Source organism: Papaver somniferum, chromosome 8, assembly GCF_003573695.1.
Source record: "Papaver somniferum cultivar HN1 chromosome 8, ASM357369v1, whole genome shotgun sequence".
NCBI classification, from domain to species: domain Eukaryota; kingdom Viridiplantae; phylum Streptophyta; class Magnoliopsida; order Ranunculales; family Papaveraceae; genus Papaver; species Papaver somniferum.
In genome coordinates, this window is record NC_039365.1 from 134,203,249 (window position 1) to 134,275,337 (window position 72,089).

Genomic DNA, 72,089 nt, shown 5'->3' on the forward strand with positions numbered 1-72,089 from the left:
TCAACTGGTGCTTTACCAAAACATTTCATTATGTGTGCAGTAATATCACCTTATAGTTGGTGGTACCTTTCTTCATGTATCAAAATTGTAACCATTGTAGTAGGCTCCCTAACAGGGATCATGGCGTTGATGTTCAATAAGCATACTATGTAAAAAAAGACATCACTTCATGATCAAATTCATGTTTTCTAATACATGGTGGTTCGAAATTATATACGCACTACATCTTTCCTCTTGGCCAACTGATACTTGTTGTCATAGAAAAATAAAAATAAGTTGATACTTGTGAAACTTTATTCATCTATCAATGTACAATTTTGGCTTCAAAGCTTATGCTTTAACAATTGCACAATTGTTGAAAACTTCAAAATATACAATCGATTAAGAAATAACTCATGTTGTATTGGTGTTCGTTGATGACACACTCGCTACGAGGTGTTATATCTTCAGCTTTCGACCTAAATATTTTGCTAAAAAAGAACCTTTGCATGCTTCTTTACAAAAACAAGGTACTTGGTGTAAGAATATTTATATATATAGGAATATTCCTTTGGGCCATGTAATAATTGTGTTAATTACAGAATATTGCTAAACTATGTCGGTTACCATTTCTGGGATTATTTTCTTTATATCTCTTCTTTGATGGACGGTTGAGATATAATGATATAACTAAAACCTAGGAACTTGGTCCTCTCTCTACCTATGAAAGGGAAACAATAACCATCACGATTGTATCCAAGGAATAACTCAGTACGGCTAAGGTGAAGAGAGAGAAACCATGACCTCCACAAGGTATTATAGTTACCACCAATTGATCGTTGACAGACTACGAATTAGCGCTATAAAGTATTTCTCATATTGTGTGATTATCATGAAGTTCAACGATCCTATTTAAGTATCTATATAAAATAAATCTTATAGTTGGCATCTAGAGCTCATGTTTAGAACTCATGATCGTCCGTTGACAGTATGCAATAACGTGTCATTTTTTGTATGCGACTATGTTCTCAGATTTCACATCAATTTTATACGATTCGGTGATGAAAACAAATCATGATTATCATTTTGTGATATTTGAAACAAAATTAAAAATACATATAATTTTTTTTTTCCGGTCATTAGTGTTTAGGTTTCCTTCGTGTCTTCATTAGGTTTGGAAGACAGAAGAGAAAACCACCATATGGGCCTGCGGATTTAGGCCGGGCAGTTTCTTGGTTTATAACTTTATAATGGTACGTGGGCTAATAATGGATTAAAGTCTTAAACAGTTAAAATTTAAAAGGGTCTGTATAATTGTTTGACTGTGTAGTGGCCTTACCTTAATAACAAACTAATTAACTTTTGGTAATGCATTTTTTTTGTCTAGTAAGTACTGACCTGTGATCCAATTATGTTAATCAATCGGTAGGATTACTTAAAATCTAATATGTGCTGGAGAACCCTATTAGTCACAAATGGGCCTTTCAATTTATTTAAACTATCAGCATTTTTTTTGGGCCTTTGGTCAGAAATTCATGCGCACCTGTCCATTCTAGTACAGCCGGAACTAGGATTTATCCACTCCAGTTTCATTACAAAAAGAAAAACAAGGGCCAGACCTAGAACCAGTTCCATTATCGAATTGGGCCTAACCCGGACCATTTCCATTATCCAATTGGGCTCAACCCGGAACCATTTTCCTATCCAGATCAGGACTGGCCTATAATGATGATTTGGTCCGTTATGGTTTTGTACATGTATGATTAGAACCACTAGTGATGGTCACGCTTCCGCTTTATTGAAAACTAATGTACATATAAGCTGAGGCGATTTCTTACCGAATTCATTATAAGATTTTAATTCGAACCATGTTTGACACTGTAAAGTTTGTGTGTACGCTATGATATGGTATGTGTGCTTTTGCATTAGGGAATAACTTCTCTCAGATTATTGTTTTTCTTTTTGGATTTTATGAGATTATACTTGAAATTATTATGGGACTCTATAGTTATCACCACAGTGATGCTAGAGTGTTATATCTCAATATAATCACAATGTTATTATAAGAATGAATTTGCAAGCCGTAAAATGTAGGTTTTGCAGTTATCGATATCATGTGATAATGACATTATTTTAGTTGATTGGCTATCGCCACAGTGATGTCAAATCACTTTTGTCCATGATTACAATTTTTCTAATGCTTGTAATATTGTTTTTTCTTAAATATATTAGAACAGAATTTACCCACAGGAAATTGGAGTTCATGTATTTAAGAAAACATTGACTGATATGATTGTTAATCATACATTATGGATATTAACTGATTTGAATCTTGAGGGTGTCTTGTGTCATTATGTTTCACTTTTCTCCCAATGTTGATGATAATTTCAATTGTACGTATAAAATTATTGTGCTTAAGACTCTTAGGTCATAATTCTTTAGCTATCACCACAGTGATACTAGAGTGTTTTATCTTAGCAATAATAATAATTTTATGTAAGCACGGATACGCCAAGCCGTAAAGGCAAGGTTTAGTAGCTATTATGACATTATTTTTGAGTTGTTTGGCTATCACCACAGTGATGTCAAATAATTTTTCCAGTCATAATCGTTATCATGTCAATTGCTTATAATATTGTTTTTCTTAAACGCATTAGAAAAACAATTACCCACATGTAATTTGAGTTCGCATGTTTAAGATAACATTGAAGTGTACAATATCTGATCATACATTATGGTAATTAAATAATCGGCACATGATTTTACGTTATTTCTTAAAAGTGCATAAAAGAAAATTTACATAAATTAACCCATTATCGAGTTGAGTAACCAATTACGAATTTTTCTTATGTTGTCCAAAACTTATTCCATCCTCTATGAAATTGAGGTTTTATTTTTGATAAATTTCTCCATATTTCTGAAAATGATATTCATTGACTATTTAACACCTTTCATATTAATTCATCATATATCCGTTATTTATCACGATCTCAAGCTTGTATCATATTTAAATGAGAGATGCATCAAAGATTTTTTCTTCAACGAAATTTCATTATTGAATTATATTTATAGACTTGCTTCATGCTCGATTTTGGTTTAAGAAAAAATTCATTATGTTTGGATATTTTTTAATTATAGGGTGTTGATATTTTTCACAATTTATGTATGGCATGCTTTTGAATAAATGTTCGTGATTGATGTTTTAGGGTTACTCATTATTGTTTAGAAGCGACTAAATTTATGATCAGATCAAGTATGTCAATATCATTGAGCGGGACTGTGCAATATCACAAGAAAAGTTAGTGTGATATTTGCAATTGTACATGTTTGCTGGATAGTTTAGTTATCACCACAGTGATGCTATGCTCTTATCTGGTAAGTGTTGTATATTTTGAGTCGTCTTAGTTTTATTTAACGATTAGAACAATGCTGCTCACAAGTAGTTTTTCTTCACACGTTAAATAAGCATTAAGGTTATCTAAATGTTTCATATACATGTGAAATAATAGCCACCCACAGGTGACTACAATTCACATTATATTAGGTTGAACATATTTAGAATTATTGGAGTTTGTTAATACATTTTAGGACCTGAATTGCCCACAGGTGATTCTAGTTGTAGTATTTGACAGACATAATGTTGAATTATGAGAATGAAAAATATCCACAGATATTTTTCATGTCTTACTTTGTTCCTTGATAAGGCTTTACCCACAGGAGAATCCTATTGAAGATATGAAACTATTTTAAGCTTAATTGTCATTTATCTCTATTATAACTTTCAGTTGTTGTTCTTATTAATTGTTGATTACGATTATTTTGTAGACTTTTAATTAATGGTCCAATTTTTGGAAGATAAAATTGTTTATCACATGATGTTGTTTTTCGCGTTATTGTGTTCATCTATAAATTGCATTATGAATCTCAATATGTGGATGTTTTCTCGAACATTCATTATTGAAATTGAGAGGCAATTATAGAGAAAGTGAAAATCATAAAGTCTGACAAAGGTGGTGAATATTGTGAAAGGTATGAGAAAACAAGATAATATCCTAAATCTTTCGCGTAATATCTCCAAAAGTTTGGAATTGTTGTTCAATACACAAGGCCAACTTACTTGGCATAATGATGTATAACAAAAGGCAAAACCATACTTTTATGAAAGTAGTTAGAAACATAATGGGTTATGCATAATTGCCACACATCTGTGAATGTATATTCTTTCTACAACTGTGTGATTTAAATTGATTTCCGAATAAAGCAGTTTCAAAGACACACTTTGGACTAGAAAGGTTGGAAACCTAGTTTAGATCACATTTAAGTTATGGTTGTTCAGTTGGAGGTGAGGCTTACATTTCCAAGAATGGAAATTGGATTTGAAAACTAATATTGTTTCATTGGTTTTCCTAAATAATCCAAATGGTATTATTTAATGTTCTAACTGAAGTATGAGATTTGTTGAAACCGAAAATATAAATTCATTAGTGATGGCATAATCGGTGGGAGTTCGTGGATATATTTATTCAAGAGGTCATGATAATGATCTCTTATTTAAAATTTCTATAGATATTGTGAATCTTCTCATTATCGGAATGTTAGATAATGAAAGACCACAAATTTTTTGATCCTATACTCCATAATAAAACTACCGCCAATAAAGAAATTTCCTGATAACAATATTTACTAGCATTAAGAAGGTCTCAAAAGAGATTGAAAGAAAGTTGTTCATGTTGTTTCAGTGATTTGCTTACAAGAATTTATTTCATTTTGATATGGAATGGCAAAGACTCGGTTTCTGGTTCACAAACTATTATGTGGATAATAATAATTTTGGTTAATGGATTGATGCTATGTGAGATAAAATCAATGGTTGAACGTCAAGTCCGGGATATTATTTAGTTGCACGAACGACACAAAATAGTTGTGTGCAAGTGGGTCTTTCATCCCTAGCATGACTGTAATAGCATAACTAAATGATATAAAGCCCGAACTGTAGCCAGAGATTTTATTGAAATGATACATTGATTATAAATAATTTTTTCTCTCGTGTCAAAGAAAGACTTATTCAGAATTATCATAGTATTATTAGTAGCTCAGTATGACTTAAGAGTTGCATTACTCAAATGTGAAAATAACGTTTATTAATGATAAATTTTAGTCTACAATATTTAGAAATCAAAGTATGAAATTTAAGCAGCCTCCCATAATGGTATATGAAATTCAAAAAAACTATAAATGTTTCAAGTATTGGATGAAATTATTACAGATTTATGCATATACCTCAAGATTAGTGGGAGAAATACATACTCTTGGTCATGTATGTTAAGACATACTACCTGCAAGTAGTGATCTCGGATTTATGCATATCTTTATATATTCTGAAATAAAGGATATCAATGAAGTTTACCATGTGATAATACATATCATATGGATTACTAAAGCTCTCATATAAGGCATATACCGAATATTCGAAGAATTTTGAGATAATAACATATTTGACAGATTTTATTTCATGTTGGATAGAGGATATAAATTTAATCTTCATTACGTCTTAATTCTGATATGATACTTATAACAAGTTTTTGATATGTTAACTAAATGCCATAAGAATCGAAGAACAAATTACGGGAAAACTATCAAGAATTTTGAGATACTATCTTAATTTTTATGTCTTATAATTAGTTAACAAACCCAACTAGAGTATTGGGTTTTCAGACTTCAGTTTTGTGGATGTATGGATTCTATAAATGTTGAATCCATTAATGCTAGTCCCACAATTGAGTTTTTAATATTTATGACTGCGATACTTAGAGATTTAAGGTTTGTCTCTACATTGCTGAAATTTATCGTCTTAGCTTCGCAGAATCAAAGAACGATATGATACAAAAGGAACAAAACACATGAACCTTGAGTATATATGCGTGAATTAAGAAATTCAGAAGCAATATTTGCCATGTATCACTTAAGCACAATTGCATTCGCAGATGCACTTAATGAACAATTACCTTTTAAGACCTCTTAAGAAAAGATTAAAATCTTAGGTCTGTGGGAGTAATTGATTACTGAATCAGTTAATTTATGTGCTTCATTTTGAACACTTATTAAGATCTTATTAATATCATTCTGAATTATATGTCTATCCATGTTCAGTATACATTTATGTGAACGGATAAATGTTAACAAAAATTGTCTTTCTTTTGAAGACATCAGTGACCATTATGATATCCCAATTTAGGCCTAGTTAAGTAATTTATTTGTGTTGTTGTGCATGGAAGGGAACATGTTGATAACAGGACAACGTGCGACCGCCATGACTCGCATAAGTGATTTACTTGGTTAAGGTATTATGTTTGAATCATTAAATTTTATTTAGCAATTATGCGCGCTTATGTTTTTCTAGGATTAACCGTTAAATATTTATCACATGGACCAGTGGGAGAATGTAAGAATATTTCTATACATAGGAATATTTCTTTGGGCCATGTAATAATTGTGTTAATTACAGAATATTTCTAAACTATGTCGGTTACCATTTCTGGGATTATTTCCTTTATATCTCTTCTTTCATGGACGGTCGAGATCTAATGATATAATCAAAACCTAGGAACTTGGTCCTCTCTCTACCTATGAAAGGGAAACAATAACCATCACGATTGTATCCAAGGAATAACTCAGTACGGCTAAGGTGAAGAGAGAGAAACCATGACCTCCACAAGGTATTATAGTTACCACCAATTGATCGATGACAGACTACGGATTAGCGCTATAAGGTATTTCTCATAAACTATTCTTGCATATTAATTGCGTGATTATCATCAAGTTCAACGATCCTATTTAAGTATCTGTATAAAATAAATCTTATAGTTGGATCCGAAAAGGATTGAGAATGGGCCTTGATATTGTTAGAAAACGTCATGTTTGGCTAGTGTATACGGGAAAGGATATAAATATTTAGCAGGATTTATGGGTAGAGTCTGAACACGACCTCTTGCAAAAACCTTCTGATTATCATTTGCAAGACTATATACTCTTGTATCTCAACCGATAAATCTTTATAATAATAAATGAAAAGATTATGCTTTGAATGAATTTTTTACTCCTAACTAGATTGATGCAATTCAGAATCCCTATTTCAGGAATGGATACCATTAGAAGGTCTTTGATAAATTCTGGACATTTCTCTACTAAGTATACTTTTAAATCTTTCTTGCATGATCAATCTAATATTTCAGTTCAGGAACAAAGATAATGGCTAAGGCTTTGGCAATTGGATATCCTTCCAAAGTTTAAATTTTTCCATAAAGAAATGTTTACAGGATATTTTTCCTTTGAAGCGCTGCTTATTTCTTTTTGTTGTTGTTTTTGATGACTTATGCCCCTTGCGTGGTCTAACTGCTGAAATATTTGACCATCTGTTTTTTCATTGTTTTTTTGCAAGAGTAGTCTGGGTTTCCATTTTTCCACAAGGTTCGATCTACTATTCCATCTTTTCCTTTTCTTAGAAAATGGATCATACATTGGTTTCATACTAAACCTGCTCCTCATCTGTTTGGATATCATAGATTTTACATCATTTTTATTTGGCAAATATGGAAAGCTAGACGTAAGTCTAGTTTTGAAAACTTAAGTCAAAACCATTTAAATGTTATTCAGTGTATTAAAACTCAGTAGAGTCTTTACAGCAAACTTAGAAGCTTTAAAACTCAAATAGAGTTTTTGCAACAAACTCAGAAGTTTTATCGTAGTCTTATGCATACTTCTTTTTTTGGCTGTAACTTGTAATAACAAGTATCTTAATAACAAGTATCTTTCGACTCTTGCAATTTTGAATGATTTTCCAGACTATGTATTAATGTTTGTTGATGCATCTTTAGGAAAAGCATCCACAAATGCAAGATGTAGAATCATCTACTGCAGGCCAAATAGAGACTTCATCGCAGCCAGATGTTTGGCAGCCAATGCAAACTCAGTTAGAAAAGCAGAAGCTCGGGCCCTTATCCAAGCCATCGGATGGGCTTCTCATGACCATACACATCATATTCCCTCCGTTCCACTTTAGATGATGTTTTGAGAGTTTTCATGTAGATTATGAAACAGAAAGAGATGAAAATTTTCCGTCTATACCCTTGAGAAAAGTCTTCTAACATCAATTGATATTAGTACATTTAAAAATAAACTTAGATTTCCAAGACAAAATATTAGGATATTGGTATTTTTGTGGGAAATATGAAAACATCTAAACTAGAACGAAGGGACTACAATTTTCATCTCAGAATGCTATCAATAAAGAAGTGGGTATATACGACCTATCAACGTTTCCAAGGACTCTTCGTAAATATGTTTCTCGTAAACTTAATAGAGGAACTAATGCTCTAGCTAAACTAGCTCGGAAATCTAATATAAAATCCTGGGATCTCCATCCTCCTGACTGTATAACAGGAAAGATATCCCCATTTTGGACTGCCTGGTTCCTGTTTAATATCCAAAAAAAAATTGATTTTTTTTTTGGTATAACCACTTCAAGAGACGATGAATAACGAAATTTAGTAAATAATAGTCCAACCCAATAAGAAGGTTAGCAAAAAGTAATTTTAATTCAAGTTCATAATCCAGATAAAATCTTATGATCAGTTGGGTTGAACCATGCTTGAAGTGTTGTCCTAGATCGTCATACTACTCGCTCTTTAAGTAAATTCCCCTACTCTAGTCAGATTGATACCGAGTAGTAATATGCATGAGATTATGGGGTAAAGAGCTCATTTGAAACTGCTTTCTGACAAAAATACAAGAAACAAAAAACAAGCTGTCTAGCCTTTCAGGAAAAAAGCACAAACGAATGGAATTGACATCTTTAAGACCCATGGCAAATGTTTTTTCCTCTTATTTTAATATTGTACATTGAAATGAAAGTCTGCAGGGTGATGGCCACCTTAATCAAACTATGAATCAAGTCCCCTCGCGCATTTGCCAGTTCTTCAATCAAAAAATGGCGTAACTCAGGATAAATCTAACGTCACAAATACTACCACTAAAGGGTCTAGTACTAATCTTTTTTGGTGAAAGTAGTCCGCGTTGTTTACTCTTACGCCACTATAGGCATATTTGCATAGAGATGTGTGTAGAATAACTGAACGGCTGGTAGGTTCCGAACAACCTGAATAAATTTGTTCCTAACTGCCTCTTCAAGAAGTAATAGGCTCATCTTTGAAACCTCAGGCAATACCTTTGCCAAAGCTAATCCAGAAGGCAGCAAAGAACCGAATCCCATCTCGTCCACTAAAGCATCCACCACAGATCTCAATGATATATCCACTACGCCCCCGAAATCCTCACTGTACAGAAATGCAGCAAGAACAGAAGACAAGACAAACACATCCTTGATTAAAACAAATCTATCAAGCAGTAAAATTCTGGGAAATCTATTACATGAAGATCTAGCAGTATTACAGTCGACCAATTAGGAAGTACGACTGGCATCCAATCAGTCAATTTAACTTTGGTGATTTTTCATTTTGTAAGTGTATTTACATGTTTTATAACTACCCATCTGCTAGATCTTCAAAACAAGATTTTACTTTTTGCTTACTGTTATTTTACTGGCTGGCAGAGTTGAAATTTCAAAACGGCTTTTGCTTCTACAGGTTTTACTGGTAAATTTTGAATAACATCATTAGGTAAGAGGTACAACAAGATAGAGTAAATAAACCAGCATACCTTGACAAGACAAATCTTGCCTCTGCCATGAGTTGGTCAAGCTTATCGATATCTGGATGCAATGAAGTAGTAGCAGCTTCCAAACCGCTGGAAGATGTAGCAGTGAGACGTTTGTAAGCTACTGCATTTTCAGGCACCAAGTATGTTACCCAATGATGAGGGCCATCGATGCTCACGAATCTGTCCAGTATCTGCATGATGGTTTCGCGTAGTACGGGAGCATTGAAAGTATCACTCAGATGCTTTCTGCAGACAAAGGTATCTTAAATGAATGAAAGGAGACAGAATGGTTACAAAAGTAAGGTTATAACTTATAGCTCATAGTCAGAATCTAGCTGATCTAAGCATTTCTGAATTCTCACGGTAGCAGCAGCAGTATAACAACACAAGTTTTATATGTCAGTACCAAAATAATACCAATTGGTCGACTGTAATACTGCTAGATCTTCATCTAATAGATCATGAACTTATTTCGATTCCACTGGTTATGAGTCCGTCCTTCCTTGCTTTAGAAGAATGGTGGATTTCAATTAAACCCGCTAGATGATCAGGATTATGAATCTACTCATATTATGATTGAGTTCCACTGGTTTTAGTCTTATCCATAAGCCTGACAACTTCTAAAATGACATGATTAAAGCTCAAGTAATAACAAAACACAGACGCCCTTAACTGTTTAGAGATTCATAGATATAAGAAGATCAAAACTGGAATTGACCGCTCGGCATTGATCTGCGAGAGTGGTGTTGAAATGATACGCAGTGACAGTGCAAACCATGATTGGGACCCAAAAGAAAAATCTGACCACTTTTTGAGACCCAAAGCCAAAATTAACCTTAACTGTTTCTTAAGCTAAGTATACATAAGAAAAGGGTTACGTCGTGTTATTAAATTTCTCTAAACCTTCTAAGTCCCTTGAAAAGTTACCCATGTATAGAAGTAAGTAACTTAACTTCTGAGGAAGTTGTGATTGGTAATACTAATTAGTGTTGCATAAGTAAGGGAGTGCTTCTTCTTGTGTCATTTTAACGCTTGAGCTGTTCATTCGTAGTAGTCTACAATGATACGGCATATAACCAGACACAGAAACTATATTCGAGCACCTATGCAATGATACCTAGGGAAATAATTTTTTTCTTAGGGCAGGAGAAAACTGCATTAACAAATTCACTCACCCCTTGAGAACTTCTGTAACTGCCATCTCCATACTTGGGATCAATTGTGTCATCCCGTAGCTAGACAAATAATCTGCAGTTGCTAGAAATTCCTGTTCCCCATGTTTGTCGAATTGGTCAGCTTCTTCCTGTAACCAAGGGCACACAAGACCTCCATCAAAGAATATTTTACATCCATCATCATAATGTACCTCCAGTTTTTTTTTCCCAACAATTTCAATGTACTGGAGATTATAGCTGTCTATGTGGTCTAAAGAGCTGGAACGCAGACGTGCAAGCACCCCCGACATTGTATGTGTTTGTAATGCATAATGCGTACAGTACACAATTATTTGCATAAAACAGAGAGAACATCGGGAGTACGTGCAGACTGCATAAGATCGTAGGTATTGAACGATGTTGATGTCTTGGTGAAAATTTCTTACGCATGATTATCGTTTTCCTACATGATATATTGTGACTAGCAGATAAATGAATGTTCTTACTAAAATAATATACAGTACATTATTCATGATATTTGAATTAAAACTCAAATCCTTCTGTTCACCTGTATTGTCTGTTTCAAGAAATCGAATCTGCAAAAACTACAAAGTGTATATGAATGATTTCTTGGTAAAAACATCACGAGTTGGCGCAAATGCACTGACTGAAGAAGAACATTCTGGAAGAAAAGTTACTTCCCAGTCGTCTGAATACATGCACGTGCAAAGGTGACTAGGATCATCAAAGGGAGGGTGCATGTAATGGTTCAACATGGCTTGCTGAGTTATACTGCCTATGCCAAAACTTCATCACCTTTGGCAGGTTCTGATCAGGTTTTCTATGGTCAATTGGCAGTATTCTCATCCATTTTTAAATGAGCTTTAATTTCCTTGTTCTTCGATTACTAAATAGATGAAAATACAACAAAGACATCTATCAGGGGTGAGTGAGGACTGACAGTCTGACACTTGACTTACCAGCGAATAAGTACAAAAACATCACCATTTGTGATAGTGGTATATCGCTATCAACTAGTGGACACTAATGACTAATCAACTCTTTAATAAATGTCAAGAAATTCTGAACTTTAAACCTCTTTTGAAAGGTGTACCTTATACTCCCTCACCTCCACTATTAAAACTATTTATTTTAACTACGATTTTACGGCGACCTGTTACTAGCCATAAGAGAATCTCCACACATGATTAGGCATCTGATCCTTCTTTGTATCATCGTAGATAGTGTAAACTGTTACTTTAGTTTGATGGTCCACTTTCATCTTAAAAGAAGAGTAACTTTGCTCCGTAGCATATTTTTCATGGCAGGCAATATATCTCATTCATCAAACCATCCTTCGCAAGATACCCAACTAGCAACTCTATTTATACTCCTTAAATTTTTAAAGATGTTGATTAGCATAAAGACACTAAATAAGATTGCAGTAAACCTAATACACTTGGTTGCGATCTTATATTTGGTGCCCCTTGCAAATCTATGTATGTCTAAACTGCTCGACTGTAGAATGGTAAGTAATGTAAGGTGTTAGGAACATCAACAGAAGTTACCCTAAAAGGCTAAAACAAAAACAATGAATTCAGCCATTGCTTCCTTATGGTTGTTCTCATCACCTTAGTTGAGTGTAACAAATAAATACAGCTTCTTTGTCTCTCTTCGTTCTCTCAATCCTTATCATGGCTATTGGCACGAATAAGTAACTAAGTAAGATAGGTTTTTAATTTTTACTATGCAAGTAATGTTTAGCAATCTACAAAGTCAACTCATTTCTAATAACCACTAATCCAACTTTATAGTATTAATGCTCATTGTTTCCCCTAATATCCATGACCATGCATTTTACAATGTGATCTAAACGTACGAAATATTATTCTTCTCTAGAGGATAAACACAACATGCCATATGCAGTATTAATAAAGACTACTATTAAGAAATCATTTGTGAGGCCCTATTGATGCCCAACGATGTCAAGTTCCTTTCAAAGAGAAAAATATCGGAACTGAAAATAATATAAGTGAACTGACTAAACATACATAGATTTTGTGAGAAGCAGAAATGTACAAAAGTAGCACTTACAAGAACAAGAGAGCTTCCCTGCTTACGTGCTGTATCAATGTAGAGATGTCTCCCTAAAATATTGACTTGAACTCTTATGTATAAACTCAGCAATGTTATAGCCCACAATGACAACACCAATTTCACAAAACCTAATTGATGGAAAAATTCATATGTAAGAAGCCACCCCAAATTTAGCTAAATACAAACTGATTATTTCATTACAACAAAAGAAAAAATTCTTTACCTTTTCTTATCCTTTTGAATGCAAAAATAGATAAACAAAAATGAGTGTGCAGTCTTACCGAGAATTTTTAGTCTTTCCCACAGCTCTACCTTTTCTGCCTTGGTGAGTAAGCTGGGCTGACTCTTTGCTTGTATTAACCTCTGCATCGAGTTGGAAAGGTCTAAATCTTGTGAAATGCGACTCTGCAAATAGTGAATTGCATAGGGTAATGTCGTTGAATCAGCTATTCTCTGGATACTCTCAAAATGTGCTTGCAATCTATAGGACAGGAGGGAAAATAAATGTATGAGAATAACGAAGCTCCGGTAAGGAGAGGATATATAGTGGAATTCCGAAATAGTGTACACAAACAAGTAGAGATTTTTTGGTCTTAACTGTGCCTTAATGAGTTCATTGGTTTCTCTTTCAACTTCAAGTTCTTTTTCCAGATCAAGCAGCCTCTGCTTCTGAGCACCGTAAAGCTTATATAGAGTATACCCACTCCCTAAAAGTCCCACTGACAGTATCACTTTTCTCCTGTGCCTTCTCCAGAAACCCCTAATTTTCTCAAACAAGCCCAGTTTAGAGACCAACAATTTAAAGCTAAAAATCAAAAACAATCCTAAGCAGAAGAAGAATGAAATTGATTATGTAAGAGCTAAGAATATCAGTAGGGATATACAGGAGCTTTAATTAAAAAAGAGAAAAACAAGAAGAGAAGGAGGAGGAAGTTAACCTTATGGAAAACATCATGAGCTTAGAAACACAGATATCCATCGAGTGGTTAGAATTACGAATTTCAAAGAACTAAGTTGGGCAGAATGATTGAACGAATGGAGTATATCAGAAACACAGCAGAACCCTCTCTTTCTCTTTCTCTTTCTCTTTCAGCGGTGCCGTGGTGTTTCTCAAAGTAACACACAGAAACAGAAACCCAAAAAGATTAGTAAGTCTCCGAACAATTCGCCAATGACTCGCGAACTTTACGTGCCGGTCAGAAACGCATTACATGGCCGTCTTGCCGAAAGTCCGAACTGAAAACGTGTATTTTCTCAGCTTCCCGAACAATCATAATTAGAGAGAGACTCGGACACGGACCAGATGCTTGGTAAAGCAGAACTAATCCACTGCGCTGTTGGTTTCTCGTGGATTTAGTTGGTGAATATATGTTATATATAATTCATTTTTAACGAAAAGTAATCAAAATCCCATAAAATTGTGTTTAAAAGTAATTTAATATGTGCGGTATTTTCAGTGTCGAACCCACATTTGTAAAACGAATTATGCACGTATATATTCAGTTCCGAACTACTGCCGCATCACGGTTCGTTGACCTGATTCTAGACCGAATTTGAATTCTACAAAACCGAATAATACATGTACGTTTGTTGTCCCGAACATTATTCGTACCTCGATCATTCTGCTGCCAGAAAACAGAAAACACTGCCCATTCCATACAGAATTTATGTATATTTATTAGAATTTATGTAAAAATTCTCTAGATCCATATTTGGATTCTTTTTACTTGTAAAACTATAGATGGTGAAATTTGGATAAGGGGCAAAAGTGACATTTTAAGACCGTAGACAAAATTCAACTTTCATGGGAGAGATTAATCCCTTGACCTTCAAGGCATCCTTAGCCATGATTTCTAGTATATGTCCCCGCGAGACACTGCTGGTCGTGATGTCGTGACTCCTAGCGCACATCCTCGACGAGATACTGCTGGTCACGTAGGTTCTGTAGAGCGTAAAACGTCCTCGACGGACTTATGAACCAGAACAACCACAATTCCAGCATGTCTTCGCGAGACAAAGATGATTGTGATGTCATGATTCCTAGTATAACCTCGACGAGATACTGCTGGTCATGTAGGCTCTGTAGATGCGTAAAAACGTCCCCGACGGACTTATGACCCAGAGCGGAGATATGCATGTCTCCTGTAAACTCACCCTATTTGAGATCAAGGACTGATTCCTAGTACATCATCGCGAGATACACTAGTCATGTCTGCTCTGACTCGACTTACTGAGGTTTCCGAATAATTCCTAGGACGTCCCCGCGAGATACGCTGGTTATTCTTCCTCTAGGCCCTTTCGACAGACTCCTAGGACATCCTTTCGAGACACACTGGTCTTGTTGGCCCCAATCATATGGACACAATTGATTCCTAGCACATATCTGCAAGATACGCTGGTCAAAGACAAGTGAGTCAAAGTCTCGCACAAGCATTAATCGGGCGTACAAAGCCTTTTCTCTCTCCAGGACGAGTCCCAGCTGATCACAGAGAGATTCAGATCCTTTAAGAAAATCTTCGGAGAGATTTTGATCCGTCTGCAAAATCTCGAAGAGATTCAAATCTCTCTGCAGAAATCTCGGAGAGATCCAATTCTCTCTGCAAATTCTCAGGGAGATTCAAATCTCTCGGGAAATCTCAAACAAGGCTGAATATTCCCCATGGTAGGCACGAGCCTTATGTAGGAATCGAATCTCCTTTTCAGACTCTCCCCACGGATTCTGAGGCATTCCATGCCTTTTCACGTGACTCATCCTAGTCATTCTTACAAATCGGAAAAATATCTCTTTATCTTGGCCAACTCAGCTAAAGAGAATATTTCTATCTCTCAACACATCATCACGAAGGTTGACTCGGCTTCACACAAATGGGGTAGGGTGGGGGGTGGGGGAGGGAATAACAATTAGGGTTTTGGTCTGGCGGTCTACGACGCGTGTGAGAAATACCCGGCTTATTTTCTCATCGCATAAGAGAGTAAAGGCGGTGGAATAATGAGACAAACTCAACCTGGTTTATCTCTGTTCCTGAAGAGACGGGAGAATTGCTCCGTACGGCACGGAAAGCAATCCTTATATTCACCAGCGTGAGATTAGAGAATTCAGCTATAAATAGACCATCTATTTCTCCAAGCTACGATCATCTTTCTCATAACCTCTCAGAGCAATTCTTCTTCAAACCCTATAATTCTCCGATCTCTCTCTTCGTCTGCTTCCCTCCCTAAGATCATCTCTAAACCTCTTCCCAGTGACTGAAGCATCCTTTGAACTGCCACTGTGCATGGTTTATGCAGAGATTGTTCGTGCTCAACCTCCCTTCACTCACTTTCAGAAACCCTAGAATCCCACTTCTAACCTTTCTCAGATTTTAGGTAACTACATTTTGGCAACCACAGTGGGAGGTTGTTCACTCAGTTACAGATCTCAATCATGGTCACTATTAGGAAGGAAGCCGATTCCACCAATCCAAATATAAAAACGTTTCATTGATTCAGTCTTTGTAAACCCAGATTTAGTCGAGAGAGTTATCCCTACCAGTACTTTTCCCTCTTAAAATAATTTTCGACCTTAGTAAATAGGTTTATGACGTTCTAGATCGTCTGAATCTCTTCTTGCATAATAAAACGCCCCAGTCACCTATTTTCATGAAAATCTACTGTTAATCCTTGAAAACATTAGGTAAGGACCAAGGCGAGCTCCTGGGGACTCAATAGAATCTTGCAAAATCTCAGATCGACATCCAGACTTATCTAAAAACGCCTTTAGAGTTACCTGTAGGAATAGATCCAACAAGTCAGATCGAGTACATGTTCCTAAAAAAGGAGTACTAAAACTGTTGAGAAGAGCATTGACGGGATCTTGCCTGCAATCGACCTCACCGAAGAAGATAAACCTCATTACGAACGCGACAGAGCAAAGGAGCAACCATCCAGCCGACCTTATCACTCTCAAGGACCTCAAGGACCAAATGACGCTCTAAACTTGGAGATTCCTGTGAATATTTAGTCCAAAATTTGTTTAGGTCAAGGGCCCTCAACCTGATCACAGGGATTCGGGAAGTTTACCTTACCTTACTATTTTATTTATAACTCTTTCATTCCATATACGATTTCCCTAGTTCTTTTTCTGTCAGATTTGTCTTTTAGTCGTTTACAGGATAAAAATCAATGAAAACTTGGAAAGGCTCCACAAAATTCATGACCTTATCAAAAGCGTTGCAGAGCCGTCTAGGGTTATAAACCACCATCCAAGATATATATTGTTTCCATCCCTGCTTCAAAGGATAATGACCAGAATGAGACTAGATTCCTAGACGACGCTAGACCGAAGCTCATACTTATCCGAATACGCGAAGTCGCCGGTTGATATGCCACATCAACACCGTCCAGTCAGAAAGAAGAGGAGTCCTCGCAATTGTACAACCAAGTCTCGATTAGTCTCTAGCAATACCAAGCCGATAAAGACTCCACCGCTCGACATACAATCACAACCAGATATTGTTATTGAAGTAAATAAGGAAAGGATCCAAAACTAAAACTCTTATTCAATCAATCCATAAGCTACTCATCCAGACACTCCTAGCAGTTCTCGCAGTCAAAGTCTTTTTCTCACAAAAAGACCGGCTCGACAAGCTTTCCCATGTGCCAGAGTCATACATGAAAACCAGAGGACATGATTTGACGTCCACCTATATCACCCTCACCTTATGCTCCAGATTGTGAAATAATTATCCCCAACAGTATTTCAGAACCTCCTAGTCGGATCTACAGTACTCCTCTCCCTACGTATCCATTTATTCAATAAGCTGATCACCTCCCATCTCTGACGCCTCTTAAGGGAGGTTTTAAGAACCAAAAGAAAAGTTTTTAACTCCAAGTTACCTGAGTAAAATGAAAAGAAACAGTTTCACGCAGGTGTATGATCCTAAGGGGGGATTCTTTACTTACATCGCTACTGAAAGCAGTCAGATATGTGGTGAGTCTTTCTTCTGGGAATAACCAAGTTGTTAGTGTAGAAAATGAGGCTTAGAAAACTCCATGGATGAAAAAAAATATCCCGGCTATGGACTGGATGGGATTCGAACTTAGGACACGAGTCTACGACTTATCTAGTAGGACCTGTTTTCGTTAATTCTTTTTCCTTAACATCCAAGTTAGTGTTTCTCCTCTAGGCGGACATTTTCACAAGTCGCCACAAGCTTTTCAAGATCTATGAAGTAACTAGAAGGGATGTTGTTCAGAGTCAAGTCCTTAATTGCATCAAGGATCTCCAACAAGTCGTTAACTATTTCGATCGTGGAACGAGAAACATAAGTTATTATCTCCGTTGTAGCAATATGACCATATCTTTGCCGAATCAACCGGTACAACTCGGCATATTTGGTAGCAACGCCAAAACCCCCCACCAATGTTTCATTCGGTTTCAGAAGGGTAAAAGAGCCCACGAAGTCAGTACCAGCAATAGGATAACCAACTATGCCCCTATGCTCTGCCTCACCTCTTTGTGATTCTCCATCGGGATTACTAATAACAAGGGACTGCTGCACACTCGATTCGTTTTTTAGTAAAATATCATCCGACGCATTATCAATAATCTTCTCTTGAGAAGTACCCATGGTATGAGCCTGCAGTACAAGGAATGATTTATACCAAGAAGACATAAAATTGAAGATATATGTGACGCACGATTGGGGTTTTGGTCGGTTAAAGACATGTAAGTTCTCATGAACAAAAGACAGAGCCTACCCTCATGCCTAAAGTCGTATCCTTGTTTTCTTCTCAAGAAGTCCAGATCATGTCTATAATAATTCTCACGGGTTCGTTCGAGTGTCACCCTTTCACGAAGAATCAATAAAATACATTTTTTTTTACCAATAAAGTGTATAAACGTAAAACCTAAGGATGGGCATGCCTCTGGCCTATGGAAGCAGAAATCACGACTAATACTGATCTAAAGATGGATAATAGGGTCACAATACTCTAAGGGACGTTGCCACAATATTGGGTTATGTCAAGAATCCAAATAGGACAAGGATTCCTCCTGCTGTTGATGGTGGTTTTTAGTTCAGGGATAAAAATGTAAAACCCTATATTTAATGCGTCGTATGCAAAAGGACTGAGCCATATTAAAGTAATGAGTACCCGGGCCCCTCTACTCACACATGTACTGAGAAATTCAGTATATTTATTCAGAATGGTGAATGTAGCAACAATCCTAAATATTCTGTAAACTCTCACCGACATTACTCATTAGTGTATGGTTTATTAAGTGTTTTCCTATGCTATGTTCCCCAGCTGAACCCTTAGTATTGGTATGACATGACAATTAGTGTTCACTCGCAGCTGAGTAGCACGTATTTCTCGAAGTATTAACATTAAGGTCTGCATGAAAATGCTCAATCAGAAGATGCGCTAACTGCTCTCTAAGAATAAAAGGATTTTGTGTCAACACACAAAATTTGTTCAATTTTGTGATAACTCACAAAATTCAAGTTTTGACCTAATTAATTTGCAAAAATTAGGCATTTTTGCGCCTGTGCAAATATCACAAACCCTATTGGTCGAGGCCAAACCTAGGCAAGCTAAGAAACTAATCCGCCATGGAGATAGTAGTAGCAAAGTCCTACCAGAAAACAAGAAATAAAAGAGGAGCCGCAGAAAATAGGAGCAGCAACAAAAGTAGGTACGGCCATGTCACATGGCCGGCCAGTTTAGGCGCCACCCGCAGACGGCCACGCCCCATGCTGCTTGACCGCCCCCCCTCTTTCATATCGACCAATCAGTTCGCTCTAAAGCAGCCACGCGCAATAGAGATGTGGCCACGCCCCCATGACGCTTGTTGGCCCTCCTCTTTCCCATCGACCAATCAGGTCACTCTAAATCCGCCACGCGCACATGAGATGTGGCTAGGCCCATACTTGTCGGATCTCTTTCCTATCGGACAATCAGGTCGCTCTAAACCCGCCACACGCATTAAAAGGCCAAACTATGCCAAACGGCCACCATGCTAATCGGCATGCCAAACGTGTCGTGCCGCGCCAACATGCTAATCGGCATACCAAACGTGCCATGCCGCACCACCATGCTAATCGGAATTCCAAACGTGCCATGCCGCGCCAACGTGCTAATTGGCATGCCAACATGCCGCTCCGCCGCAGTAACATGCCGACGTGCCACAAGCAGCGCAGCTACGTGCTAATCCACTTTTGTTCGTGGCCAACGCCATAACAGACTCCAACCAGGGTATTCTTATCAGAAAACACATTTTTTCTTTAGTGGCATTGGTCGAAACCCTAATTTTTGGCCGTGGCCCAAATTACGCCACTTTGGCCCCAAAATATGCCACGAGCCATGCGGGACCCATAAAACCCTAAAAAAGGCGTCATGCCATGGCCACCCATGGCTATCCTTGCGCCTGTGGTCGTTCCCACATTATGGCCCTGCCATAATTCCTTTGACGCGGCCATGGCACCATCTGCACAAAAAACGTCATTGTGCCGCGACCACATGCCACGCGAGCTAATTAGGGCTGCGGCATGCCAAACCCTAATTTAGTCAGGGCCGCTATGCCACATGCCACGCGCGCTAATTAGGGTTACGGCATGCCAAACCCTGATTTAGGCAGGGCCGTTAAGACACATGCCACACGCACTAATTAGGGTTGCTGCATGCCAAACCCTAATTTAGGCAGGCGCCACTGCACCACTATGCCACTGACAGGCGCCATTACGCCATTATGCCACTATTGGCGCCAACAAGATGTGGCCATAATCAACTACCACCTTCTCTCATTAATTGCAATCTCAGCCGTCCAAATTCGCCACGGAGTTAACCGGCCTATAAAAAGTCTCAGGTGACCAACCAAACGTCATCGTCCTACGGAAAGTCTCATGACTTAACTTGGCACACATGATTATCCTCCATTTAGCTAGCGTACGATTAATCGGAATAGCCAGTTTTGCACACATGGCCCACTCAACAATCTGCTGCACATTTTCCACAAAAATACTCGAGACATCAAACATGTCACAAACTTGGGGATGCTCATCAGGGTATTGGTCTGGCGGTTTACCACGTGCGGCGTGCAACATGCCCATTATAAAAAAGTGTCGGGAAAGCGGGCAGTTAGTGGCGACAAGAAGTAGTGGTGTAAACTAACCCGTTTCCTTCATAGTGGGGACATGGTTTCTAGCATTTACACATTACCCCACTTCTACATCACTCAATCACTCCCATTTCCTACGAAATCAGGGTGCATTCAATTATGACTTGTATAAATAGGTTTCTACCTATTTCGACCAAAACATGAGTTTTGGGTTAGCAACAGCACAAGGATCTAGAAAAACACAAAAGAACTGATAACTTACATTCCGAAATCCAGTTCCACATTCTGATACAAGTCATAAAATAGCCACACCTTCAGAATTAAACATTCTGGTCTCAACACCTTCTTCGCTTCCCTCCCTAAGACCAACCCTTCTCCTTCACTTTGTCACCGAATCAAGACTGGAACGACCATTTCTTGGTTTAGGCCGGGATTGTACAGATTGATCTATCGAATCTAAAGTACTCCCATGCAGTGCATTTGTTTAAGGTTTAGATTCGTTTCTCATTAACACACCCAAATTTACCAAAACCAGCAGAAACAGTTTTTACCCCAAAACAACTGGCGACCACAGTGGGAGGCGTTGGACAGAATTGATTCTCTGTTTCGTGAAGCTGGCGAAATTATTTAGGACATGCCTTCCACTTATTTATGTGGAGTGCGGATGCTTGTTCAGGCTTTCATGGCTTCGGTGGGTATGGAGGAAAAACGGGGAGGTGACGAAGCATCCCGGCGTGTTGAGAGGTTTCAGGGCAACAAAATTTCTACACAGCCTAGTGCTAGGGATTAACGATTCTCCTCTCGGTTGAAACGGCGGAAGACTGAGTCCGTGAATCTTCTAGGGGAGAGCCATCTTACTTTCCCTGTCCAAGATGGTGTCATAATCCTTGATTCTGATGCCTATGAACTGAGGTATCCTCGAAAGGTTGCTGAAAAGGCTTCCGAGGAAGACGACGCTGAGGTTGACGAAACTGAAGCAACTTTTGGAGTGGACGCCGAAACTGCTGTCGGTGACGTTGGAGAAGTCATGGTGGCATATACTGGGACGGCTATTAAAGCGGATGTCGGGCAGGAGGCGGAAACAGTTGCTGCTAAGGCGGTTTCCGGGTGGGATGCTGAGGTCGCTGCTGCTGAGGCGGCTTCTGGACGCGATGCTGGATTCGTTGTTACTGAGGCGGATTTTGGATGAAACGTTTGCTTCCCGAGAGATTGTTGGGGAAAGTGCTTCAAAGGGCTCTGACAGAGGCGTTGGCGATCCGTGCATCTGCTTTCGATGACCAGTTTCCCCTTCCTTTTTGTTGTTTCTCTTTGGCGTGTAGCCTTTTTGATATTTCACAGACTCATTTTATTTTCTTTGTATTCATGGCGAAGTTAGGGCTTTGCCAAGTAGTAGTCCATTCATCTAGTTTCCATAGTTTCACATCTTTGAATGAATAAAACCCCTTATTTGAAAGATCCAATCCTTCCATCAGAATAAGTTGTTTGACATTCTATGTCTTTCATGTCGTCTGATGATTTCTTGTATATTCTTCCCTTCAGAGCTTCGAACAAGATATTTCTTTCAGGGTTTCGGCTTTTCTGACATTTGATGGGAAATGGTTTCACGATGATTATTGGTGCTTTTTTTTTTTTTTTTTGAGATCCAGAAAAATCGTTTGAAAGGAAAGATATGCTTTAAATAGAAGTCGGAAACCTAATTAAGAATGCAAGCGGTGCATTCATCTTGGACGGAATACAAATATTGAGTGAAAAGGGAAATTTCTGAAGAAAATACTAAAGGAAGAACGTTGTAGGAGGAAGTAGCACAGTGCTTTAGGTAAAGGAAGAACGCTGGAGGAGGAAGTAGCACCGTGCTTTAGGTATTGAAGGGATTGAGCCATCACGAGTGAACCATTACGCCTTCCAACTTGTCGGTGTTTATGAGTTTGCAGTAACCTCCCAAAAGAACATCTGCCACCAGATATGGCTCGTCTTCCCTTTTTTCGGGTGAATCAGTTCGAACAACTATCTTCACCGTCATATTTACGACTTGAAATGAGGTTGCCTTGACTACCAGGTCTCCAATTTGGAACTTTGGGTGTCATGTATCCGCTTGACTCTTGGTCTCGTCATCTTCGGCTGCAGCTTCCAAATTCTTGGTGAAGCGCTTGAAAGGTCCAGCGCCCCACTCACATCTCTTAACAATGTCTGTGTCGATAATCGGACCAAGTCCCCATGATGGGCTAAGAGATGAAGTGACCGGTTCTAGAGAAGGTTGTTTGCCCAGACCTACTTGCGTTTGGAATCTGCGAGCGAGCGCCAATGGGCTTTGTCCGGGTGATCGTGTTCCTTTGGTAAGTTGTTGATACGGAAGCAGGTCGGACGGCTTTTTGGAAAATCTTTCGGGTGTCGACACTGGCAGAGGGGATGCTCCCAATTTTGCTTTGTCTTCAAATACCCATGAGTGCCCCAGGATCATGTCGTAACTTAGTTCTTGGACAATATGGAATTTTCCATGCGTTATAGCGTCTCCCACCTTGATCTCAAGGTTAACGTAGCCGTATGCGTTCATTGTTTCTCCTTCCGAATTCTTGACCACGGATGGGGAGTGGGTAGCCTCTTGCTTCTAAATTCCTGCAGCTCTCAAAGTCTTGATGGTAACAATATTGAAGTCATAGGACGCGTCGATCAGTACGTTGTCGAGCTCAGTGCCTCTTAGATAAGCCGTGATTAGCAGTCCCCAGTTGTGGTTTTCAGCGTTGTTCCCTGAAAGAGCCTAGGCTTCTGACATGGCGTAACCGGAAAAAGTCGTTTGCCCGACACAGTTGGGGTTTTCAGCGTTGTTCCCTGAAAGAGCCTGAGCTTCTGACATGGCGTAACCGAAAAAAGTCATTTGCCTGACACAACACGATTGAGGGTAGTGATGATATCTTGACGCTGCGTCTTGGAAAGGCAGAGAATTTCGCACACATGCTGCATCATGGATTGTACGGTTTCGTGTACGGAGTCCCCAAAGATCCCACAATTCCTGACTGGAAATGGATCTCTATGCACTCCCTCATTTCCCAGCTGAAGTTCCGCTGCCTCTACCTTCTCCTTGAAGATATGCTTTAGTCTGTTGCAGTCGCTGGTCGGGTGGTGAACGAACCGGTGATAGCGGCAGTATTTGGGGTTCTCCATCTCTGCTTCAGTCGGTGGGCGTCTGGGAGGTGGTAGTCTGATGACATCGTCCTAAATCCATGCCTCTAAGAGTTCGATCACTTCCTCGATCGGGAACGGGAAATCCAAGACATCTTCTCCAGATTCGTGATGACGCATGGGAGTTTTAGCGGCGGCCCTCCGTGGTGGAGCTGCCCGTTGTTCCGGTGCCGTGCGCTTAGGTTGTTGATCTGCCGCTGGGGACTTCCTTTTTCCTCCTTCGTCTACTACGCTCACAGAGGAGGGACCAACGTTATACTGCTTGTTGACGAGACGTCTACTTCCTCAAGTTTCGCGTGCGTCTTCGCCTTTGACTGGCCTGGTTCTTTCTAACAAGGCTGGTGTTGTCGTGGCCGATCGTTTGGCAGCCTCACGGAGTTTAAAGAATGTCTGGAACCGCAGGTTCTTTAGTAAGGCGTGATAGATGGGAGCCATATCGTTGATGCAGGAATTCACCAATTATTGTTCGGTCATGTTTGAGTCATGACAGTCTAGCGCTTGAACCCTGTATCTATTGAAAAAATCATTTGGATGTTCGTTATCTCGTTGGAACATCCTTCCTAGATCCGAGAAGGTAACTTGCTCAGACACGAAGAAGTACTTCTTGTAGAAAGCCGTAACCATGTCACCTCAGTTGGGGATGATGGTTGGTGCGATGATGTTGTACCACGTGTACGCTCTTCCGGTAAGCGATTTCGAAAACTCCCTCAGACGGAGAACGTGATTGTATTCGTGTTCGCCTAGGGACTACAGAAATCGAGAGATATGTTCACATACATTCCTGTTGTCGTCGTATAAAGTGAATTGAGGAGAAGAGTATCCTCTTGGAAGAGGAATTCTTTGTATTTCAGGCGGGTAAGGGGGTTGATGCCGATGCATGTGTATATTATCACTTTTGACTCGATTCCGAAGAAGTTGCTCCAAATCTTCTCGTGTGACAAAATTGGATGGTTGATTTCTCTCCAATGGGGTTCCGGCGCGAGTCTCTTCGTTTGCAAAGGTATGCCCCGCTGAGGTGCCGACGCCAGGGGTATTGGAGGTGTTCCTCATCGGTTCTGGATGGCGTGACTCCTGTGGTAGTTGCTCCGTTAGGGTCTTGAAAAAGACAAGGACCTCTTTCTGAGTCGAATCCATGTACGTCTGAGCTTCAGCAAGAACCTCCTGTCTCTCCATCAAATCAGCGATGGTGACATAGGGTCGACTCCTTTTAGCTTCTCTGGTTTCTCGTCCTGATGGTGGAGTAACTGTAGTCCTAGTGACGGTCGGAGGCGTCATACTCGACGAAGCATTAGGGGCGGTAACAGCAACTCTGGCCCTGGTGACTGGTGGTGTAACACCTGAAGGAGCGTTTTCCGTGCTGCTGAGATTAGTAGGCCGCGTAGAAACATTAGGGGTTGCAGCAGCTCTGGCCCTGGTGACTGGTGGTGTAACACCTGAAGGATCTCTTTCCGTGTTGTTGGGATTAGTAAGTGGCGTAGTGGTGCCACTGAAAGGAGTGTTAGTACCAGGGACGGGTTCCGCGTTGGTGTTCTCAGGGCTTGTTGCTGACCCGGATCTGAGTTCTACCATGTTGAAATTGGAATTGAATGGTGAAACTGGAAATTGGAAATCGATCTTGCAACCGATATATTGATCTCCCACTATGGTCGCCAATTGTTTGAGGGTGAAAACAGTTTCTGCTGATTTCGGTAATTTCGAGTGTGTGGGTGAGAAACGAGTCTAAACCCTAAACAATGTACTGCAAGGGAGTATTTTGATTTGAGAGATCAATCTGTACAAATCCAGCCTAAATCAAGAAATGGCCGTTCCAGACTTGCTTCATGGTCTAGGGAGGGAAGCGAAGAGAGTGTTGAAACCAGAATATTTGATTCAGGAAGAGTAGTTGTTTGACGACTTGTATCATAAAGTGGAAAGCTAACAGATGGGAAAGCTAACGAGTGATTTCTGAGTATTGTATTCTCCTGACTAAAACTTGTCCTTTGGTGGAAATAGGTGAGACCTATTTATACAAGTCGCAACGAAACGTACCCTGGTCTCGTAAGAATTAGAAACGGTTGAGTAAATGGAAGGAAGCGGTAATGGGTAGCGCCTGGAATTGATGTTTCCAAAATGAAGGAAACGTTTCACCATTACTCCTTGTATTTACTAGCCGCCTCACTCTTATGACACTTTCTTGTAACGGGCGTAATGTACGCCGCACGCTGTAAACCGCCAGACCAATACCTTGATGAGCATCCCCCAGTTTGTGATACGTTTTGATGTCTCGAGTGTTTTCGTGGAAAACGTGTAGCATGTTTCTGCGTGTGGCGTGGCCAAAGGATTTGGCGTTTGTAGCCAAGTTGGTGTCGTGACCAAAGAATAGGCATCATAGCCAGGTTGGTGTCGTGACCAGAGAGTTAGCATCGCAGCCAAGTTGGTGTCGTGTCCAAGAGTTAGCATCGCAGCCAAGACATTTTCACGAGTCGTTTGGTGGCAGGTTTGTACGGATGAGATCCGCATCTCAGGACGAAGGATAGCCGTAGATTTTTGCAACCCTTTGTTCGGCAACCAGCGGCATGGTTGCAGCGCTTGCATGCTCTTGGCACGGCCAAATTAAGGTTTTGGTGTTGTGGCCATGAGATTGCCACAAATCGTTTGGTGGCAAGTTTGTATGGCTGAGATTCGTATCTCAGGAGGAAGGGGAGCCGTCGATTGTTGCATCCCCTTGTTTACAGCCAGTGGTATGGTTCAGGCACGGCGGAGCTAGGATTTTGGCGTTATTTAGGCGCGGCCAAAACTAGGATTTTGGCATAGTTTAGGTGCGGCCAAAATTAGTGCTTGGCATTGGTCCAAAAGTGACCATGTGTTTGATGGAAAGCTTGTACGGCTGAGATTTGCATCTCAGGAGGAAGGGCGTCTGTTGATTGTTGCAACCCTTCGTTTGGCAGTCAGTGACATGTGGTAGGGCCGGCATGGCTTTGGCATGTTTTAGGCGTGACCAAAATTAGGGTTTTGGCATGAACCATGATGTTTGGCCTTGGGCCGGAAGTTGCCATGCGTTAGGTGGCGAACTTTTACGGCTAAGATCTGAATCTCAGATGGAAGGGTAGCCGTTGATAGTTGCAACCCTTCGTTTGGCATCCAGCGGCATGGTGGTAGGGCCGACATGGCTTTGGCATGTTTTAGGCGTAGCCAAAATTAGGGTTTTGGCATAAACCGTGATGTTTTGCCTTGGTCGGAAGTTGCCATGCGTTAGGTGGCGAACTTGTACGGCTGAGATCTGCATCTCAGATGGATGGGTAGTCGTTGATTGTTGCAACCCTTCGTTTGGCAGCCAGCTGCGTGGTGGTAGGGCCGGCATGGCTTTGGCATGTTTTAGGTGTGGCCAAAATTAGGGTTTTGGCATAAACCATGATGTTTGGCCTTGGGACGGAAGTTTCCATGCGTTAGGTGGCGAACTTGTACGGCTGAGATCTGCATCTCAGATGGATGGGTCGTCGTTGATTGTTGCAACCCTTGGTTTGGCAGCCAGCGGCACAGTGGTGCGGCTGGCATGGTTGGCATGCATTGGCGCAGAGATGTGGCTGGCATGGTATGCCGTTGGCATCGTGGTGCGGCTGTCATGGTTGGCATGCCTTGGAGCGGAGATGTGGCTGGCATGGTATGCTGTTGGCACCATGGTGCGGCTGGCATGCCTTGGCGCGGAGATGTGGCTGGCATGGTATGCCATTGGCACCGTGGTGCGGCTGGCATGATTGGCATGCCTTGGCGCGGAGATGTGGCTGGCATGGTTTGCATGCCTTGGCGCGGAGATGTGGCTGGAACGACATGCCATTGGCACATGTGGTGCGGCTGGCATGGTTGGCATGCCTTGGCGCAGAGATGTGGCTGGCACGGCATGCCATTGGCACATGTGGTGCGGCTGGCATGCCTTGGCGCGGAGATGTGGCTGGCACGACATGCCATTGGCACATGTGGTGCGGATGGCATGCCTTGGCGCGGAGATGTGGCTGGCACAGCATGCCATTGGCACATGTGGTACGGCTGGCATGGTTGGCATGCCTTGGCACGGAGATGTGGCTGGCACGGCATGCCATTGGCACATGTGGTGCATCTGGCATGGTTGGCATGCCTTGGCGCGGAGATGTGGCTGGCACGGCATGCCATTGGAACATGTGGTGTGGAAATTAGGGTTTGGCCTATCAAAACCCTAATTAGCATTAAGAAAAGGTACCCTGATAATTTTCTCGCAGACATATTAAAGGGTTCAATAAATGCGCTTGGTGGAGACATTATTACTCAAGTTATGTGACGTCACTGTCTGACTAGGGTTTTACGATTTTAAACCTAAGCTAAAAACCACCATCAACACTCTCGTGTAGTAGATTGTTTAGGGTTTATGTTCGTTTCTCACCCACATACCCAAAATTACCAAAATCAGGAGAAACAGTTTTCACCCTCAAACAATTGGCGACCACATCGGGAGATTAATCTCTCGGTTACAATATCAATTTCTCAACTCTCGATATTATCCTTCAACCCCGATCTCAAGATGGTAGAACTCAGGTCCGGATCAGCGACAAACCTTGAGAACACTGGCACCGAAATTATTCTCGGTGTTAACGTTCCTTCCAGTGATGCTAATACGCCATATGTCAAAAACAGAAACATGGAGAATGTTCCATCAGGCGTTACACCTTCGGTTACCAGAGCCAGAGCCTCTGCCGCGGAAAATGCTCCTTCAGGTGTTACACCTCCAATCACCAGAGTCAGAGGCACTGTCGCTGATTAATATTTTTGATTATGGTTGTAGTAAATAGGATTCGTTTCAGACTTGTGAAGGAAATGGAATTTTTAGATTTAATAAAAATATATATACAAAAATATTAACAATGGGTGAGAGGTACTAGGACTAAGGATTTGGCTGAATTCACTACACAAGGTTCATTCATATATTCTTTGACAATTAAAACTCAATAAAATTAACATAGACTCTGATTTTGCCAAGATAGATTCTTAAAACATTGATTGTAAGTCCTAAGCATGATGTATCAAAACAACTAAGCTAAGCATACATCATCAAATTAAATAACAACCAATTAATTCAAATCATATTTCAATTTTAGATTAATGCAAAAGTCATAAAAAAGAATAAAATAAATTACTCCAAGGATGAAATTCATCCAGTGTTGGGTTTTAGCTCCTCATGATGAAAACACGCTCAAAATATATTTTTATAGCTCAAATGGTGTTTACAATGGAGAGAAAAGGAGAAAATGGTGTAAAACTGTAACCTGCGACGCACAAAAAGCGTCACAGAATGAACGATAAAACACAAGTGTTGCTGCTGTTTAGACTGCACTGCGACCCACAGAGGTGCGTCTTAGACACTGTTGATAAACGACTGTCCTTGCGAGTCTGTTCTTCGTGTTCTTGGTGTTCTTCATCATCAGCAGCAGCAGAAACAGAGTTTCATCAACTCTTGATTTCTGCTTCTCTGTACCTCCTCTCGACCCCCTTTCTACTCAACCCCAGCAACCTATTTATAGTCAACAGACCCATCGAATCTCGCTCATTCACTCCATATAATTCTCTTTAACTCGGCAGTAAAGAAAATATTTCTGGGAATATTTTCTTTCCTGTTTCATCTTCTCACGCGTTTTCAAGCCTCCAAATTACCATATTTAACTCCTTCACGCTCCAACAGGCCGTGAGGGTCTTCCATGCACGCACAAAACACGTTGAATCTTCTCCAAATCACGTGAAACCCGTGATATACACGAACTGCCTTGTTTTCAACCCGTGAATTGTTTAGCTGATTCTAGCCAATTCTAGTCGAAACAAACGCCCACAGTGTGTTTAATAGGCCATATCACAAATATCTACCAAAAATCAACCATTGAATCTCCCTAGAACACGTTCAACAATTCGAACAAAAATCTGCAGAAGTTTTCTCCATTTTCCCGCCAAAAACAAAATTCAAATGGAGAAGATGACCTCCCCCTAATCCTGTACTGGGGTGCGAATAGCAGATGCCTTTTGGGGTGACCTGGGGTGCCCCTTAGTAATTGAGGTGCCCCTTATCCAACGATGAGAGTCCGAATAACACGTGTCCTCCGGGGCTTTTACCAACTTTTCGAGCCGAATTTTCCAAAAAATGTTTATTTTCCAAAGGTGCCTACAAACACATAAAACACCAAAATTAGTAAAAACTCGAGTGCCAACAATATATAGTATTGAGATCAAATTAAACACAAAAATTTGTCTATCAAATACCCCCAAACTTATTATTTGCTAGTCCTCGAGCAAAATTTATTTTTGAAAAGATAAAAAGACTACACTTAGCACGTGCAGCAGGCCGTTAAACCGCTAGGTGGCCCTAGCGGCGGAGTGTTGTCTCCGGAGGGTTTATCAGAGGTGTACCCACAAAACCTTTACTCCTAATTGGTCACAAGTATCCAAAGAGCTATGAGGACATAAATATTCTCAACCTATCTCCAAGTAAGTAGAATGCCAGAGAAATTAAATGTGTCATCTCTAAAGCTGACTGAAGAAAAGGGGAGACACATCCACACCACTGCTAGATAAAGAGATATCCGCTACACAGCTAGATAAACATTGTAAGATGCGTCCGCTGCTTTACAGCTGGATAAGATTAGGAGAGAGATAAAAATGAGAGGGACATCTGCTACACAGCTGGACTAATTACGTGTGATGAGTTAAACCAGTGCTAGAAAGATTTTGTGCCAGATTGAAAGCAGACTAACAAAGCAACCAAAATGCATCTTTCTTCGACTCTCTCACAGTGCTCAGTAGAAACAAGGCCTTCTTCGGTCTTCAACTGTTGATGATAAACTATCGAACCTCATAGAACCTTGACAATTAACTCTTCTCTTCGATTTCTTGCTTGACTTATAAATTTCTTCTTCCCTATGGCCTTATTGAACAAAAAGAACGTAATGATGTTTCATTTTTTTTTTTTTTTTTTTTTTTTTTTTTTTTTTTTTTTTTTTTTTTTTTTTTTTTTTTTTTTTTTTTTTTTTTTTTGAAAACAAAAAATTACAAGACAAAAATTTACATGGCCATGAGAGAAGGACTTTCAAAACTTGGATCTTCGCAACTTGTGTTGTATTGGTATCATGGATTCTAACAACTTATATCATTTGCTCTTATAACTTCAACTTTGATTTTTGAATTATTCTCTTCTATTGTTGCTTCTAAACCTAAAACGTCTTCACTTTCTTCATAGATTTTGATGTCGCTCCGCTTGTTGATGATGATAAGTTTCTACTGAGAGAGAGTCGCAATCCAGTAACTAAGACTACATTGTGAGGTTGCTTTGTCTTTCTGGCATTTCCCTGATCTACTTGCCTTTCCATCATGTATGGTTAGGTCCATCACGGTTACCCTCTAAAAGGAACAAGTTCTCTCCTGAATTTCAAGGATCTCAATGTCTTTTTCTCTAATGTCTCAATAAGTTGTTATCTCTAGCATTCCAATTTCTATCTTTTTGGTGAGAAACAGTATGTAAACTTAGCTAACCGGATACCATGTGACGCTAGAAGTTTCAAAAGTGCAACTAAAAAGTTTCTCCCATACCCCCAAACTTAAATATAACATTGTCCTCAATATTCTAAAGATAAAATTAAAAGCATATGAACAAGGAGAAACTGTTACCATTTGAAGCAAAAGAGTTAAGGAAAGATATTACCGTGTCGCATGAGATTGGGTTACCTCCCAAGAAGTGCTAAGTTTAAAGTCTTCAGCCAGACATCGGAAGGAATTAGTCACCTCATAGAATCAAAAAGTAACAGCCGAAATAACTGTGGGTCTTCAAAACCAAAAATAGCTGACCAAAGGAAACTACAATAACCCAAGAAAGTGAACAAGGATAGCATGCCCTTATCTAGTTTCCTGATTAAGATATTTATATCTAATTGTGGTTCAGGTTCAGGTTCTAAGAAATGGTCTAAATAAAATATTTTCATTGGTTGCGTTTCTTCATAGGTGGGATCCGAATCATTAGGTCCTAGAGTCTGGAAAAACTCAAATATGATCTTAGAAGCGCACAATAATAACCTAAATAACTGAGGATCCTCTAAGTCAATAAGATTTACTTACAAAATTGACCACAATGAGAGTAGTGGTCATTCTTAAGCAAATGTGTCGATTTTAATTTCCTAAAGCATTTAGGTTTAGTCTCACAACTTAATATTCGACACATTTGGAATATAAACGTTCCCACAGTTGGAAGAAAACTATTTGGTGGGAAAACAAAGTCAATCTGGGGATCATAGCCTGGGCAAACCACATCAACCATAGGATGGGTTTCTAACGACTGAACTTCTTCCTGGACAACATTAGGTTCGGGAAAACGAGTATGAAGGTAATCTTGTAAAATTGTCGAGGAAGAGATATCAAGTCCTAAGTGAAGGGACTTTCTGAGAGTTAAAGGTAAGGCACTAGGAAGGTGATAATCACCCCCAAACTTAGAGTTTTCAGTGTCTCTAGATAGACTAGTTACAATCTCCCTAATTTCTGGATCATTAGATTCTTGAAAATGGTCAATTGATTCTTCTAATTTATTATCAGTTAGTGCATCTTTACTCATCTCTACGGGTATATATTCTTCATCTAATACTATTGTTTCTAAGTCGCTAGACTCTAAAACAACATTTTCGGAATAAACCCGTTCCTCTAAACCACTATCGGCTTCGTAATCAAAAGGAAAAACTACATAGTCTAAAACGGTGGTATCCCTAATCAAATCCTCGTCCTTTTGAATAGGTGAATAATCATAAAAATTATTTGGATTTGAATTAGAAATAATATAATCATTATAAAGCTCAATTGGATTAATAGATTCCTGATCACTATGCCTACATATTTCAGATTCTTCATTACTACTATCCTCATCATCATAATAGTACAAAGATGATTGAACCTTATCTAAATAAGTAGTGTATTTTATTCTAGCCTCGTCCTCTAAATTAGGACAATATTCACTATTGATATCAAGGGTAGAATTAGAAACCCTATTTTGGAAATTTAGATTATTTCGAGCAGCATTAGCCAACTGTTCATTTTCTGCCTCTAGACGTGCCTGAATTTCACTGAGCATAACACTTATACGTTTACCACTCTCGTTTATCATCTCAGAATATCGTGTACACTCTTATTTTGAACTATTCATTGCAACTAAACGTTTATACGTCCTTTCAATCCGCTGTTGGGTCTCTTCTAGAGATGGAACAGGTTCAGAAATATCATAATCAGGACTAGTTTCCAAAAACGAGTAACCAGTACTACAGTGTTCCTGATTTTCTTGCTTGTAAGACCAATTCGCGTGTGGACAGTAATTGGGTTCACCATGGTATGAACCATAACCTTGAAAAGGTTGGCGTTCCCAACTACTATTCTCACCATGGTCATAAAAATGATGATGTTCATATTCAAATTCAGATCGATACTCATTGTATTGGCTTCTGTCATACCAGTTCGACATTCTTAATTGCAAGGGAATTCTACACAATCACAAACAAGGCTGACTCGACCAAATCAAACCTACTGATTTCTAGCAAACAAAAAGCATGATGGATCCACTTAGATTGTTTCTAGACTAGCTTCTAATCCTTCGAAAGGGAATTCGTTACAATTTAAGCAAACCCCTCTGGAATCAGTCTGAGTTAAAGTAAGTTGATACCCAAAGCCTCACCGGTATTACAAGGCGGCGCAGTCACGCATTCAACTTACAGAAACCATCAAGAACTTTGAAGTATGCTTAAAAGAGTAACCAATATTTTTCGAATGACTTTCCTGTTAAGCTCGTTACCCTATAGGTATCTTTCTAGTCAAAATTTTAAGCTTAGGTTCGCGTTTGGTTTCGTTTTCCTAAGGCGGGCAAGAAGGGAACGGTGATGAAATCCGAACCCTTATCTTATATGGCCAGTTCTTTCCCTTTACAAGGAATTTAAAGCAGCCGGTTCAGTCCTCAACATATAATCACCTTAAGGCAGACAGTAAACCCGCTGACAGGAGATTCGCGGGTGTTTAGAAGTTACCTCCCGTACCAGACGGGCGAAGAACCGCTGTAGTCGACTCGGGCCACTGACTCCGGTGTCAGTGTGCGAACCCGAGGGGCCGAGACGATAATGTAATCGTCGTCCTTCCCTGCAAACAGTTTATATTTAAATTTTTTTTTTATATAACCCTTTCGTAGGGTTTAAAATTAAAATAAATTGTCCAAAGTCCAGTCCAATGAAAAGAAATACAAAAAATAATAATAATAATTACAAAAAAAATAAAATGGAAAGTCTCTTAAAAAAATAAAAATAATAATCTCTCTTTTTTTTTCTTTTTTTTTTCTTTTTTTTTCTTTTTTTTGCTTTGTCTTTTTTCCTTCTCTTTTAGCTTTAAGCTTTGATTCCAAGGTCTTTAGTATCCAACTTCAAACCTGTAATACAAAGACACACCCAAAGAAACGCAAAAAGAACAAATGAAATAAAAAAAAAACTAAAAATTCTACCTAAGCACAAATCCGCGTCGGCGGCGCCAAAATGATTAATATTTTTGATTATGGTTGTAATAAATAGGATTCGTTTCAGACTTGTGAAGGAAATGGAATTTTTAGATATAATAAAAATATATATACAAAAATATTAACAATGGGTGAGAGGTACTAGGACTAAGGATTTGGCTGAATTCACTACACAAGGTTCATTCATATATTCTTTACCAATTAAAACTCAATAAAATTAACATAGACTCTGATTTTGCCAAGATAGATTCTTAAAACATTGATTGTAAGTCCTAAGCATGATGTATCAAAACAACTAAGCTAAGCATACATCATCAAATTAAATAACAACCAATTAATTCAAATCATATTTCAATTTTAGATTAATGCAAAAGTCATAAAAAAGAATAAAATAAATTACCCCAAGGATGAAATTCATCCTCCTCCGTCGTCCCAGTGTTGGGTTTTAGCTCCTCATGATGAAAACACACTCAAAATATATTTTTATAGCTCAAATGGTGTTTACAATGGAGAGAAAAGGAGAAAATGGTGTAAAACTGTAATCTGCGACGTACAAAAAGCATCACAGAATGAACGATAAAACACAAGTGCTGCTGCTTTTTAGACTGCACTGCGACCCACATAGGTGCGTCTTAGACACTGTTGATAAACGACTGTCCTTGCGAGTCTGTTCTTCGTGTTCTTGGTGTTCTTCATCATCAGCAGCAGCAGAAACAGAGTTTCATCAACTCTTGATTTCTGCTTCTCTGGACCTCCTCTCGACCCCAAACTCTCGACCCCCTTTCTACTCAACCCCAGCAACCTATTTATAGCCAACAGACCCATCGAATCTCGCTCATTCACTCCATATAATTCTCTTTAACTCGGCAGTAAAGAAAATTTTTCTGGGAATATTTTCTTTCCTGTTTCATCTTCTCACGCGTTTTCAAGCCTCCAAATTACCATATTTAACTCCTTCACGCTCTAACAGGCTGTGAGGGTCTTCCATGCACGCACAAAACACGTTGAATCTTCTCCATATCACGTGAAACCCGTGATATACACGAACTGCCCTGTTTTCAACCCGTGAATTGTTTAGCTGATTCTAGCCAATTCTGGTCGAACCAAACGCCCACAGTGTGTTTAATAGGCCATATCACAAGTATCTACCAAAAATCAGCCATTGAATCTCCCTAGAACACGTTCAACAATTCGAACAAAAATCTGCAGAAGTTTTCTCCATTTTCCCGCCAAAAACAAAATTCAAATGGAGAAGATGACCTCCCCCTAATCCTGTACTGGGGTGCGAATAGCAGATGCCTTTTGGGGTGACCTGGGGTGCCCCTTAGTAATTTAGGTGCCCCTTATCCAACGGTGAGAGTCCGAATAACACGTGTCCTCCGGGGCTTTTACCAACTTTTCGAGCCGAATTTTCCAAAGGTGCCTACAAACACATAAAACACCAAAATTAGTACAAACTCGAGTGCCAACAATATATAGTATTGAGATCAAATTAAACACAAAATGTGTCTATCAGCCGCCGCTCCCAATATTTCGTCAAGTATGACACCTCCAACCGTCACCAGAGCCGCATCTACTCTGCCGTCAGGACGAGAAACTGGAGGACCGAGAGGGAGCCGATCCTATATCACTATTCCTGTACTGGAGGTTCTCGCTAGAGCCCAAAAGGACATGGCCTCGACTCAGAAGGAGGTGCTTGTTTTTCTCAAGACACTAACGGAGCAGATACCACAAACATCACACCAGCCAGAGCCCACGAGGAACACCTTCAATACCCCTGGCGCCAGCATCTCAACAGGGCGCACCCTAGTAAACGAAGAGACTCGCCCAGGAACACCAGCGGAGAGAAATCAACCGTCCAATTTTGTCACACGAGAAGATTTAGAACAACTTCTCCGAAACCGAGACAAAAGCGATTCTGTGGAAATACATCAACATCAACCCCCGTATCCTACGGAAGTACAAAGAATTCCTCTTCCAAGGGGGTACTCTTCCCCTCAATTATCTCTGTATTATGGCACCGGTAATGCGCGTGAACATGTATCTCGATTCTTGGAGTCCCTGGGGGAGCACGAATACAATCGCGTTCTCCATTTGAGGGAATTTTCGAAATCACTTACTGGAAGATCATACACATGGTATAACAACATTACGCCAGGAAGTATTCCTAACTGGTCTGACATGGTTGCGGCTTTCTATAAGAAGTACTTCTTTGTGTCTGAGCAAATTACCTTATAAGATCTAGGAAGGATGTTCCAACGAAACAACGAACATCCGAATGATTTTGTCAAAAGATTCAAAATTCAAGCACTAGATTGTCATGACCCAAACGTGACCGAACAACAATTGGTGGATTCTTGCATCAATGTCATGATCCCCATATACCGAACCTTACTAGAGAATCTGCGATTCCAGACGTTCTCTGAAATTCATGAAGCTTCAAAACGGTCGGCCACAACAGCACCAGCGTTGTTGGAAAGAACCAGGACAACTAGAGGCGAGGACGAACGCGAAACTCGAGGGAACATACGCCTCATCAATAAGCAATACAACACTGGTCCCTCCTATATGAGCGTGGTAGACAAAGGAGGAAAAAGGAAGGCTCCAGCGGCAGAACAGCAATACAAGAGCCCAGCGCCAGCACGACAGGCAGCTTCGCCTCGGAAGACTACCGCTAAAGCTCCCATGCGACATCAAGAAGCTGGAGAAAACTTCTTGGATTTCCCGTTCCCAATTGAGGAAGTAATTGAACTCTTGGAATCATGGATCCAAGACGATGCCATCATACTACCTCCGACCAGACGCCCACCAACCGAAGCGGAAATGGCAAACGCCAAATATTTCCGCTACCACAGATTTGTCCACCACCCGACCAGTGACTGCAACAAGTTAAAGCATATCTTCAAAGAAAAGATATAAGTAGGGGAACTTCAACTGGGCAATGAAGGAGTTCACATAGATCCACTCTCAGTCAGAAATTGCATGGTCTCTAGGGACTCTGTACACGAGACTGTGCAATCCATGATGCAGCGAGTGTGCGGAATTCTCTATCTCTCCAAGAACATTCAAATTAAGACATGATTCTGGGGCGCGCATGGGTATAGGGCAACAAAGAAAAGTTAGGAGTATCCCCTCTGCCAATGTCGTTACCCGAAATGATTTCCAACAAGCCGTCCAACTTTGAAGATTACATGTTGTCGTATCAACAACTTACCAATGTAACTCAATTACCTGGAGAAAGCTCGTCGATGTTCATCAGCAGATTCCGAACACAAGTAAGTCTGGTTAAACAACCCTTTCTGCACCCAGTCACATCTCCTCTCGGCCAGGCGTGGGGACTCGCTCCGATTATCAACCCGGGCGCCATTAAGAGATGTGAATGGGACGTTAGGCCTTTCAAGTGCCTTTCCAAAAATCTGGAAGCTGTCACAGCCAAAGATGACGAGTTCAAAAACCAAGTGGTTGCACAACGCCCAAACCCGTTTCAAATTGGTGATATGGTAGTCAAGAAAACCTCGTTTCAAGTTGGAAATATAACAGTGAAGATAGATGCTCGACCCGGTCCACCCAAAGAAAAGGAAGACGAGCCATATCTGGTGGCAGATGTTATCTTGGGTGGTTACTGCAAACTCATCAATGCCGACAAATTGGAAGGTGCGACGATTCACTCGCGATGTCTCAAACCCTTCAATACCTAAAACATTGTGCTACCTTCACCTCCAGCGTTCTCCTTTCGACATTTCCTTCTGCATTTTCCCTTTTTCATGCAATGTTTGTAACTTCCCCAAAATTTTTGAACTGCTTGCATTCATAAGTAGAGTTTTCAGTTTCAATTAAAAAGAGCATCTTTCCTTAAAAAGTCTTCCCAAGCCACCTTAAAGGAAAAATACCAAGCAAACCCAAACTCTCACATAATCATTGCATGTCGATTGAAAACCATAGAAACCAAACCACTACAAAAAAAAGAAAAGAAAAAGGGATATATCTATTCAAAATACCGAAAAAGAGAATATGCAAGGAAGGTCGGTCGAACCCTTAACTATTATTGTTATTTTCTCCTGTCTCGAGTTACTATGGGTGATGTAGGTGTTCGGAGGCATTGGCGGGGCAGTATGCCCGGCGGCAAATTCCATCCACACTATTTATGTACGGTGTCCGTCCGTCTACTGGATGACTAGGAAGGGCGAGCAACTTATTTTCGCATAAAAGGTTTTTGGATCTTTTCAGTACGAAGGTTTTATTAATTCATTCAGAAATGTGAAACCATAAAAATGAATAACGGAATGTTACTTGGAGAAGCCCTAACTCCACCATGAAAACAAGAAAGTAAACTTTTCGAATACCAAAAGAGGCTATCACGTCGAGAAGAAACAGCAAAAGTGGAAAAAATTGGGCGTTAATGGCAGACGCCTGGATCAATAGCGCCTTCATCAGAGCATTTTCAAGCACTTTCCCCAGCACCCTTTCTGGCAGCAAACGTTCCATCCAAACGCCGCCTCGGCAGCAGCAACTCCGGAATTCCATCAAGAAGCCGCCTCAGCAGCAGCAACTCCGGCGTTCCATCCAGAAGCCGTCTCAGCAGCAGCGACCACAGCATCCCATCCAGAAGCCACCTTAGTAGCAGCTTCCACTTCTTGTACGGCGTTTGTTTCAACAACAGTCCAAGCGTATGTTTCCATAGCTTCTTCAATGGCTCCAACATATGTTGCATCCGTCTCCTCGCCCGCCTTGACGGCATCCTCAGCGGTTGCGTCAACGTCTTTGACAACAGTTTTGGCGTCCACTCCGGAAGCTGCTTCAGCCTCGTGAACCGTGTCGACATCTTCCTCGTGAGCTTTTCCAGCAGCTTCTTGAGGATGTCCCGATTCGTGCGCATCAAATTCAAGGATTAAGATACCATCATGGACAGGGTAATTAACCTGGTTCTCATCTAAAAGTTTCGTGGACCCAGTCTTCCGCCGCTTCAACCGAGAGGCGAATCGTTTAGCCCTAACACTGGTTTGTAGAGAAGCTTCATTGCTCTGAGATCTCCGGATGAGCTGGGATGCTTCATCGTGCCTCCACTTTTCCTCCATGTCCACTGAAGCCAAGAGAGTCTGACCACACATCCGCACTCTGCATAAATGGGCGAGAGACATGCCTTGCATAATTTCGTCAGCCTCACGGAACATAGAATCGATTATGTCTAATACCCCCTCATGAGAAGAAAACTGGTTTTCGTCGGGCTCGGAATTTATTTCCGAAGAGGTACGATCATCACTGGAAGATCCCATTATATGCTACACAAAAAAAATTTACCACGTTTGCACCGGCAATCTACATGATGAGAAAGACAAAATGGGACTAGGAGAAGAAACAAGAGACAATACCTGTGAAGAAGGTGGATGCGATTTTATGATGATCTGTATGAGCGAAGGATTCAAGATCACCTCTTATATTCAGCAGAAAATCTTTTACCAGCCGTGAATCAAGGCTTCACACGCATGATACCAGCTGGATTAAATATTTGTTTATACGGAATAATTAGGGTTTTGGTATCCAAGTCATTCTGTGACTTAGAGAGCGCCATCTTTCCACTCCAATCCAGCAGCGCCAACGGCCCCACGTCCTAGCCGACACCGACATCTCGCATTCTTCCAGCGCTAGCTTCTCTGCTCGATAGCCGATGCACCAACAACGTCATCCGCTACTCCAAGCTAGACGCACCCATCCGCTACTCCAAGTCAGCCGCACCAGGCCTTTTCCAGAAGCCTGCGTCCAAGCTAATAGCGTTGTTCTAAAACTAGTCGCGCCATCTCCACACATCCAAGATCAAAGCAACGCCATCTTCGCCGTTCAAAGCGGCTCCATCTTGGCCGTTCAAGACAGCGTAATCTCTGTGTCTCAAGCCAACACTCCATGGCTCCATCTCCAACGCTCAATGGCCCCTCTTAGCCACATCATCGGCCCTTCCGATCCAGCCACGCCATTGGCCCTTCCAAGCTAGTCATGCCATCGGCCCCCAAGCTAGCCGCGCTACTCGCCATTCCGCAGCATCATCTTCGCTCGGCCAAGATTGAAGCACCATATTCGTTGTTCAAAGCAACACAATCTCCATCGTTCAAAGCCACGTCTTCCGCCATTCCCAAGCTGGAAGCGCCATCTTCACCACCCCATGGCCCAAATTGGCACCAATTTTCCGGGAAGCAAAACTCTACGCCAACACTCCCTGGTCAAGCCGGAAATGTGCCAAGTCGTCAATACAAGGATCACGGATTCCTCATGCCTTCCGTTAAAGGTTAGTTGAATTTCCCTGGCAAACTCTTCACGCCTTGCCCTCTTCGATTTTGCTCTTGTCCGTCACCATCTCATGCTTACCCCGCAACAACACCACTGTTACGTGATAAGCAGGGGACTTAATATTGATGGTGGTTTTTAACTTAGGGTAAAAATCGTAAAACCTTGCATCTGATGTGACGTCACTCTGCAAGGAAACAGATCCACGTGTGCTAACCTCTCCATTGGAAAATTTATTGAGCCGCTCAATATACTTGCATGAAATTTATCCAGACTGGTGAATCCCAGATGTTCTGTAAATTTCGGCGCCTCGCGTATATTCATTTAATATAAGTTCCCCTGAATGCCTTTTATGCTATGTTCCCCGGCCGAACTCTTAATGTTGATATGTCATGACGATTTTTGTTCACTCACAGCATAGTAGTACGAATCTCCAAGTATCAATAATAAGATCTTTGCATAAGGTATTCAATCAGAAGAGCATGTTGTTATATGGAAACGAAATTAAAAGAACTATGTGTCGATACATAGAATTCAGTCAATCGTCCTGACTAACTTGCAGAAGTTAAGGTTTCGCGCCTCGTGCAATGCATTAGACCTTGCTTGTAAAAATTAATTAAATCCGCCGCAGTGCACTGGAAGTGCGGACATGCCCTAGCTTGCCGGCCCCACTTCCCTTTAACCAATCAGGTCGCCCTAAAGGTGCCATACCCTCACCAGAAGTGTGGCCGCGCCTTATGTTTGGCCGACCCCATTTTTTGTCCAATCAGGTTATTCTAAACTTGCCACCATACGTTAAAGGCCAAACGCACCCTACTGCGGCAACTTCGCAACATGCCAACTTCGCAACATGCTTCCTCGCAAACATGCCACTTCGTGGAATTCTTATCCCTAAACTACGGCCACCACACGACAATTCCTACTCTTGTGGCCGTTTCCACGCTATGGACTTGCCATGGTTCCTTTGGCATAGCCATGGCGCCATTTGCACAAAAGTAGCGACATGCCGCAGCCGCACGCCACGTGCACTAATTAGGGTATTCGATAAACCCTAATTTGAGCAAATTGATACCAAATCCAAATAACGTTCCCAGAGCAACGGGATTGGCGTGGCAACAGGGTAAACGTTGCCACGCCACATGTGGGTCTGACTCCACGATGCCTTGGCCACGCCAAGCCCTAATTCTTCCACGGAGAATGCTTCCAACGGCGCCAAGACTTGGCCACACCAAGTCCTTCTAACGGCGCCAAGACTTGGCCACGCCAAATCCTTCCAACGACGCCAAGATTTGGCCACGCCAAATCCTTCCAACGGCGCCAAGCTTTGGCCACGCCAAATCCTTCCAACAGCGCCAAGCTTTGGCCACGCCAAATCTTCCAACGGCGCCAAAACTTGGCCACGCCAAATCCTTCCACGACACCAAGACTTGGCCAAGCCAAATCCTTCCACGACGCCAAACCCTAACTTTGGCTGCGGAGCCAATTTTTAGCTTTGGCCATGCCGCAACATCATTGGCATACCACTATGTCGCGGCTACTAGCATGCCGCTATGCCGCTATTCCATGGATACGCCACTGGCATGCCATTAGCATGTGGGTGGAGCCACTTCTCTATACAACAAGATATGGCCATAATCAATGGCCATCCTTCTTCATGAGATGCAATCTCAGCCATCCAAGTTCGCCAAACTGATGAGCTCGCGACAAGTTTTAGGAGACTAGCCAAGACGAGCCTCGCATTACATGCTATTTACCTGCGGAAAGCCTCTCAATTTTAACTTGCCACATGTAGCAAAGTGCTACATGTTTTCCACGAAAACACTCGAGACATCAAAATATGTCACAAACTGGGGGATGCTCATCAGGGTATTGGTCTGGCGGTTTACAGCGTGCGGCGTGCAATGCGCCCGTTACAAGAAAGTTTCATGAAGTAGGATAATTAGTGGTGGTGAAAAGTAACGGTGTAAACAATTCATTTCCTTCATCACGGAAGAGCTGGCGGTTACACTAATTCACTTTCTTCATCATGGAAACATAACGTCTGGCAGTTACACGTTACTCTTTTCTTCCACCACTCAATCGTTTCCACTTCCTACGATACCAGGGTACGTTTCACTATGACTTGTATAAATAGGTCTCACCTATTTCCACCAAAGGAGAAGCTTTTGGTCGGCAACACACAGTATCTAGAAATCACCTGGTAGCTTTCCATCCGGCTCACCAGTTCTACTTTCTGATACAAGTCACAAAACACCCACACTTCCATAATCAACTATTCCGGTCTCAACAATTTCTTCGCTTCCTTCCCTAAGACCAACCCTTCTCCTTCACTTTGTGACCGAAGCAAGCCTGGAACAGCCATTTCTTGGTTTAGGCCAGGATTGTATATATTGATCTCTCGAATCAAAAGTACTCCAGTGCAGTACATTGTTTGGGGTTTAGGTTCGTTTCTCACCCACACACCCAAAATTACCAAAATCAGCAGAAACGGTTTTCACCCTCAAACAGTAACGCCCCCAACTGCTACCAGAGCTACCGCCACTCCTCCATCATAACGAGAGGCTAGAGGAGCCAGATGAAGCCAACCCTCTATTACCACTGTTGATTTTAGGAAAATAAGTAACGGAGCGGCTACCACAAGAGTCACATCAACCCCAGATATATCTAACAAGGAATACTTTTAACACCCGGCGCAAGCACTTCAGCAGGACGCACCTTTATAGATGAAGAGGCTCGCGTTTCTCCTGAACGCCCAGTAGAAAGGAATCAGCAGTCCAATTTCATCACACGTGAGGATCGGGAACGACTTCTCCAAAAACGAGGCAAAGAAAATCAACAATCCGACTGAGTTCACAAAGACCCTCTTCCCGTCAGGAGTCGCATAATTTCTGGGGACTCCGTCCACAAAATCGTACATTCTATGATGGAATACTTATGTGAGATTTTGCATTTCTCTAAGGCGCAGCGTCAAGACATATTTGCAGCCCTCAACCGTACTGTATCAAGAAAGCATCTATTTCCGTCCAGGGAAGCCGTTCCCAAACCCCAACCTCTCCTGGAAAGAACGATTGATAGATGTAACTGGGGACTCCTAACCACTGCTCACTTGAAGGATATCGAGTTTGACAGCATGCTGATTGACGCGGCCTCCGACCTCAACATTGTAACTGTCAAGACTCTAAAAGTTGCAAGGGAAATCAAACAGAAGAAGCGTATTCTTTTGTGTGCCGTCTTCCCATCCGCCATATCGTATCAACTCGTTTTTCGAAGTCAAAGTTTAATGGCGCCCTCATTGGAGTTCTCTCTAGAAGTCGCTTCAACATTCGCTCCAGCAGCCGCTTCAACGTTCGCTCCAGCAGAGGATCCGCTTAAACATTCCCTCCAGGAGCCGCTTCAACGTTCGCTCCAGCAGCCGCTTCAACGTTCTCCCCAGCAGCCGCTTCAACGTCCTCTCCAGGAGAGGAAGCCGCTTCAACGCCTCCTTCATGCCAAGGTTTGTGCCCGTAGCCGCCACTCCTTCCTGCCAAGGTTTGTGCCCGTAGCCGTCACTCCTTTCTTCCAAGGATCGTGTCGTAGCCGCCACTCTTTCCTTCCAAGGATCGTGTCATAGCCGCCACACTCCTCCCTGTCAAGGATCGTGATCGCAACCAGCCAAGGTTCGTAGTTGTGGCCACTTTTTGTCCTATCCCGCCAAAGCTCGTGGTCGTGGACAATTTTACTCGCTTATACATCCAGCCAATACCCTTGCTTCCATGGACGCTCATGCAATTCCGTCCAACCTATTTTGTTCCCACGACAATATAGCCTCTTCTGATCACAGCTGATGCCAAGAACCTTTGCTGCTCGTTTGTTGATACCAGCCATAACTTCACCACAACGACAACCACTACAAAGGTAATCCGTACTTCTCCATATTTTAGTTTCACATGGAAGAAGTAATAGAGTCACCAGTACGGATGCAAGATGGTGATATCTTTATCATGGTCAACCCACCGACCATACAAGATAGAATCATATAAACCACACTTGGGGAATGAGTCTCTACACGGAATCCCTTCACCATCAAAGCTCAGAAGACACGGTCCACCAAAAGTCATAGCCACGACAAGGTCATCTACTCTTCAAAGGTGTAGCGTAAGGATATCATCACCTCTCTGTCTGGAAGGCGCTTGCAACACTTTATGAGGGCGCGATGGATCCCAAGCCTACTCAGATAAAACAACTTCAGTAACTAAAGAGAAGTGCGACTGGGGGATGCTCATCCCAGTCCATCCCTGAAAACAATCAAAGATTCATGAGATAACTCTATAAACGCGGCTGAAACGTTTTTCTTGAAGAAACAGGGGGAGCCACGATTAACAACATAACTCTCCTACTTCTACCTCTTCGTTATCCAGAATATTTTGTCCATGTGATGTTCCAGGCATCCCAGTATCGCATCCAGGAGAGTATAATTAGCTTGTATCAAATCCCATAGGCATGGATTCAAGGTGATACAATCAAAGTAGTCTACACTTGGGGACTGAAGCCTCCTTCAGGTTTAGAAGTTTAAACGCAGTCACCACCTTACCAGCGAATGCAGTAAAAGCACATCTTCCACGAGAAAATAGGCTCAGGATAATTACACATGGGGACTACCAGCATGGGATGCCTTCATTTCCCTCAACCAGGTTATTTCTGATGTCAACATCGTCACTGTCGAAGCTTTACGAGACGCAGGAATTTCTCAACATGAAGCCATACATGTGCATCAAAGACTCCAGAAGCACGCCGCAGAGATATTCATATATTCAGCCACGCCATCGAATCTATGACCAGACAGAATTGTAACTGGGGACTACTCATTGCAACTCATTCGATACAATAGTCTAAGATTCAGAAGGTGGTTCAAAGTATGTCGCTTGGAATGAAGTTCTTGAAGACTTGATAGCAGCACGCCGACAACGGAATGCCTCTCAGCTCATCTACTTCACCCAACGGCTCCGGAAGATTTCGACCGTACAAGCATCCACAACATATCATCATCGCAATCATAAAGGCAAGAATAAGCCTTCCAGACACCGGCTTAGTAGTCCAGATACCAAATAAAGTCAAGGACAGATCAACAACGCAGCTACACTCTCTAAGATTATCCCTGACGTGGTCACTTCCGAGCATATATTTCATCCATCCATCCGAGGAGTGCAATGGAGTTTGGTAAACTTTGAAATCCACTGGAGAGGTTAGATGCTCATTCTGATGGAGTCAGAACCTTAGTACACATTCTAGAGAAGATCGATGGTGCTGTTGGATGGCTACATGCGCAAAATAGAAAATAGCACCTACCTTGAGTTCTCTTGGCTCGCCTTGCTGCTGATTATAAATATTGGAGATTGCTTTGTTGCCGTTGACGCCCCTAACAAAGAAAGTCATTCACACCGAGCTAAATATCCAAGTTTGACCAACTACTCGTAGATATTACACTCACATCTAAAATACGAAGACAAGATGAACTTACCTTTCCACCGAAGATTGACACGCCTATGATCGAACTGCTGCAAACAAACACAAGAAGCAGACGAGCGAATAATTAAAGGAGAGGAAGTTAGCACGCCCTTTTAAATGCATAACACTTTTGGAATTCGAGTAGAAGAGGTTTTTCCTTTTGGACCATGCACGGAAGAAGGCAGATGGGCCCGCAGCACCAACGCTCCATGGCACCAACCTCCATGACCGAACCAGCAGCGCGCCAGCACGAGGAACACCAGCCGCTCAACCCGCAATGCTCTGTATCCAAACCAGCCGCTCAACCTGCAACGCTCCGCGGCCGAGCTAGCAACGTGCCAGTATAAAGATCACCAACCGCTCGTACTTGCTGCCAAAGGTCGGTCGAACTTTTCCTGGTAACCTCTACATGTCTTGCCTTTTCGATTTTTAGCTTTGTCTGTCACCATCTAATGCTTACCACGCAACAATGTCACTGTTACGTACTAAGTAGGAGACTTAATGTTGATGGTGGTTTTTAGTTCAGGGCTAAAAATGTAAAACCCTATATTTAATGCGCCGTCTGGAAAAGGACTGAGCCATATTAAAGTAATGAGTGCCCGGGCCCCTCTACTCACACATGTACTGAGAAATTCAGTATATTTATTCAGAATGGTGAATGTAGCAACAATCCCAAACATTCTGTAAACTCTCGCCTACATTATCGTGGTTTATTAAGTATTTTCCTGTGCTATGTTCCCTAGCTGAACCCTTAGTACTGGTATGACATGACAATTAGTGTTTACTCGCAGCTGAGTAGCACGAATTTCCCGAAGTATCAAAATTAATGTCTGCATGAAAATGCTCAATCAGAAGATGCGCTAACGGCTCTCTGAGAATAAAAGGATTTTGTGTCAACCCACAGAATTTGTTAAATTTGTTCAATTTTGTGATAACTCGCAAAATTCAAGTTTTGACCTAATTAATTTACAAAAATTAGGCATTTTTGCGCCTGTGCAAATATCTCGAACCCTATTGGTCGAGGACAAACCTAAGCAAGCTAAGAAACTAATCCGCCATGGAGCTAGTAATAGCAAAGTCCTACCAGAAAACAAGAAATAAAAGAGAAGCCGCAGAAAATAGGAGCAACAACAAAAGGAGGCGTGGCCATGTCACATGGCCGGGCAGTTTAGGCGCCACCCGCAGACGTCCACGCCCCATGCTTTTTGACTGGTCCCCCTATTTTATATCGACCAATCAGGTCGCTCTAAAGCCGCCACGCGCACTAGAGATGTGGCCACTCCACCATGCCGCTTGCCGGCTCTCCTCTTTCCCATCGACCAATCAGGTCACTCTAAATCCTCCACATGCACATGAGATGTGGCCGGGCCCATACTTGCCAGCCCTCTTTCCTATCGACCAATCAGGTCGCTCTAAACCCGCCACACGCATTAAAAGGCCAAATTATGCCAAACAGACACCATGCTAATCGGCATGCCAAACGTGCCGTGCCGCGCCAACATGCTAATCGGCATGCCAAACGTGCCATGCAGCGCCAACGTGCTAATCGACATTCCAACATGCCACTCCGCCGCAGTAACATGCCGACGTGCCACAAATAGCGCAGCTACGTGCTAACCCACTTTTGTTCGCGCCAACGCTATAACAGACTCCAATCAGGGATTCTTATCAGAAAACACGTTTTGCTTTCGTGGAATTAGTCAAAACCCTAATTTTTGGTCATGGCCCAAATTACGCCACTTTGGCCCCACAACATGCCACGAGCCATGCGGGACCCATAAACCCTAAAAAAGGCGCCATGCCATAGCCACCCATGGCTATACTTGCGCCTGTGGTCGTTCCCACATTATGGCCCTGCCATAATTCCTTTGACGCGGCCATGGCACAATATGCACAAAAAACATCACCGTGTCGCGGCCACATGCCACACACGCTAATTAGGGTTGTGGCATGCCAAACTCTAATTTAGGCAGGGACGCTACGTTACATGCCACACGCGCTAATTAGGTTTGCGGCATGCCAAACCTTGATTTAGGCAGGGAGGCTACGACACATGCCACACGCACTAATTAGGGTTGCGGCATTCCAAACCCTAATTTATGCAGGCTCCACTGCACCACTATGCCACTGACAGGCGCCATTACGCCATTATGCCACTACTGGCGCCAACAAGATGTGGCCATAATCAACGACCACCTTCTCTCATAAATTGCAATATCAGCCGTCTAACTTCACCACGGAGTTAACCGGCCTATAAAAAGTCTCAGGTGACCAACCAAGACTAACCTAATAGCGTCACACGCCAGTTTCCTACGGGAAGTCTCATGACTTAACTTGCCACACATGATTATCCACCATTTACCTGGCGTACGATTAATCAAAACAACCATGTTTTTCACACAAGACCCACTCAGCAATCTACTGCACATTTTCCACAAAAATACTCGAGACAGCGGCGTGCAACACGCCCATTATAAGAAAGTGTCAGGAAAGCGAGCAGTTAGTGGCATCAAGAAGTAGTGGGTGTAAACTAACCCGTATCCTTCATAGTGGGGACATGGTTTCTAGCATTTAAACATTACCCCACTTCTGTATCACTCAATCACTCCCACTTCCTACGATATCAGGGTGCGTTCAATTATGACTTGTATAAATAAGTTTGTACCTAGCAACAACACAAGTATCCATAAAAAAACAAAAGAACTGATAGATTACATTTCGTAAGCCAGTTCCACATTCTGATACAAGTCATAAAATAGGCATACCTTTAGAATTAACCATTCTGGTCTCAACACTTTCTTCGCTTCACTCCCTAAGACCAACCCTTCTCCTTCACTTTGTGACCGAAGCAAGACTGGAACGGCCATTTCTTGGTTTAGGACGGGATTGTACAGATTGATCTCTCGAATCTAAAGTACTCCCGTGCAGTGCATTTTTTTAAGGTTTAGATTCATTTCTCATCAGCACACCCAAATTTACTAAAACCAACAAAAACAGTTTTTATACCAAAACACCCGAGAGTCGGATTATTGTACACTGCATAGGATACATAAAAACTGGCGGTAATCCATAGAAAAATTGTTGATCCTTCCTGAAGCAAATATATTCTCCTAGGTCTTCCCAACAACATACCAAAATGGCGCCTCAAACGGACAAACGATCTAGGAGATGTGTCCTCAACACAGAAGTAGACGCAATCTGAAAAGCTTTTGAAATTCTATATGGCATTCCTGAAGCCAAATATACACAGGGTTTAATTAGACTGACCTAACGAGCTCGGAATCAAGTCTTTCTTTTTGTTTATGAGCTTTCATGGAAACCAAAACTTTATTTTAAAAGGTGTGAACTTTTCACAAAACCGAAATAAACCTTCGTTTCAAAGAAAATGCTTGTACGAAGGAAAAGAGATTTTTTTTATATGGAACCGTGACATATAATAAAATATAATGCCATATATTTATTTACTTGAGTTTTCTCACGTTAGATAAAAAATAATTGAAAATTTACGCGAGTTATTCACGTTAATTATGATTTCGTAAAATCAAAACATGGGTTTTGAGTAACCCTCAAAATTGGACAATTTATTTATGATAAAATATTGTCTTGGTGTAAATTTCATAGCCCAGCTGTGGATGTTTATATTATGAAAATTGTGTTCATGATTTTATGAAAAACCAGTTTCAATCTTATGATAAGGTTTTGTTCGTTATTGCAGGTTTCAAAGAACGAACTAATCTTGGAGTGCTAACTCTTGCGCCACAATCACTACTGAAATCATGAAAAGGTAAGAGTTAAGAGTTACCATTTTTGTAGTGGATTTATGCTCTTGGTTCTAGAAAATGGTGACTTCCAGCAGCGATTATGATTATAGTTATTCCTCCATCTCCTATAACGAGGATTTCAAAGCCTCTGTAGCCAAATCGAAAAGTAAGACAAATCATGTTGAGGGGGCAAAGCCTGACATACCCCTTAATGACCGGAGAGTCACTTATGCTGAACTTATGAAGAGAAAAGCCGAGGATGATGAGGCGGACGACCGTCGGCGTAGAAAGGATCGAATCCGGCGTAAAATACTAGCGGCTGAGGAAAGACGTCGATTTTCCGACGGTGTACCTTCCGACTCTGATGCTTCAGAAGATGAACCAGTGTGGGTGCCACGGGATTGCAAGATTAAGCCAGATCGTCGTATCAGAGAGCTCAGAGAGATTGCGAAATGAGCCGAGGATAAAGCGGAAGAGGACTCGGACTCAGACGATCCTAGTATCCATCCAAACTTCATCAATGGACCTGATAGTGACTCCGACAAAGAAGAGGATTCTGAGAAGGATGATGAATCTGATAAATCTGACAACTCAGATGAATCTGACGAGTAGCTTTACTCCTGATCTTACTTAAACATTTGAATGTTTTCTTAGCCTTCGTAGTAGACATCTTCTTTATTTGAATAGCTTCACTTCAGTATTAAGATTTTCCTTTTGAATAAGAAATACTTTTAATAATGTTGGTTCTTCTTGATTGAATCAAACAGAATGAGCCAATGCTCATGCGCCAAAACCCATCATGATCCTTTTGGACTTGCCTTGGCGATTTCCATCTGTAGAATACTAGGATACGCCGTATATGCTGAGAAAACATGCGACATACACAAGGTCGTGTGACTATATCCAGCTTTGGTCAGTCCCCAATACGTTGTTTTCCTCCGCGTCTCCAGTATTGATCTTGTTTGAAACTTAGGGTTTCAGTAAAACTCGCAACTGAATTGACTATTCACAGAAGATAAGCACCCACCGTATCTCATATATATCTCAAAGACTTAGGGTTTAGCATTTACGCAAATACTTCTTCCGTTCCTGAGTTAGTTTCATCGCGCAGAGAAAATTTTGATTACCATACCTTTCGTTGCTATGTCCAGCAGTAGTATGTCTTCTCGAAACGAACCTTAGTCGAAGTATGAAGTGGAAGCGTCCGTCTCAGTAAGTTGTATATTTTCTTCATCTCCATTTGATCAGAGTTATTGATCATAGGAAAATAATTTGTTGCAGGATAATCATAAGAATCCGTCTTCTTCTCATAATTCGAGACCTAAGTGGACTGTTAGAGCCCCTGCTCGGCATAGATCAGCTCATATTGAATCCGGCACATCTGTGAGTGATTCTATGACTTCTTGATTGAAGTTCTACTCAACGTTTTATCCAATCTTCATCTGAAATTGCAAACTTCTTTACCACAGGTTGATGTACGCGTTGTTGTTGATGCTAGAAAGAGGAGGAATGGGGAGTTTGTGGTCGTGGTTGACGATAGCAGTAATCGTGTTGACGAAGACTCAACTGATTCTGCGAGGCCGTGATTAGAGATCATGTTCATGAACATCCAACAGCTGGACTCCCCTTTGAAGCTCCCATGATCAATACTAGCCCAAATAATGAGGTCGTTGGTGGATTCGTCATTCCCAAATTTCACGCACCTCTGTACACTAAATTTTGGAGACGGTACGGGCATATTTCTACGACGGAAATATGGAGAGGCTTTCTCCCCACCCTTCTGACTACGGTGGCCGGACTGTTACCGATCCTCGAAGAGATGAACGAGATGAATCTGCGAGATTTCAAGAATCATGAACTTCATAGGTGGGATGACATGATTTCAAATTGCGAGACCCTGCGGTTCAACGTGAGTTGGCTCCGCCGTTGACTCGGGATGATCAAAATCGACAGGGCAACGGCTGCTGCTGATGCAATTTCTACCACAACTGCTTTCTTGGAAGAGGAGAAGGCACTCGCCTTGGAATCGACAAGAGTTGAGAAGGATGTCCAGGACTTGAAGGTGAAGACCCAAAACTTTCAAAATAAGGTTGACATGCCTGTCTATAAAAATTACTCTCTACTGGATGGTTTACTATGAGTGAGTATTTGTGATTGTTGTTTTCGAATAGGTTTAGGCTTTTCTTTAGGCAGAATAATTGATCATGGTATAAAAGAAATTTTGCTCATTTATGAAATTCTAATGAATAAATAAGCATTTTGCGTACTCTTTGGAGGAATATAAATTACATTTTGAGAAATGCTTGAAATGATGAAAAGATAGGGTTTTCTATGGATCAGGCATAATATGCTTTGAGCCATTTACCGTTGATGATAGTTCCTTCCACTCCTCCATCAATAGCTAGGATCTTGTAATATCCACTGGACATTGCCTTGATGATGACATATGGTCCTTCCCATTTTGGAGAGAACTTAGGAGATGACATATCTTGTTGAATGTGTTTTGCTGTCTTTAGCACCAAATCTCCTACTTGGAATGTTCGAGGTCTTACCATTTTTTTGTAAGCTCTGGAGATCCTTTGTTTGTATGCTTCCACATATTTTTCTATTTTATCCCTCCTTGACTCAAGCATGTCTAGTTCGACAATCCTTGAGTTGGACACTTCTGCTTCATCTCACTGCACTCCACTGGATGTGGAGATCCTTGCTGAAGGAATCTTTATTTCCGCTGGGAGTACGGCGTCAGCTCCATAGACGAGAGAGTATGGTGAAGTTCCGATCGAACTCCTTGGTGTTGTCCGGTAGGCCCATAAAGCCATAGGAAATTGTTCATGCCACGTTCGAGGATTATCATGAATTGTCCGGATGAGAATTCATATCAAAGTCTTGTTAGTACTCTCTGCTTGTCCGTTTCCTTGGGGATAGTATGGTGTGGAGAAAACTTGTTTGATGCCGTATTCCTCGAGCAATTCTGTCACGTGTTTGTTAGCGAAAGGAGTTCCATTATCAGTGACAATGTGTTTAGGAACACCGAACCTGCATATTATGTGTTCCTTGATGAAGGTTGCGATTGTGACTCCAGTGGTGCTTTGAAGAGGGATAGACTCAAACCACTTTGTAAAATACTCAGTTGCAGTGATGATGTACTCATGCTTCTTTGAAGACGCTGGATTGATTTTCCCTATGATATCCAGTCCCCAGCTATAGAAAGGCCATGGACTATTCATAGAATTCAACGAGATACAAGGAGTGTGGATGAGATTACCATGGATTTGGAATTGATGACACCTATGAACGTGCGCAGCTGCGTCGTCTTCCATGGTTGGCCAATAATATTTCTCATGAATATGGAGAAATAATTTCTTTTTTCCTTGATGTTCTCCATCGTGCATTTCTTTTAGAATCGTTGGGATTTCATGCTTAGCTAAGCATCTCAGTAAATTCCCACCAAAGCTTTTACGCTATAAGATTCCGTCAAGAAAAACAAATCTTTTGGCTATCTGGATGAGCTTGATTGTCTCCTTTTTCTCCAGCGGAAGTTCATTGTCCCGTAGGTACTTGACGTAAGGCTCCCTCCAGTACTCGGTGTGATAGACTGCCAAAACATCTAAGTGATGAGGAGGCGTCTGACAATTAGGACAAGATCTTTGCAGATTTATTGATTGGGCCTCCATAGAAGGCCAGTAGTATCCCATCCTTTGAAGCTTTATGTACACTGTTACTACTAATGTCTGTCCACAGATTTCTTCATGTATACGTTTGAGTTGTTCGACTGCTTCGTCGTTTCCAAGGCATCGTGATAAAGACCCGTCAGGATTTCGGTAGTATAGCGCTCCATGGAGCAAGAAATAATTCTTCAATTCCTTGAGACTGAATTTCCCTTCTGAAAGAGAACTGGTCAGTTCGTGGATAATAGGGGCTCGCCAATCGTCTGCTTGAATATCTTCAACTTGAGCAAGCCAGGTAGAAAAAACAGCTCGCCTCTGTACCATGATCATTTTCTATGCTCCTTCAAATTGTAGCTTGGAAGGGAGAGTTGATAGGAGGTCATCATGCCTGTTATTGGTCCGTCCAGTGTGGACGATTGTTGCATCAGCAAAATGATTTAATATCCGCTGGGCTTCAGCTCTGAATGGGCGAGCGTGATTCTTTAAGAGAGTATGTTCCATTCATTTGGTTGACCAGTAGTTTTGAATCTCCTCTTATCTCAAGGTGTGTTGCTCCCGCTTGCCTGGCCAGGGACAAACCTAGTAAGAAAGCTTCATTTTCAGCTGAATTATTGATACAATGGAGATCCAGCTTGAACGAATGTGAGAAGACTTCGCCATATGGGGATACTAGCACCACTCCCGCTCCTCCAATGTTGTTGATAGGGGTGGCGGATCCGTCAAAGTATAAGAGCCACGTTTCTTCCTTGATAATCAAGACCTATGGAAACCCACCGGACACATCATCATGTAACATTATTGAATCTTCCCCTGGAAAAGCAGCGAGCAAGTCTACAACTGGTTTACCCTTGATTGCTTTGGGTGGTACACAAGCTATGTCAAATTCTGACATCTGAAGTAGCCACTTTGCAGGTCTTCCCATTAAGACTGGCTTTGATAGTAAAAACTTTATAGGATCGGCATTGGAAACAAGTACGAGTATGTTGGATAGCAAGTAATGCCTGAATTTCTGGATTGCATGCACTAATGCTAGACATTCCCTCTCGGCTTTTGGGTATCGGAGTTGAGCGTCTCTTATTGTACGGCTGAAGCAGTAGATCGGTCGTTCGATACCTTCTTCGTCTTCTTGAGCTAGGAATGCTCCGATAGCGACATCGCTGTAAGCTGTGTAAATTATCAGTGGTTGTCCTTGCACCGGAGATTTCATGACAGCAGGTGATAATAGTATCTGTTGTATTTTCTGGAATGCTTCATGTTGGACGACTGTCCATGTAAAACTTGCTCCCTTCTTCAGTAGGGGGGTGAACGAAGTAATGAGTTGAGCCAATCCAGGAATGAAGCGTCGAATATAATTTACCTTTCCCATGAAACTCTGGAGTTCCTTCACAGTGCGTGGAGGAGGCATGGTGATGATAGCTTTCGTCTTGTCTGGATCGACTTTGATTCCTTCTGTTGTGACCAGGAACCCTAGAAACTTTCCGGAAGAAACACCAAAAGCACACTTCAAAGGATTCATCTTTAATTTGTATTCTTTGCATCTTTCAAAGACTTGTCTCAGAAATTCAAGGTGGGATGCTCGAGTCTTCGACTTTAGCACCACATCATCGACATAGTCTTCCACTTGCTTGTGCATCATGTCGTGGAATATGGAAGTCATGGCTCGTTGATAGGTAGCACCGACATTCTTTAATCCAAAGGGCATCACAGTGTAGTGAAAGTTCCAAATAGGAGTGTGGAAGGCGGTCTTGTTGGCGTCATGTTCGTACATCTTAATATGGTTGTATCCACTGTAACCATCCATGAATGAGAACATACCATGACCGCTGGTTGCATCAACGAGCGTATCAATGTTGGGTAGGGGAAAATCATCCTTCGGACAACATTTTTTTAGATTCCTGAAATCAACACAGCATCTGATTTGACCATTTTTCTTCTTGACAGGAACAACATTCGCCAGCCATGTCATATGTTGGATGGGTTTAATAAACCCTGCTCCCACTGTGGTCGCCAATCTGTAGATGGGGAAAAACGATTTGCTGGTTTTTACGGAATTGAGGAGATGACCGTGCGGAGACTCCTTGAACCGAGCAAATGATCAACCTCACACAGATGCACTGCAAGAAGGGAGTGATTTAAGTTCGAGAGATCAATCTGTAGGACTCCGGCCTAAACCAAGACAATGGCCGTTCCAGAGTAAATTCGATCACAAGACATGATGGGATGGTCTGTAGGAGGGAAGCTGAGAAATGTGTGAGATCAATGGTGATCGAGATTATAGGTGTGTTGTGTATAAAAGTTCTGAATGATTGAATTTTACTCAGTTGAGAGTGATTGCTCAGACGATGAGTTCGTGTAGACGAAGGATTGTCTGTGTGATCTTGTCAAGAAATTCCTGCCTGTTTCAATCAGAATTCAGATACTTTTTATATTGCTGAATTGAAGACACCATGATCCCATGAAGTGTGACAGTTGCTGGAGTCAAAGAGTGGGGAAGTAGAAAATCGTGTTGAAACCAGTTGCTCATCGTGCAAAAACTTGGTTAACTTTCCACCCACTACTTTGATAACTCCTCCAACTGATTGCACGTCTTGCTCACATTCTCATCGTGTGTATGAACACACGTGTCGTAGACCACCATACCAAAACCCTACTTAATATCCCCCCATGTGACAAAATTAATATCTCGTGAATGTGGAGTCTGCAAGACAGACGTGTATTTAGTCAGTCAGTTGCTGACTTTATGGGACGATGAGTCCTTGTATTATTGAGTTGAACATAATTTGAAAATGTTCTGAGACTCATGAAACCGACACAAAAAATATCATTGTCGAATAAATGTTGATAACCTGAGCAAACTGTGGACTAAATCGTTGAATATTGATAGTTGAACTAATATTCCTTAATATGAGCAAATATTGCTAGTCTGAGCAAATGTTGCTCATATGATGAATTATTGAATATTGATAGTTGAACCAATATTCATGATTTGAACAAATATTGCTCGTATGAGCAAACGTTGCTTGTATGAGAAAATGCTGCTCGCATGAGCAAATGTTGCTCATTTAATGAATTATTAGTAACATGACCAAGATAAACATTAATCTAAAATACTAGCAGCTGAACCGAGTATAATTAATTAGGATGTTGATTATGGGATCAACATAAAATTATTAGCGTTTGAATCTGGAATTATGAACCTTGGATTCAAAATCCTAATTTTGATCAACTGCTGAATTGATGATAAATTGATGATTTATTGAAAATCATTCATGAAATGGAGAAAAGACTGGCTACATGGGATTATGAACCGACCATGTAGAGCCCAGACGCTCAAGTGAGCAAAATGCCAAAGTCTCTTGAAGACCAGATGGTGAAAAGATGATTAAATGCTGGTTTAATCATTTATTAAAAATAGTGCTCATGTGAGCGTTAGGTAATAAAACCTAATTATGGATAGATGAGGGACCGACCAAGAGGGAATGAGACCGGCCCTTGGTGGTTGTGGGACCAGCTGATGGTCGTCTGAGCAAACTCCTAGTTGTTTGATAAGAGTTTGGACCCAATATGAGCAATTGAGCAAATTAGGTCAAAATTATTAAAACATGTGGGACCGGCTCTTTGCAAGCCTCAGGGCCGACCTTGATCGGTCAAGGAGACATGCCCGTGTCACCAAAATGTTTGTGTCTTAGTCCTGAGAGTTTTGATATTTTTTGGTGTGCGTTTAAGCAACATTTTGAGAAAATATCAAGAAATTAGGGATTTTTGATGAAACTAGGAAAACTTCATGAGAAGAAGGAGAAAATAATAAAATAATGAAGGACTCATGAATTGTGGGAACGGCTATGCCAAGGCATGGACGTCCGGCCAAAGATCCTGGTCCCAAGGCACTTTTCCTAATTTATAATATTTTTCATGATTTTAGAGAAATATCATAAAATCCAAGGGTTTGTTGAATCCAAGGAATTTGTTGAGATCAAGGAGTTTCCATGAGATGAGGGAAACATAAAATATAATAATAATAAAATAAGGGACGTGTGGGACCGGTTAGGGCATGAACGGCCGGCTAGGGCCCGATCCCACGAGTTTCCCTAATTTGATATTATCTTTATGACTTGAGGGAGATTTCATGAATTCAAGGAGTTTGCGGAAACTAGGGAGTTTCCTTGAAGTGAAGGAGTTTCCATGAGATGAGGGAAACTAAAATAATGAAACAAGGGCGTGTGGGACCGGCCACGGCTAGGGCATGACCGGTCGGCCAATGAGCCCGGGTCCCGTGCGTTTTCTCCCTAATTTTACATAATTTTCATGAATTTAGGGAAATATCATGAAATCAAGGAATTTTAATGGGATGAGGGAAATAAATAAAATATAAGGAGTCATGAGGTGTAGGACCGTCCACGGATAAGGCATGGCCTGCCAGCTAGCGGGCTCGGTCCCACAACTACTTTCCTAATTTTTTTTATTTCTTTGATACGAGGAAACACCATGAGACTGGGGAATTTCCTTAAGACGAAGGAGATTTGTTCAAATGAAGAGGTTTCATGAGATCAGGGAAAATTAATAAAATATGATAAAATATAAAATTGGGTGTGGGATTGGCCACAGCCGACCCGCCGACCGGTGGGCCCAGTCTTCCGGCGCCTCGATTAATATTTTGTTATTTAATATTTTCTTCCTATTTTGCATAGATTCATCGTTCCTTCGTGTATTGGAATGCTCGTTTGTGCATTCAGGTGCTCATTTGTGCATTATTGCTGAGTACACTTGCACCATTTTGGTCGGGGCTTACTCGAGAGGTGCTCAGATGCCCACACATTGAATATTTATCACTAACCCGTGGAATTATGCTGGGAAGATCCACAAGTTGAAGTGATGAAATATTACGAAGAATCGTAGAATATTGTTGAATATCCAGTTAACGATTATAGATAATTAACAGGTGGCTCTATACTAGCAGGCATGCTGTCTAGGAGCATTAATTATCTGATAATTGAGAGATATGAGCTTGTTGAAACGTCATATCTCTCATATATAGTCAGGGAAAACGTTGTTGCATCCTGAAGACGTTGTTGATCTATACTCGCAGGCGTGCTGTTTAGGAGCCGTCCAATCTTTCGATTCTATATAGAAATAATTATTGATATTGCTCAGTATTCATGAGATGTGTCGTTGCCTCAGCTGAGAGACTACACATCTACATATACTCTGAGAGACAGCCTTCTCAGTCAGAGATTTTATGGCATGAGCTTTCATGCTTCAATGAGAGATATAAGCCTAAATACTCATCTGATTGTCGGATCAGGAGCATGTATAATTATGGTTTTACGATTTTAACCCTTGTCGAAAATCCACCATATACAATTGGTTTTGGTAGTTGAATGGAGTTTTACATTAATGTATTTTGAAGAAACTGATAACTTAGATGTGTAAAGTATGGAAAATGCATGTGTTGTTGTGTCGTGGGACAGCGGGAGGCGGAACAATGATCAAGCATAGTATGCCTTGAGCCATTTTCCGTTGATGACTGCTTCTAATTTCCCTTCATCCACTTTAATAATACTGTAGTATCCAGTGTTGTAAGCCTTGGTGATCATATAGGGACCTTCCCATTTTGGTGAGAATTTTGGTGCGGACACGTCTTGTTGAATGTGCTTGGCAGTCTTCAAAACTAAATCTCCTACTTTGAAAACTCGTGGTTTTACAGCTTTATCGTACGCTCTGGAGACCCTGCTTCTGTATGTTTGAGTATGTTCCTCTGTTTTATCTTTCCTGGAGTCTAAGGTGTCCAATTCGGCAATTCTGGAGCTCGATGCTTCGGTTTCATTCCAGTGGACCCCACTTGCTGCTGCAATTCTGGCTGACGGAATTTTAATCTCTACTGGGAGAATCGCGTCCGTATCGTACCATTGATAGCTGTTCGTGCCATACCTTGGGATGATCATGCACTGTTCGACTGAGAATCCGAATTAAGGTTTTGTTGTTTCTTTCGGATTTCCCATTCCCCTGGGGGTAGTAGATGGTGGAGAAGACCTGCTTAATTCCATATTCTTCGAGCAACTCTCGTACGTGCTTGTTGGCGAAAGGAGTGCCATTATCAGTAATGATGTGCTTAGGCACGCCAAACCGACAAATGACGTGTTCTTTAATAAACTCCGTGATTGTTGCTCCAGTAGTCCCTCATAGAGGAATGGCTTCAACCCACTTGGTAAAATACTCCGTTGCGGTTATGATATACTCGTGCTGTTTTGACGATGACGGGTTGATCTTCCCAATAATGTCAAGTCCCCAAATGTAAAACGGCCACGGACTACTTACCGAGTGTAGAGGAGTCAAAGGTACATGAATAAGGTTTCCGTGAATTTGACATTCGTTGCATCTTTGAACAAACGCATCTGTATCATCCTCCATGGTTGGCCAGTACTATTTCTCGTGTATCCGGAGAAACAACTTCTTCTTCCCCTGGTATTCACCTCCATGCATTTCTTTCATCAGAATTGAGATTTCCACCTAGTCCAGGCACCATAATAGGTCACTCCCAAAGCTTTTGCGGTACAGGGTTCCTTCATGAAATACGAATCTCTTGGCTCGTTGCTTCATTTTGGATGCGTACTTCTTGCCGGCAGGGAGTACTCCGTCACGAAGGTATCTTACATACGGCTCTTGCCATTCCCCAGCGTAGCTCACGTTGAAAACCTCCAATTGATGTGGCGGTATTTGACAATTGGAGCAAGATCCTTGGAGTGATCGAGATTGAGTCTTCATATCCGTCCAGTAGAAGCCAAGGAGTTGAAGACGTCGATAAAGAGTCACTACCAATGTTTGTCCGCAAATATCATTGTGAATACGGTTAAGTTGTAGTTGCACTTCCTCGTCTCCAAGACATATTGACAGAGACCCATCTGGGTTCCGGTGGTACAACACTTCATGAAGCATGAAAAATCTTTGTAGGGTTTTGAGACTGACCTTTCCTCGGGAGAGAGAACTGTTTAGCTCTTGAAAAATTGGAGTCCTCCAGTCGTCGGTTTCATCATCTTTAGATTGTGTGAGCCATGTCGAAGCTACATTCCGTCTCCTCTCAATCAAAGTCTCTTCCAAGCCTTCGAATTGCAGCTTCGAGGCCAATGTGGCTAGGCAATATGCGTGTTTGTTGTTATTGCGGACAATATGGATTATGGTCACATCAGCAAAGTAGTTCAATAGATTTTGCGCCTCGGATCTATAAAGGGCCAGTGTTACCTCCTTGAGTGAAAATACCCCATTCATGTGATTGACCGGCAACTTAGAGTCTCCTCTTACTTCCAGGTGTGTGGCTCCTGCTTGTTTGGCTAGTGACAATCCTATAAGGAAAGCTTCGTATTCTGCCGAATTGTTGGTGCACTGAAATTCCAACTTGAAGGAATATGAGAAGACTTCGCTTGTTGGAGACACTAGAACTATACCCGCTCCCCCAGTATTATTACTAGGAGTAGCAGAGCCGTCGAAATATAATAGCCACGCCTCCTCTTTGATAAAAGAAATTTCTGGAAATTCTCCAGGAAGGTCTTCATGTAGTGCGGTGGTTCCTTCTCCTGGGAATGCTGCTAGCAGGTCTGCCACCGCTTATCTTTTGATAGCTTTTGTAGGAGCGCACGTTATATCAAACTCTGATGTTTGAAGCAGCCATTTGGCCGGTCTGCCTATCAATGCCGGTTTTGAGAGTAAGAACTTTATGGGATCAGCTCTGGATATTAACACCACCTTGTTCGAAAATAAGTAATGTCTGAATTTCTACACAGCGTGAACTAGGGATAAGCATTCTTTCTCTGCTTTGGGGTATCTAAGTTCAACATCCCTCAAAGTACGGCTGAAGTAGTATATGGGGTGCTCAATGCCCTCATCATATTCCTGGGCAAGGAGGGGCTCGACAGTAGCGTTGCTAGAGGCAGTGTAGAGGCATAGCGGTCTTCCTTGCATGGGAGATTTCATAACAACGGGTGATGATAATATTTGCTGGATCTTTCGAAATTCCTCTTGTTGCTTTGTGATCCAAATGAAACTTGCTCCTTTCTTCAGCAAGGGAGTGAATGAAGCGATAAGCTGAGCCAAACCAGGTATAAAACGTCGTATATAGTTTATCTTTCCCATGAAGATCTGAAGTTTTTTCACATTTCGCGGAGGCAGCATCGTGATAATATCTTGGGTTTTGGTCGGGTCTACCTTGATTCCTTCATAGGTGACCTGGAATCCCAAAAATTTTCCAGAAGAGACCCCGAAAGCGCACTTCAGAGGGTTCATCTTCAATTTGTACTCGTGGCACCTTTCGAACACTTGGCGTAGGACGTCCGTGTGGGTTGCTCGATTCTTCGACTTGACCACTATCTCATCTACATAATCTTCAACTTGCTTGTGCATCATATCGTGAAAAATTGCAGTCATGGCGCATTGGTAAGTAGCACCAGCATTTTTCAAACCGAAAGGCATTACAGTATAGTAAAAGTTTCTGAGACGAGTTCAAAAGGCTGTCTTGCTTGCGTCGTGTTCATACATCTTTATCTGGTTGTAGTCGCTGTACCCGTCCATGAAAGAGAACATGTCGTGTTCGCTGGTGGCGTCTACTAGCATGTCAATGTTGGGAAGGGGAAAATCATCCTTTGGGCAGCATTTGTTCAGATATCTGAAATCAACACAACACCTGATTTGGCCACTTTTCTTATTAACATGAACCATGTTGGCTAGCCAGGTAAGATGGTGAATGGGCTTGATGAAACCAGCAGTCAGCAGCTTTTGAATCTCGGTCTTGATCTGCTCCTTCACATCGTGCCTCAACTGCCTTGGAGATTGTTTGATAGGTTCGGATCCAGAAATTATATGTAAATGATGAGTGACCAATTTTTTATCTAAGTCGGGCATCTCCTCGTATGTCCATGCAAATATGTCTTGATACTCTTTGAAAAGATCCACGAGCTTTGTGCGTTCGTCCGTACATAGAGTTGAAATGATGGAGATTGGTCTTGGAGATTCTTCATCCCCGATTTTGATGACTTCGAGTTCATCAGTTGTGTAGTCATTGCCGTCTTGTAACTGTTGCGGAGCATCTGGTATTTTTCTTGCAGCCTGTCGTTGTTGTTTCATTCTATTTGGCGGAGAGACTGAGTAATAGTCTCCCCTGCTAATTGCTAACAGCGGCGACGATATACAGTTTTCCCTTTCTAATCTCGGCTTGCTATAAAGGTCCGTTCCCTCTTAGTATGGAGATGATTCGAGCCTTCGTTTGATGAAGAATAGTTAATGTGTCTTGTTAGCGGAAGTGCACCACAAGACTTGGTCTCTATACTCGGTGATGCGAGCCGATCTTCTTCTTCAATCGACGTCCACGCTGGGAGCGGAGTGCAGTAAACCTTGCTTGATGAACCGTGTGGATTGTTCTTTGGGTCGAACAATTCCACGCCACAAATCGGTGCATATGTAAACAATAAAGCGGGGATGCGAACAACTTCTTCGTTCAGCATGGTTTTCATGCAATGGTGATATGTTGAGGGGATGATCTTATTATCATGAAGCCATGGTCTCCCTAGTATCATATGGTAATCTGGCTCTTTATCTATTACTTCGAATTTTACTTTTGATTGGACAGGTCCTACTGATATATTCAAATTAATATACACGTATGTGCTGGTATGGTTTCCTTCGAAGTCCGTCATTATGGTAGGATGTCGTACGATCTTGTCTGATCAAACCCTGACTATCTTAAGGGTTTTAAGAGTAATGACATTCGAGGATGCTCCCGTGCCAATAAGAGCTATTTTAAATTATGAATCCTTGATGCGTGCAGCAACGTACAGGGCTCTGTTGTGACCTTCTTATGCCATCATGTCATCTTCAGTAAACATAACTTTATTTATGGACGTTTCAAACGTTTTTAGGGCTTGATTGTGTGAAGGAGCCAAACGTGCGTCTAGAGCTATCTGATTGATTGAAGCAAACGTCTCTGCTCGTTGATCCTTTGAGAGGTGTAAAGGCTCACACAAAATTTCCACTAGATAAGCCGCCTCCTGGTCCACTGGCCGTTGGTTGGTGGTGAAGCTATTGATTTGAGGACGGTCACTGGTTGAAGAGTTAGTCCTCATCGTTGGAATCTCCGGAGCAGGGAAGCCGCTTAAATCCGATGTGAGCCTAACGAGGAAGTTGAGTATGTTCTCTATCGTCTCTTTCATCACGTCCATGTGTGTATTTCCTGTACTCGAGCCAATTCCATCAGGGTCGGAATTTCTCCATTGGATGTGCGATCAGATAGAGCACTGGAAGGATGAACATCACCATTTGAAGGATCCTGCTCGGAGTTTGAAGTTGAATTAATCCTAAGACCAACCATTCTGAATTTGAGAAAATTGTAGTGAAAATGAATTGATCTTGCAACCGAGAGATTAATCTCCCACTATGGTCGCCAGTTGTTTTGGGGTAAAAACTGATTCTGTTGTTTTTGGTAATTTGGGGTGTGTTGATGAGAAACGAGTTCAAACCCTAAAAAAATGCGTTGCACGGGAGACTTTTAGGTTCGAGAGATCAATCTGTTAGACTCTGGCCTAAACCAAGAAATGGCCGTTCCAGATTCAATTCGGTCACAAAGTGAAGGAGAAGGGTTGATCTTAGGGAGGGAAGCGGAGAAGGTGTTTGAGATCAGAATGTTGAATTGTGAAGGTGTGGTTGTTTATGACTTGTGTATCAGAAAATGATTTATGGATACTTGTGTTGATAACACTTGTGTCTCGTCGAAATAGGTTAAAACCCTATTTATACAAGTCATTTGAGCGCAACCTTGATCTCGTAGGAAGTGGAGGAGGTAAGGTAACGGAGTAATGGAGTTTTGTAAGAGGTGGTGATCATTGCATTGTCAAACCTTTACCCACTACTCCATCATTGTTAACCGTTCGTCCTTTCCTGACACGTTCTCGTAATAGGAGCGTTGCACGCCACACGCTGTAAACCGCCAGACCAATACCCCAGTAAGTATCCCCCAATTTGTGACATGTTTGATGTCTCGAATAAGTGGGTCAAGTCGTGGGACCTGTCGCTGAGAATAACACATGACGTTATTAGATTAAATAACTAAGTTATTTATGAAGCCGATATTTATAAAATATCGCATGTATTCGATGCATGTGATACATCGCTTTTAAGAAAGTATCTCTAAATAATCGATGTGCGTGATGCATCGTTGTTCTTGAGCTCGATCGAAACAGTCACGGATTGAGTGTCTTAAAAGGATAGCGCGATCGACCTCTTTTGGGTGATCATTCGATTGCCCTATGGGTGAACTTCCACCTGGTTGATCATTCCCTGTGGACGAGTGATGGCCAATAGTCGTAATGCTACTTTTATTGGTTTTCTGAAAATAAATCTACACCGTCCAACTAGGCTGGCGAAGTTGGATGGTCATGATCAATTTGCGACAGTTTCATGATGTTGTTGACGCAACTTAGGGTTTAAGGGTTGCGCGGCCAACCACTTTTGGGTGAGCGATTCGAGGTGTTGAGTGTTCGTTCGACCAGGTCGATTGTTCATGTACAAAGGTGGGTTAACGGCGAGCATGATGTCATCTCCTGGGCCACCTAAAATTAGATCTAAGCCAGTCAATTTGGTCGGCGAAGATGGATGGTTGCGATTGATTTGCGACAGCAGGGGGTTGCCGCAAACACAATTTTAAGGTTTTCAAAGCAGCATGTTTAAGCTACTTTGGGCAAACGATTTGGTATGCTCTGGTTTTTCCATGGAGAGGTCGATCGACCAAGGGATAAGTCGGGCCAACGGTGAACAAATTGGCACTTCTTTGGTTGCTTGAGATGTGATCCAAGCCTTCTAACTAGGCCGGCTAAGTTGGACGGTCATGATCGATATGCGACAGCTATGTATCGTCGCGACCCAAATTAGGGTTTTGCTCACAACGCGTTTACTCGAGTTTGGGCAATCGATTTAGCGCCCTATAGGCTTGTCGCAGGCAAAATCAGGTAAGGGGAGAGTTGATCCACCAATGTGCATGATGGCGCTTCATTGATCATTCCAGGGAAGATCTAGGTCGTCCGACAAGGCTGGCAAAGTTGGACGGTCATGATGTATTTAAGACCCTTTTTAACGGTCTTAGACCATTGGAGATTTCTTTCTAATAGCTCGAACACCCATTTTAAGGTTGACGTTCAGAGCACTTGTGGTTGAGGAGAGTGGGACTCGATCGACTGGGGCGCTAGTGGGCCCTCTGGTGGTCACTATGGTGATTGCCTAGTTTTGTTAGGAGTAGGCTATGCTCGTTAAATCGTGCGACCAAGTTGTTTGGACGTGATCGTTTATGAGACTAATATTTACAGTCTAGATTTGATTTAAGAATAAATATGTGTTCGATCACGCTAACTTTAATTAAAAGTGTGTGAACGTGTTGATCTCTTTGTCAGAGAGATGTAGCCTGTAGGAGTATTTTTTGCGCTGATCCTAATACTAGCACTTCGAGAGATTTATGCTACTCTGCTGAGAGTGAGCATTGATCGTCATGTCATGTCAGCATTGAGAGTTCGTCTGGGAACATAGCACAGAAAATACCAGGCGAGTCATGCATTAGTTAATAATGCTGGCATAAAGTAGAATTCACAAACTATTTGGGATTGCCACTACGCGCACCACTCTGAATAAATTCCATATATATATATATACTTAGTTGTTCAATACATGTATAAGTACATAGGTTTGAGCACTCATCACTTTTAAATGGCTTTTGTTCCTTTGCAGGATGACAACACATTAAATACAGGGTTTCACTATTTTGACCATGCACTAAAAACCACCATCAACATTAAATCCCCTGTTTAGTACGTAACAGTGACATTGTTGCGGGGTAAGCAATAGATGGTGACAGACAATAACAAATTGGAAAGACAAGGCATGGAAGGATTACCAGGAAACACTTGATCGACTCTTGTAATAAGTATAAGTACTGATGCACTGTTAGTCCGGCCATGTAGCATTGGCGCTCACGGGAAGTTGTCCTCCTCCGTGTATAAGAAACCCTTTTACACTCAGTCTCCAAAAACGTCGTACGTAAAAGAGGGGGGGGTCTTCCTTCCTCTATAATATTCACTCATCCGCCCGTGTATTTTCTTGCGACAGTTGGTGTCATGTGTTGATCTCCCCATCATCGCAGCAGAGAAGCAGCCGCTACTTGAATTTGAAACAACGACCTCGCATCCCTAATCATGCTGACTAGGACTCGGAGTTGGTTTGAACGCATTCCTTCTTTGACATCCAACGGTCCCTTCCTGGTTCTTAATTAGGGTTTCAACAACAAGCATGACTTAGTTGGCGTTGAATCCTCGCTTATCGGATGAATCTTGTTACAACTTTCCAATCTCGTTTTAGGGTTTCTGTCATGTATATATGCAGGGACACCCTTATCATGCCGAGATAAAGATTCTCTTGCTGAAACTCTTGCTTTCATCATGTCAAATAGGAGTGGATCATCTTCTTCGACTCGGGCAGATTTTTCTGCTAAACGCAAACGACTTGTATCCAGGGTAAGATTCTAAATATTTTCTGATTTTGAAGTGTTAATTCTTCTTTTTCTTTTGGCGTCTAATCATTATTTTCTTTCAGAGCGGCCGAATCCCTGAGCCTTCCGACGGTTCTCCTGCTCAAATCATGCGAGTCAAGAAGATCATACCGGTATATTTTCTACTAGTGAATATGTATTTGTCTGTCATGGCCGGTAGGTGACGAGATCTTCTCATTCTCTCTCTTTTTTGCAGAGGTATCCTTCTGGAACATGTGTAACAGTGGTTGACGACGATGATTTAACCACTTCCCTCCCCCTCCCCCCCTTCAAGCTCAAACTCGCCTGCTCCCGACCTGGAAAATGCTGATTTGGGAATCTCCTCATACGAGTATCCTAACGCGGGCTTGCGTTTCGATGTTCACATGAGATGCTTATCTTCTTGTTACCGGGATGTTGGCAGTTTTCTAGTGAGGAAGGAGTTCATGCCTCTGTATGCAAAAATATGGAGATGGTGCGGCCATATCGCAACTAGGAACGTGGTGCGGCACTGCTCGTCTGCTTTAGTTACCACAGTGAACTGTATTCTACCCATGATTGCTGAGATGGAAGGCGCTTCCATTCGTGATGTTGCTGAATCAGCTATTGAAAAGTGGGAAGATATGATATCTACCTGTTAATCCACGGAGTTCAACGTGGCCTGGTTGCGGCAGCGTCTTGACATTATCAAAGTTGATCGAGCTGGTATCATCGCCAATGTCGTTCCTTCTACGAAAGCTATCTTGGAAGAGGAAAAGGCCCTGGTTGCAGAATCTGAGAAGCTGGAACAGGCGATCCAAAATTTGAAGAGTAGGACTGAAAGGTATCAGGAGAGACTGAAAATGATGCTTTCAAGGAACTACAACTTGTTGGATGGCCTTCTGAGCCGTACTTACTATTTTAAGTAGGCACCATGACGTTTGATCATCTCTCCCTTTCTTGATTTTGAACATTGTTCTTAGGAAATGAATTGCATTGGTTTTGGTAGTTGAATGGAGTTTTACATTAATGTATTTTGAAGAAACTGATAACTTAGATGTGTAAAGTATGGAAAATGCATGTGTTTCCGTGTCATGGGACAGCGGGAGGCGGAAGAATGATCAAGCATAGTATTCCTTGAGCCATTTCCGTTGATGGATGCTTTTAATTTGCCTCCATCCACTTTAATAATCTTGTAGTAGCCAGTGTTGTAAGCTTTGATGATCACATAGGGACCTTCCCATTTTGGTGAGAATTTTGGTGCGGACACGTCTTGCTTAATGTGCTTGGCAGTCTTCAAAACTAAATCTCCCACTTTGAAAACTCGTGGTTTTACAGCTTTGTCGTACGCTCTGGAGACCCTGCTTATGTATGTTTGAGTACGTTCCTCTGTTTTATCTCTCCTGGAGTTTAGGGTGTCCAACTCGGCAATTCTGGAGCTCGATGCTTCGGCTTCATTCCAGTGGACCCCACTTGCTGCTAAAATTCTGGCTGACGGAATTTTAATCTCTGCTGGGACAATCACGTCTGCACCGTAGACGAGTGAGTAAGGAGAAACGTCGGTAGAACACCTAGGTGCCGTCTGATAGGCTTTCGGGATTGCCTATATATAATAACCGCAATCGCACGGTGTCTAACTCGTAGACAAATGCAAGTACGAGTCGAACCCACAGTGAGCGGAAGAAATACGGTAGTCAATATCTCTAATAAAACTAACGAGGAGCAATATTTTGGAATTTTTGAAAGAATTAAGGAATTAAAAGAATGAAAATAAAAAAAATTAATTAAATGTAATGAGAAAGATGGTAACTAGGGAATGTGGTTTCAACCAATTTTATCATGCAAAACTCATATTCGATTTCTAAACCGCATACCCCATAAAATTGTTTCACCATTTTAATTTCCCCCGCTTCTAAGTTGATAGTTCTATAGATTTATTTATCAATCGTAAAGCATATGCCATCAAATATTACTAAGCACGGCACATCAATTTAAAAGTATAAATAAACAATGGAGCTATCCAACCAATATAAAGTTTCAAAGAATTAAATATCAATCTATAAGCATACCCCGTCAATGACCTAATCCAAGCACGGCGTAACAATCGGAAAGCATATTTAAGCAATTCAACTATTTAGCAATAATTTACCAAGAAAATATTGAATAAAATTACTAAACATTTAAATCATTATTCAAAATATTATATGGAGAATTAACATTTGAGTCTATGCAATCAAAATGGTTTCCACCGAAGAACCCTAATTACATAAAACTAGCAAGACATGGAGAAATTAAAATAATACAATAAACCCTTTTCTTTTTTTTTTGGCTCTCCAGCCGTGCTCTCCCTTTTTCTTTATTACCTCAATCCCTTTTTAAATGTTGCAACCACTTCGTGCTTTCCATAGTTAGGGAAATATCACATGCACATGAATATTATGTTTGTTGAAAACTTATTTCCATAAATGGATCACACCATATATTCCCACAACCATTAGAGAAACTAATAATCTTCAATTCATATCCAAATATTTGCCAAATCCCCTCGTTGCATGTATATTCATTAACTTTACTTCATTGAAAAATATGATTTCACATGCATATAATATCTTAATAGCAATCAATTTATACGGGACCCACTCTATCATTTTCTTTCCATAAAAAATTGCATGTCAACATCATTTCTCTTCTTTCTTTGAATAAAATATCTGCTAATAACTCCACTTACCAAATCTTGCCTCCCTTAAATGAAATACATGTAATCAAATATTATTTTATGCTCAAGTATCTTGACTATTAATTCAGCTCTATGTGGACTGCACATTGGGCTTTCAGTTGCAAACGTTGTTTTAGCTACTCATTTGCCATTTATTTTTGAATGTGCAAATTAGCTTATATTTCCTGCAAATGACTCAAAACATGCTTATTAGCGAAATAACGAGGCCTAGCTAATGTAATAATGGGTATAATTATGTCGCACTCACATGCTTATCAAACTCCCCCATACTTATATTTTGCTAGTCCTCGAGCAAGACAACAAATTGACCCGCTCAACAACTGATCATATGCAAAACCTCAAGACCCGCTCAACAGCTGGTCATTCATTTTTTTTTTAATTTTTTTTATACCCGCTACACAGATGATCATAACATGATAAGAAAATAAGAAATAGACCCACTCAACAGCTGGTCATAATAATGACTTTTTTTTAGACCCTCTCAACAGCTGGTCATAAGAACCCTACAATAGACCCGCTCAACAGCTGGTCATAATTTTTATTTTATTTTTTTGTTTGACCCGCTCAACAACTGGTCATAATATACCTACAAACCTATAACAGACCCGCTCAACAGCTGGTCATAAGTTGCAAGAAAAATCCTGAAAAATAAAAGTAAAAAGTTAACCACTCCCCCACACTTAAACTTTACATTGTCCTCAATGTAATTGAGTGATCCAACGTAAAAATTAAGATGGGAACTTCATAATAAGAAAATAAAAATAAAATAAGAAAATACAGATACCTACTGGAATATACATAAAGGATCCCCATAAACTAATAACCTAAAAATTTGGGGATCAATCCAAAATATTATATTTACAAATGACAGCTTCACACTTATATCATGACAACGCGGAGACACTGAAACTATCGGAAAGAAAAAGTTACTCCCAAACCTGGTTTTTACTACACATGGAAGTGCATAAAGAACAAAATATGGGGATTCTATTGAGACTAGAGAAATATCAATTGGCTCATGCACGGTATCAGGAATCGGCAAGTCCTCTGCGTATTTGGATGTAAAGTGATCCAACAAAACCTTAGAAGCACACAATTCTAACCCTAAATTAGGTAACTTTTGGAAGTCCAGGGGTCTAGAAACAACTTCTAAGTCGAGCGAATATTGTGAGATAGATTCATCTATAGAATTAGGCAATTCATCCACACAATCATCCACAGGGTCATTTATATGTTTCTTTCTGGGACAAAGAGTCACTATAAGACTGATTATCATCAGCATATAATCTTTGGCATTCCAGAATTCTCAATCTTTGTTCCAAACTAGGTGGTGTGTTTGTAATACTTCTCATATATAGTTAGAGGTGATTCTTCACTTACCATTTGTGGAGCAAAAACTCCATACCGTTGCATATGTTTATATTCACCAAGCGTCATCTCAGATGAGGTTGCCTGATAATTTGCATTTCTACGCTTATATTCTGCCAATGTCATCTTAGATGACGTCTCCTGAGAAAGAGTCATCATCCTCGAAAAGGTACCTGAAACAAAATTCTAAAGAAGAAAACAAGTCAAATTGAACTAAAAAAAATATAAAAAGACGATACAAAAAAATAAATAATAATAAATAAATAAAAATCAAACAATTTACAAATCAAAAATACTAATTATAATATTCTAAAACCGCTCCCCGGCAGCGGCGCCAAAAATTGATAGGCTTTCGGGATTGCCTATATATAATAACCGCAATCGCACGGTGTCTAACTCGTAGACAGATGCAAGTACGAGTCGAACCCACAGGGAGCGGAGGAAATACCGTAGTCAATATCTCTAATAAAAATAACGAGGAGCAATATTTTGGGATTTTTGAAAGAATTAAGGAATTAAAATAATGAAAATA

The 72,089-nt window shown here is 41.2% G+C and overlaps 2 protein-coding genes across 2 annotated transcripts; both read right to left on the reverse strand.

Moving 5' to 3' along the window:
* Positions 1-8,769: 8,769 nt before the first annotated feature.
* On the reverse strand, positions 8,770-14,089 carry LOC113303123 (peroxisome biogenesis protein 3-2-like). The gene is made up of 7 exons (XM_026552118.1): positions 13,883-14,089; positions 13,543-13,704; positions 13,226-13,425; positions 12,942-13,072; positions 10,869-10,996; positions 9,694-9,939; positions 8,770-9,311 (listed from the first exon to the last, which is right to left on the reverse strand). The coding sequence occupies exons 1-7, from the start codon at positions 13,921-13,923 to the stop codon at positions 9,062-9,064; spliced, it is 1,158 nt and encodes a 385-aa protein (XP_026407903.1). The 5' UTR covers positions 13,924-14,089; the 3' UTR covers positions 8,770-9,061.
* A 9,033-nt stretch (positions 14,090-23,122) lies between these two features.
* LOC113306063 (mucin-5B-like) lies at positions 23,123-25,788 on the reverse strand. Its single transcript, XM_026555049.1, has 2 exons — positions 25,113-25,788; positions 23,123-23,469 (listed from the first exon to the last, which is right to left on the reverse strand). Exons 1-2 carry the CDS (start codon positions 25,786-25,788, stop codon positions 23,123-23,125), a joined length of 1,023 nt encoding a protein of 340 aa, XP_026410834.1.
* Between the last annotated feature and the right edge of the window lie 46,301 nt (positions 25,789-72,089).

What these genes read in the sequence shown, in the direction of transcription:
- LOC113306063 (XM_026555049.1), bottom strand. Translation starts at nt 25,788, where the DNA reads ATGGTAGAACTCAGATCCGGGTCAGCAACAAGCCCTGAGAACACCAAC. An exon ending in TCTTCGGAATCGAGTCAAAA is followed by an intron (nt 23,470 to 25,112) that starts GTGATAATATAC and finishes GGGTATTTGAAG; the next exon opens with ACAAAGCAAAATTGGGAGCA.
- LOC113303123 (XM_026552118.1), bottom strand. Translation starts at nt 13,923, where the DNA reads ATGGATATCTGTGTTTCTAAGCTCATGATGTTTTCCATAAG. An exon ending in AATGAACTCATTAAGGCACA is followed by an intron (nt 13,426 to 13,542) that starts GTTAAGACCAAA and finishes CCTGTCCTATAG; the next exon opens with ATTGCAAGCACATTTTGAGA. An exon ending in GCAAGATTTGTCTTGTCAAG is followed by an intron (nt 9,312 to 9,693) that starts GTATGCTGGTTT and finishes ATTTCTGTACAG; the next exon opens with TGAGGATTTCGGGGGCGTAG.